The 72,089-nt window shown below is 32.6% G+C and overlaps 3 protein-coding genes across 3 annotated transcripts in view; all 3 read right to left on the reverse strand.

Annotated features, from left to right (window-relative positions):
- Positions 1-17,268: 17,268 nt before the first annotated feature.
- Positions 17,269-26,127, reverse strand: LOC132750607 (carbonic anhydrase 7-like). Its single transcript, XM_060740618.1, has 8 exons — positions 25,996-26,127; positions 25,365-25,391; positions 20,558-20,722; positions 20,088-20,233; positions 19,570-19,732; positions 19,094-19,257; positions 18,658-18,721; positions 17,269-18,433 (listed from the first exon to the last, which is right to left on the reverse strand). Exons 1-8 carry the CDS (start codon positions 26,072-26,074, stop codon positions 18,303-18,305), a joined length of 939 nt encoding a protein of 312 aa, XP_060596601.1. The 5' UTR covers positions 26,075-26,127; the 3' UTR covers positions 17,269-18,302.
- Positions 26,128-27,679: 1,552 nt separating this feature from the next.
- LOC132750608 (uncharacterized) lies at positions 27,680-40,148 on the reverse strand. Its single transcript, XM_060740619.1, has 6 exons — positions 40,036-40,148; positions 34,864-35,326; positions 34,268-34,336; positions 33,183-33,537; positions 32,396-32,452; positions 27,680-31,974 (listed from the first exon to the last, which is right to left on the reverse strand). The coding sequence occupies exons 2-6, from the start codon at positions 35,263-35,265 to the stop codon at positions 29,111-29,113; spliced, it is 3,747 nt and encodes a 1,248-aa protein (XP_060596602.1). The 5' UTR covers positions 35,266-35,326; positions 40,036-40,148; the 3' UTR covers positions 27,680-29,110.
- Positions 40,149-62,526: 22,378 nt separating this feature from the next.
- The window catches only part of LOC132750609 (DNA polymerase alpha subunit B-like), a gene marked incomplete at its 5' end in the record, with an annotated part of 13,928 nt that continues 4,365 nt past the window's right edge, over positions 62,527-72,089 (reverse strand). The window contains 10 exon segments of the mRNA XM_060740620.1: positions 62,527-62,701; positions 64,826-64,899; positions 65,487-65,525; positions 66,091-66,261; positions 66,599-66,906; positions 67,784-67,971; positions 69,811-69,926; positions 70,919-70,982; positions 71,261-71,343; positions 71,693-71,820. Coding sequence (XP_060596603.1) covers positions 62,527-62,701; positions 64,826-64,899; positions 65,487-65,525; positions 66,091-66,261; positions 66,599-66,906; positions 67,784-67,971; positions 69,811-69,926; positions 70,919-70,982; positions 71,261-71,343; positions 71,693-71,820 — 1,346 coding nt within the window.

Here is a 72,089-nt window from a genome sequence, read left to right on the forward strand (position 1 = left end):
CAAATTCAGCGCCTTCTGTGCTTTGATTTTATAACTGGATTATTCACAAATATAGATCTTGCTTCATACTTAAAATTAACATGCCTTTGAACCAGAGCTTCCGAATCAGTTGTACTCATTGAAGTGTGATTTTGGCCACATTATGAGCTATGAGCTTGGCTATAACATTTTAGAATGTTTGACAATAACTTTATCCAGGTTCTTGTTTTACTATCAGGCACTGAGAATAGTGCAGCATCCTGTCCTTCCGACAGCTCTTATTTTAAATTGACAAATAGGATACTTGAGTTTTACAAAAATGTTTTGGGGTTTTCTCATAGACTAGGATAGGCATAGCCGTTTTTCAGTTCTCATCTAGTCATAATATTCTTGTTGAATCTCTACTGTGTTTTTGGGTTGTTGTTTTTTTTTACTACAAATATTGTCATGCAATATATGAGCCGCGTCATGACAAAACCAACATAATGCGTTTGCGACCAGCATGGATCCAGACCAGCCTGCGCATCCGCGCAGTCTGGATCCATGCTGGTTGCAAACCCATTATGTTGGTTTTGTCATGACCCAGCTCATATGATAAATGATACTGAATATAAATCCTCATCATTAAGGCTAATATTGTTGTTTTTGTTGGTTTTACAATAAAGATTGGCTTGTTTGTTTGAATAAAGAAGCTAAGTCTACAGCAATTATTCACAAATTTCATCAATTTTTGGACTTAAAATGGTATTTTTTAGTGTTTGTTACCTGATGGTATATTTCAATCAGGAAGAATGGGAATATGGTATGTTTAAGGAAGGATTTGTTTCTGAACTTGATATTTTTGGTGTAATTTAAGTGGTCAGACATATTTACAGTTTGTATTTGTGTTCTAAGACTTAACTTCTGATAAAAGATAAACTGAGGTGCTTTTGAGTTGGTTTGTTTTGTTTTTGTGTGTTTTGATTTTTTTTATTTTATCAAGAAACCAAGAAATACTGTGTAACATTTTTCTGTTTTTTTGTTTTTGTTTTTTTTACAATGTGCTAATTGTTGCCCAAACTCGCCCAAGTAAATATTTGCATTTTAAGGATTTATGATTTCATCATATTTGACTTTCATTTTTGTGTCTTTTTTTACTTACTTTTGATGTACCCATCAATTGTGGTATTACAAAAGTATTGATGATATTTCACAAGTTGATTTGAATGCAATTTTTTTTTTTTTTTGGAAAAAAAACACACTTCCAAACAGCCTTTATGAAAGAAATATTTTTTCATTTCCTTCAGAGCAAATGGCGCATGCAGAAAATCATTGCTTATGTGTTTGAACCTTGCTTGAAATAGTAGGAGATATTATAATATTACAACTATTTTGAGAATTGGCCAGAAGATTATGGAGACAATATATATACATTTACTGTTTATAAATTTTCTAAAAAAATATTTCACTTGATATAGCTGTATACCCATTAAGTATTTGCAGTCTTGGTTTTAATTTTTATGTAATATGTCTCAAATGTTTTACTTTTCTGTCTCACATTACAACTATGTAACTATGTTTTTGTTGTAAAATTTAGTATTTGAAATATTATAAGATGTGCTTTGAAGTATGAATATATCCAGACTTACTTAGTATATTTAGCTTATCTATCATTATGTATATAATAGGGAAAGCTATCCTATTCATCATTCTGCACATTTGTGTCTGAATCACTTTTTTGGTTAAGTTTTTGTACCATCCAGCTAATTTCCTATACCCTTCAAGGTATTGCTTTGAAACTTTGTTTCCTTGTTAGTGACCATCATCTCCAAGGAGTCATAATAGTCTAGAGCACTTACAGACTGTGAGACAGATCTTGTTTGAATTATCATTGTCTTTTCTTGGATCATGTTACAGATGCATTCATTGTCATTTTAAAGTGACATTATGCCCATTTAAGTGTAAATGATGAAAGTACAGGTAAAAAGTGGGAATAAGTTTACATTTTTGCAATATTTGATTTCAAATTTAAGATTTTACTTTCAATGAATATCTAAGAGTCCTTGTGGCAAGGGGAAATTTCTGTGAATAATACTTCAAGTGTACTGGTTAGCCTTAGTTACTAAAAAGACTGGTAGCAATTTTTTATATTTTGGGCAGTTTTTAGCTCACCTGTCACAAAGGGACAAGGTGAGTTTTGTGATCACAATTCGTCCTGCGTCGGCCGTCCCTCTGTAACCTTTTAATTTAAACAACATCTTAAAAACTTCTAAGTCAATATCATCTAAAGTTTACAGGAATGTTCCTTTGGTGGACACCTTTAAAAATTGGTCAAAGAATATAATTCCAAGCAGAAATCTGGTTGCTATGGCAACCAAAAGAGAAAAAAAACTTAATAAATCTTCTTTTAAAAAAACCCAAAGAGCTAGAGCTTAGGTATTTGGCATGAAGCATCTTCTAGTGAGTGTCTTCCAAGTTTGTTCAAATAAAAGCCCTGGGATGAAAATTGGCCCCACCCCGGGTGTGGGGTCATGGATTTTCCTTATATGTATATGGTAAAAACTTTAAAAAATCTTCTTTTAAAAAACACATAGAGCTAGAGCTTAGATATTTAGCATGAAAGATCTTTTAGTGATTGTCTACCAAGTTTGTTCAAATAAAAGCTCTGGGGTCAGAATTAGACCTACCCCGTGGGGTCATTGATTTTCCTTATATGTACACATCTTTTAGAACTGTTGTTTTCCCTGAGCAACAGCAACCAGTAATTTTTTTGCACATGTACTATTTCAGATACAAATATGAACTTTGTGATATCAGTTTAAGATTAAGATTTTATATCAGCTTTTGTTTTTAGTTTTCAATATTACTTGTTCCTTGTCATGGAGAGTTTCTTTATTCAGTTGAGCGATTTCAGGGCAACATGGCCCTCTTGTTATATTGTATCAACTAAATTGACAACAAAAATGAGTGTAATGTCACTTTAATGTAATTCATTACATTTTCATGAACATTATGTCAATAGTTGTAAATTAACCTGCTTTTAATTGAGCCACAAATGCCCTGTTTATTCTATTTCATGTTTATAATGGTACTTTGTTAAAACATACAGGTATTATCATTAGCTCTAAGGTCATGTAGATATTCCAAAAACTAATCTCAGTATTTCTCTGTTATATATTCTCCTATGTGGTCATAATTTTTCAGAGTTTGCCTTCTCATTTATTCCATGTTTTTGCATTTATGTTGTTCTTAAAGTGTGTTTTTTTACTTGAGCTAAGTAAAAAAGAAACAAAAGCTTTTGATAATTGTTTTGTCATTAATTAACTAACAGATGGGTCTCCATGAAGTATAGAATATTATATAAGATCTTAAGGTGTTACTACAGGAAATAGTTCATTATCCTTGCCCTTCTGGAATCGAAAAGTGATATGCCTTTGCCACTTAGTAAAGCCCCGGGTGAATTTGAACATCTATGCAACCTTACCAGGTTCTATACTGTAGGCTGAGTGACTTTGAATTTTCATCATGATATAAATTTTCATCTTGATATCCCAAATATTCATAATGGATAGTTCCAAAAATGGAAGCTTGACATGTCCATATAAGAAATTCAGTAGGTTAATGATTTAAACAGGCTTTGTCAAATGGGGTCTACAACATTTCCAATTTTGCCACGTTTGTTAATCTAATGGGTTTCACCTTTTCACTATTTTTATATTGTATTTTGTAAGTCTCACAAATTGTTTCGTTATTGATTTAATAAAATTACAATGTACAATGTATATGCTACTTCTTGCATTTAACAAATTTTTGAAACAAGTCATTCTTTGTGTTGGTTGTAATCATGTGCAATATTTTACCTTGTTTTAGATGGCTTCTATACATTTTTTACGACTTTCAATATATTTTATTGAAACTTTACATACCATTCCATTTTTTTTTCACTATGATTTATGCTGGTAATAAATGTTGATTTAGACACAATTTTTTGTCTTTATTTTACCATTCATTGAAATGATTACCCTGTGAAAAATACCACAGGGGATATGAAACTAGTCTCTGTCTATTCTTCAGTCTCATATTTTTGCAACAGATAATCTCGAAAAAAAGTATTTGAAAAAATCAAAAAGAAATGTCAAAGTTAAATAGATCTCATTGAAGAGGAAAATGGTGCACCAGGCTTCATAGTTGTTGAGTAATTGCAATTTTATATTTTCATGCTCCTCAAAGGGAGAGCATATAGTTGCTGCTTTGTCCATCCATCCATCCGCTTTTCATGTTCAGTTTAATTTTTGTTTGGAGCAAAACTCAAAAAAGAATTCGAGATATGGGAATTTAAACTTAATCTCACTGATATTGAGTGCACTTCTCCTGAATGATAACTCTACCAACCATAATGTTTGAGTCCTTTCCGTTTGTTTTATAGACCGGCCGTTCATGGCAAGGGGGCATAAAGTGTTACCCTTTTCCATGAATTGCTAAATGCCTGTGTTCGGAAAACCTAATCGGGTCCAAAACTCTGTCATGCATCAATAGATTTTGGCACATCTTGAGCATGGTCAGACAGTGTGTCACCCACACGATCAAGACTGAACATAAAAGTCAAAAGGCAGCAGTTAGAAAATGAGCCGCGTCACGACAAAACCAACTTTGTGGGTTTGCGACCAGCATGGATCCAGACCAGCCTGCGTATCCGCGCAGTCTGATCAGGATCCATGCTGTTCGCTATCAGTTTCACTACTTGTAATAGAGTTGGTAAGCGAACAGCATGGATCCTGATCAGACTGCGCGAATGCGCAGGCTGGTCTGGATCCATGCTGGTCGCAAACCCACTATGTTGGTTTTGTCGTGACGCGGCTCAAATCATATATGTTCCACAGCTCTCTCATGCATCAAAGAATTTTGAAACATTTTGGCACAGATGTTGAACATGGCGAGAGGGTGATCCAAAAGATCTAGATTCCAAGGTCAAGGTCACACTTAGAGGTCAAAGGTTAGAAGTGAGAATAATAATATCTGTCATATTTTGCGGTTCGGATCGGAATATCCGTCCCGAGGTGACCCGCCCATTGGGCGGTAACGAGGCTTGCCGAGTTACCGCCCATGGGCGGGTGACCGAGGGACGGATATTCCGATCCGGACCGAAAACATATGTCAGATATTTTTTCTTGCATATTCTACCATATTCCATTATACTTTAAATTCTTTATCTTTATTTTCAATGAAAATTAATATCATTACAACCATAACTACTTTCTTACAACGGCGTATGAATTACAACTTCATTCATAACGGTAAAATGACGTCATCCTAATCGTGCCATTGTACAGCACGCGACTCATCTGGAACCCCCCATGCCAGATGAAATTTCCGGCATGGGTAAAACTCACGGAAACGCCAGTCTGATATGCAAGAAAATTTTGTCTAGATATTTTGAAATACTTGGCACAAATGTGTAGCAGAAGATGTGTGTCAGGTCAGGGTCACACTTAGGAGCTTAAATTGTAATTTGTCTTGAGACATTCTGTAGAGGAAAACTTGATAAACAATCAGTTAATCCCAACCATTGACTTTCCTGAGCATACTGTGACTTCCATAGCAACAATTGAATTCAATCAGCAATCAGTCTTTGCTGACTTTTCTTAATAAACAGTGACTTCCATAGCAATTGCTAACTTTTCTTAGCAACTAGTAAAGTAATTTAGCAACCATTGACTTCCCTTAGCAACCACTGATTTAAATAGCAACAATTGACATCCATAGCAACCATTGACATCCATAGCGATCATTGGCTGTTCTTAATAAAAACTATTATTCCATAGCAACCATTTACAAGAAAATTCCATAGCAGTAACAGACTTTCCGTAGCAACTGACTTAATAATTAGCAACTATTTGCTTTCCTGAACATCCAGTGACTTTTTACGTGTCCTTACACCAACAGTTTTTCTGATGTGAGTTAAAAGGACCTCAGTTTTGTACGCGAATGATTTATTTTTTTAATAAATTGACCTAGAAATGCCACATTGTCCTCTTTTTTTTTTGTTTATAGAACGGCAGCTATGAAATTCTGTCTACACATGGAGAATTTCGGATGCGAAATTTAATTTTGAAATAGCTATTTTACATTTTGACTTTGTTACTAATTTCTTGTTGTTTGGATTTTGTGACCTACTTTGTTGTTTTTTGACAACTGCTTTGAAAATTAACAGTTTAGCCAAAATGAGGTGATTGAATCTTTATGATTCTGCATTAGATCTAGATTATGTCCCAAAGACCTTCTTTGTTTTATATTGAGTATATCGAGTTATGCTAAAAGATTTATACTAAGTGCCCTATGTACGATGTGGAGTTAAAGTTTTGATATCAGCTGACCTAAGTTATTTTTACCAAATACTTACTTTTTGTTACCAGTTATCAACATTAACTTTCCCTTGTCATTTTGAGCCTTTTAAAAGGAGTCTCAGGGGCACGTAAAATGTATACTGAATAATGTCTAAACGATATATTGTAGTTATTATAATAAGTAGTAGTATTATTCAAGCACAATTCTATTAAAAACAAACTCATGTATATACAAGTAGCGTATTAAGAAGTTAGATTTTATTTGGGGGAAAACCCCAATAACAAGAATGTATCAGATTCACTTTCCTTTACATCAATTACAAAACAACAAAACAAGCAAAAACAACTAAATACCTGGTTATGCGTTTCGTTTATTATATTTTCCTGTAACATGAATAACCATATCAAATTATACATTATACACTTGCTTTGGTAATATGTATCAAGTATCAGTTAAAGTCAAATAACATACATGTATACTTCTTTCTTTTCATATTGTGTAAATATATTTAATGAAATACCGCTTTTACCTCGGCTGTTGCTGGTCTTACCAGGGCATCGTCGTAACACTGGTTTAAGTTGGTGCAACTGTTTGCACAGCATTATATCTCAACAATCACTGATGATATGAGCTGTGTCACGACAAAACCAACATAGTGCAATTGCGACCAGCATGGATCCAGACCAGCCTGGGCATCCGCGCAGCCTGATCAGGATCCAAGTTGTTCGCTATCAGTTTCTCTACTTGTTATAGGGTTTGTAATCCCTGATCAGACTGCGCGGATGCGCAGGCTGGTCTGGATACATGCTGGTCGCAAACGCACTATGTTGGTTTTGTCATGGCGCGACTCATATATGCATGTAACTTCAACGACTCATTTGTGGGCATAATAAGATATCAATATCAAATGTCCATAACATAAGGATGGATTTTGACACAGTTTAAGCCCCTTTGTTGATTTAAAAAATCTTGGTAAAATTTCTGAATGCAACATGAATGGTCAAAATCAGAGCTATATCAGTACTAAGGGTGTAGTACTTATGTACTAGTACCAGTATTTGCCAAGTTATACAGTACCATTACCAGTACCAGTACTACTACTAGATTTTAACTGCATTATCGGTAGTTTTTAGGACGTAATTCAGTATCACTACCAGTACTTTTGTATATTCATCAAAGTTTGATAAATACACACTGTCAAACAAAAATAGCATATAAGCCGTGTCACCACAAATCCAACATAGTGGGTTTGCGACCAGCATGGATCCAGACCAGCCTGCGCATCCGCGCAGTCTGATCAGGATCCATGCTGTTCGATATCAGTTTCTCTACTTGTAATAGGGTTTGTAAGCGAACAGCATGGATCCTGATCAGACTGCGAGGACGCGCAGGCTGGTCTGGATCCATGCTGGTCGCAAACGCACTATGTTGGTTTTTTCGTGACGCGGCTCATATTATGTATATTTACATATTTTAATTAATGATACGTTTTTTAAACAAGGGTTTTCATTTCACATGTGCACACTTCAGTGAGGTGAATGTTCATTGACTACATTTAATCATAAGAAAATAAAATTATTATTTAACATTACATTACATCTTTACAATTTTAATGATTTAACATACTTTTCTACAAACAATATTTACAACATATATTCATGTCATATCTTATTGTTTAGTAACCAGTCAACTGTAATACATGTAAAATGCAATCATCTTTCACTTAAAACACACCAGTCTTTTGTTGCCTTTCACACCTTTACACCTCTTTTCAATTTAAACCAAGTAAATAACAAACTACAACAAAAAATAAATACATAATTCATTTATGCGTTTTGATTTCTCTAACTTAAAATTTCAAGTAATGCAATTTCTTAGGTTCTAATAACTTGGTTTTCTATGAGCAATATTTGAAAACTTACTTTTTCTCAAAAATGAAATAATACATGTGAAATACAGCTTCACTTTTGAAAAAAGCTGATGACATTTTTATCAGAACCAAAGTACTGCCTGGTAATGCAGAAGCAGTGCCACTTTTTAAGAAAGTAATGAAGTACCAGTACCAGTACTTGCAAAATAACTGCAGTGCGAACTGCAGTAACAGTACCAGTAATGCAGCATGGTCAACACTACTGAAGGTTTTCACTTAACACATGTCTTCCGGTCAATTACCAAGGCCAATAATTCTGACATGTATTAAGAATGAATCATCGCCCTTTGTGAACTGAGAAAATTCGTGGTTTATTTATATTTTGCATGTAACATCAATCTTCTAAACAAATGAAGGTTTTCACTTGAAACTTAATACATGTTTCTGGGATCATAATTGGAGATCACTATCAAAAGCTCATAACTCTTGCATGGATTTTGACTGAATTATGGCCCTTTATGAATTAAGAAAATTCTTTGTTAAAGGTTGACTTGCAAAATCAATCTTGAAAATTACTAAAAGTATCCACATGAATCTCTATACATTTCTTTGTGACAAACGCCCATATAAGAATGCCTTTTGTGAAAATAGAAAATTAAAGGGTCAATATACAAGTCTTGTAAGCCTGTAATGAAATCCTTCGCGTTGATTCCAATAATAATAATGCTGTTTTTTTTATCAAACTTGATAGAATTCAATTTCTTTTTAAAAAAAGATTGGCATACTGCATGCCTTATAAAAAAGGAGAAAAACAACCAAAATTAAGTACTTTCTAATATCATTTAAAATCAACACAGATTCAAAGGCATATGCGACTGTGTAAAATCAAAAGACACTATATCTCAAATAGAATGTTGACACTTTTTTCTCAAAAACAATCTCAATGGCACAATATCTACGAACATGTTTTGTACACTATAAATAGAACACTGAAAAGAAATCATCAGGAATATTGCAATAAACAAATTTCTTACTAATTTCATTGAAATCTAACCGAATTCAGTATTCGTAGTTTTTTTTATGTATGGATATTGAAAATGTGAAACACATCAGGAGAAAATGACACCGCCTCATTTTGTCTCCAGGGGCATTTAGATGGCATCTCTTTTCATATCAAATGTTGTATATATTATAGATGGATAGTTTATTCATATAAGACGTGTACAAAATGCGTATGGTCACAAAATATTTACATACAAATAAAATCAAACATCACGTAATCATCAAAGTTTACATTATTTAGTAGCAACATACCTTGTCATACAATGATACAAATACATCTTTGAACTGAATTAACAAAACATGGAAAATCGAAAGAGATAAAGTAATATTACTAACAAGATAACTTTTTTTATGTCTGAAGATTTGGTTGATCTAATTCCCTGCGTTTAAATGCTTGTGATATAAAATTTCCCAAATTTAACAAGACTTTTTTTTCTTTTTTAAACTCAATAAATCAATAAATTTGTACGTGCTCGGGTTTTTAACATAATATTTTGGTATGAATTTGTTTATTATATCTAGGTATGATTAATTGTTGTTGAGTTAAGATAAAACACACATATTACATTGTCTTAATACAAACATATATTGATAACAACACTACACATTATCAAATAGCATAACGCCCATTCTCAATAAAATAAAGCATTTGAGGTTGAAAAATATTAAAACTTTGATGTTGTCATTGTGTCTTTTTTATCGCTGAAGTAAATGTTTAGGGTATTTTGCAAGTTTGCCAGAAATATTTTGAACAAGAAACTATGATATAACAGGATGGCATTTAGTTCGGTAATGACACTGTATTTCTTCGGTAACGTAGATTTCAGATCTAATAATGTAACATATTGGCTGCATATTAATAACAAATGTCTGTAAAATATATCAAAATCTGTAAATTCTCTATCTAGAGGGACTTTCTAACCCAGGAAAATTCAAAGAAGTTGGGTACCTTGCTAATTTTCAGTCAATTTCTTCAAAGTTAAATATCTATAGAAAGCAAAAATAGTCAATTTTGAAAATGATTATTTTATGTCTTCATTCAAAGGATATATATCATATATAATATATGAGAGGTCGAATGCATACACAATTTTTGTATTAGCAATTTTTTTCTCAAAATATTCAACTTTCCACTTTCTTGATATTTGGGAAATTTAATTAGTACTAAACAGTTTGATATTCATCCCCATATAGGATGCCACGTATGTTTCATTTTATTCAAATGCAAGTAAAAGTTGAGAAAACAATTTTATTTTTTGTAAAATAATTTATATTTATGGATATCATTTTAACATTATCATATATAGAATGAAATACGGCCAGTAAGCTCTTTGCAGAAACGAATTAGTTGTTGCTGAGAACGTCAATATCTTGTAATATATTTTTAACATTTCTGTTGGTACATCAACATATTATTAACATATCTTTCCTTTGTAAAAACAATTTTGTGTCTTCTTACATCTAATACAAGGTAACCGTTACTAACAGGCATGCTAATCCCAACTTTATCTTAATTTTTCAAAAATTGTTGAATTGTAAGTTGGAGTAACGTATGTTTCACACTCGCTTATTTATGAACTTTATCACGGAATTTAAACTTACATGTAAAATCGCATTTTTTATTTAGGAATCAAATGCACATCATTCTGTTGTCATAAAAATGCGATTTTATGTTTTTATATATGCATGTGTAAACAATATAAAGTCTGTTTGATAAAAGTAACGTTTGTTTCACTGTGGTTACTTAAACAAGTAAAAACACGACCAAAGTTAACAAAATTTACTTACTAATGTCAAATAGAAGTTAAAATGTTGATGTTATGCATGCTTTCTGACTTCAATTTCCCTTTTGATAAACTTACTTTAAAAAAAGTTGATAACGTATGTTTCTGTAACGTATGTTTCATTTTTACATTGAAAGTGGGTTAAAATGACGCAAGACCGTTTAAGCCGCCATAATTTGTGGTTAATATATCAGAGTTACACACATGTTAATTTTCTTTCTTGTTTGGATTCTTCTTTGAATGGATTGGCTCTTAAATAATGGTAACGTATGTTTCTTTTTAAAGTGCTGTTGAAAAGATTTGAATAAAAAATGAAAATTTCCGAAAATAGAATGATATTTGAGAGGCTGCAAGCTTATTTTTACTTATAATTATATATAAGCTGTATTATTAAGCATGCATCGATTCAATTATGTAATTTGGGTTTCACTTCTTATTGTTTTAGGTTTGTCACTATTTATTTATATGCATTTGGCGACATTTGATCATTCATTATACCAATGAGATTTTAACAGTCAAATAAAATTTTTACCAATAATCAAAGCGCATATACACACAGCAATGACTAATTGCACATGTTTCGTTTATTCTGGAACTTATTTTTCTGAAACACAATTTCAAAGTTGAAAATTCTAGGTGGCGACAGTAACGTATGTTACATTTTAGGGCATTAATGGTACTTGTAAAAGAAAAATAACAGATAGAAATGTAAAACTGAGAGTGTCCCTATTAGACAAAGTGGCAGCCACCTTTCTAACGACATTTTGACCTCAAGAAAAACCTTCGTATAAGAGCTACCCAGTGGAACATCAAATGCTGTGTTTTATTGAGAATGAGCGATAAAACAAAGACGAAAATAATATTATATTTGTAAAAGTGAAAATAGGAAGAAAAGTGTCGAATAATCCCGCAGAGGTCGGTGTGTTAAATGCTAGGTTTAAGACGTACAATGTTATTCAGTTAACATCGACTAAAACCGTCGATGAAATTAAAAAAAAATATTGTCTATGAAAATAATGTATATGGGTATTATGTTTTTATTTTTAGTGCATGCAGACAGACCTTACTTTAGGTATCTGGTGGAATGGTTACTTATTTGAAATTATTAGAATAATTATTGATAATGTATTTGTCCTCATATATACTTTGTTCAATCTCGTGTAACATATTTTAAAACAATATTCAAATATAATTTTAAAAAAGTACTCCAAAACAACATCACTTTGTTACGTTGACGACTGTTTCCCAGTGTTTTACTGTAAAAAACATTATATATCTCTCGATGAGTTAAGAAGTATATATGAAATAGTTCATAACTATTAATAAATATTAAAAAGTTACATAACCAAAAATAAAAAAAGAATTTATCTATAGCATTTGCTATTGATAAGAATAAATCCTAAAACCAACACAATTTGAAATGTCAGATTTTCGCGTCAAAAACATTTCCATTTAAAAAGTAATAACTTTTATATCGATTTAAGGGTATATGTATTAGAAAATCAAGGAATTAGTTAACTTACGGTAAAAAGTACGACAATACTATACACTGTTAGACAAAGCTCTTAAAACATCACACATCAGAATAGTTTAACGTGAACATTACAGTTATAGTGACATTATTTCCGTATTTATGAGATAATGTGACTTGTTTACAACAATTACTATCAATACACATGGTACTGTGTACAGTTTGAGTTATCTATGAGAATAAAAATATACTCGATATGACAATTAATATAACAGTATTTTACAGTGACAATAACAACACAAACATTCGATGGTAACATGGCACAATTCAATTTTTTTCAATTGAATGCAAATAATAAGTATATATATGCAATAAATATTACTACGCCTTATCATATCCATTTATAATCTTAGAGCATCCCACTTTGCTACACAGCAGGATATTAAACACACATTTGTCACCGTATATTTATTTATTCATTCAACTGGATGAGATCCAGTATAGACGAAGCTATATTATCCCATTTTGTTCTAAGAATGTATTCTCCGTTTTCGAATGTCCATAATATTCTAGTCTTCCTACGATATATTTGTCTCATGACATCCGGCATGTTTTGCTCATCAACAGACTCTTTGAACATCAGAAGCATTGGCTTCCCTGATTCAAATGCCAAATTGAATTCATTACAACAGTATGAACTGTTGCAAAAATTGTTTGACACTACTATAACAATAGTTGATACCCTTTCAAAGCATAAGCTTGTCTCACTAAGGACATAGAACCCGGGCCTTAAATGTTTATCACCAGTGCTGACCAGTAATCTTTCAATGCCAGTATTAAGCTTAAGATGATCATTAAGCTGACGTAGAACATTTTCAGTCACGAAATCCGCATCAGCGCTACTATATGAGAGGAATGCTGCAAACTGATAATGGTTTTCGCCATTTTCCAACAATTGAACAATTCTTTTCCTCCTTCTTAATCTCATTGTTCTCTTCTTATTTCTGATTACCAACAAAACGATACATGTGACCGCTGCTAAAGCAACTACACCAGATACGCTGGACACCGCAATTTTAGTGGGTCTGTTACATATATCCTGTACTTGTTGTAAAGTATTGTCATTAATTTGTGACTGATGTCCATTCTCTGTCACACATGTTAACTTTTCAGGATAAACTTTCACTTGCCTAGAAGTTATTAGCCAGTAAATAAACGCTTTAGCTTCACATTTGGAACACGAAATGGGATTGTTAGTTATAATAATTGATACATTTGTACTGTTTGGTCGTGGAATAGCGTTCAAATGACCAAGCGATTCTTGACTAAGTATATGAATGTTGTTCATTCGCAGATCTAAGAGTTCAAGATGCGTTAGATGGTTTAATGCGAAAGTCACCTGATCCAGTTTGTTTTTGGTTAAATCAATTGTTTGTAAAGCAAAATTGTTGCTAAACAAATTGAGCGGAATCGTAGATAAACCATTTTCCGACAAACTGATAAATTGTAGCCGTGAATATGAATTTAGCAACTTTTCGAATGCCGAGATATTATTTTTCACCATTTTAGAAAGCTGATTTGAAGAAAGTGTTAATATTTTTAGCTTCGGCATAAAGGTTTGTCCGCTTGGAGCACTGACAAATTGCAGGCCATTATTTGAAACGTCCAATTCTTCAAGAAAAGGCATTGCGCAAGGTCTTTTACAGACAAGTTTTATATCAAAATACCTTATATAATTATTTCTAAATATGAAACGCCGAATGAGTACTTTTATAGGCAAACTTATAACAATTGTACAATTTTTAATCCAAATGTCGACCGGCTCGGAAAAAATAGAAGAAACATTGACGGTACTAGCTTGAGAGAAAATTATTTTCTCTGAACGAAATGTAGTTGTGTTAAAAATCACATTAGATAAAACTAACTTCCCTACTGGTCTAAATTGGTGTGGTAATATTGCATGACTCAGGTCAAAATTAATATCTTTAAAGAAAGAAGTGTTAAATTTATTTAGAATTATTTTACCAATTGTTGCATGAGAGATATTTAAATATCTAAGGTATTTAAAGTATCTAAAAACATCAAGATATATCTCTTCGATGCCTGTATTGCTCATATCCAAATGAGTTATTTGTTGTTGCTGTAGTATTTTACCAAAACTTTCATTAATGATAATTGGTGTATGGTAATAATTCAATTTTGACATTGTTAGTCTACGAAGCCCTTTCAACTTATCGGTTCCATTTAATGTTTGTAATAAATCATTCAAACCTAGTCTGTAACAATCCTCTACGTTCAAAGTTTCGACAGAATTCAGCCCAACAAATACATCGGAATTAAAGTCAACACGTTCCAAATTTATCCTTAATTCTATAAGCATTTTCATACTGGTGAAGGCTTCGGCAGTAAAGTGTACTTCTGCTGTTTTAAAGTAACCGATTTCCAAATATTTAACGTGCATCCAACCCTTTTCCATGAAATAAGAGCTATTTATCTCAATAAAGTCTACAGGCTCTACTAAATCCACAACTTTCACTCTTGAAATCTCCTCCGTAATGTTGCTTGGGAAATAATTGCAGGTTAACGTGTGTGTTTCCTCAACCACACAGTTTCGTTCTGTTGTTGCTGTTCCAATTAAAGTCAATAGTCCTAACAAGGAGTAGAAATTCGACATTTTGCTGACAAAATTGACAACGGTTCTATGATAAAGTATTTTGTAACTGTTAAAGCTTTTCAATTATAGAGCGATCACATTTGTTTTAAACTCCATGAAGTAATGTTTTGTCTCCGTTTATACGTTTGTTACATCCTTGAAATCCTATACGAAATGTGAAGAAAAATAATCTGCATGACATGTAAAAAAAGTTCCATAATACTAGTAATTATCTATGGTCACACTTTATTTTTCTTTCTTAGTTTGTAAACCAATGAATATGTTTTAGAACAATTATTTTCATAATGTATAAAACGGTTTTGTTTATATACCTTACACCTAAAGCAATTCTTCTAATTGTTGATTATGTGCAATTCTTTTATTTTATTTTCTCATATATCAAAGCGATCTTTTGGACTGACCCAAACCTACAGATACGGGACAATATCGTGTTGTCAAAATGGTAGAATTTCAAATATCATTTATATTCGCCGGCCTTAAACACAAGTGCATTAAATCAAATCAAATTTCGATATAGCTAAATGTATTTAGGATTTTTCATCAATTTGATGTATAAATTATATAAACAAATGAAAGCCAACATTTCAATATTTACATAAAAATAGTAAAAATAGTAGCAAAATCAAACAAAAACCTTAAAAGACACTATGATATAATTTTCAGTCAATGATATAATAAATATAATACATTACCAATTGCAAAGTGCATTTAAAATCCGTCTGAGTTGAAGTTTTGAGAGTTATGATTTGATGATTTTATTTTATTTGTATTTAAACATGTTCTGCGTATTAAAGATAACAGCTGTACTAAATTATATTGTAATATATACTTTAACATAAAAATAACAAATGTCTAGCGCGTATTAGTAACCCGAGAATTGAAATTATATCTAAGATGGATGTAGGTCTGGGACTATTTTAATCATCTTCAGTATTTTGCGAAGGGAGATAATGTTGGGAGTTATTCTCTCTATTTATCACCTCACGTTATATTTATTTACTGACAAAATTACATGTATTGTTTTAAATGCTTATATTTCTAAATGGTAAGTTAAAATTAACTTAAGATTTATCTGTTTTGAATCACGCAAGGTACATTGTATTCTTTAAAAAAATATACACAATCAGATCATCATTTGCTCATGTGTCTGAATCATAGAAAGTTAATTGTTTTTCATACATTCATGACCATTTTCATAGAAACCAATGAAATTTTGTTAATCTGTAGCTTCTAAAATGGTTTAAGTCCAGTTAAAAATTTTCATTACTATCCAGCATTATTTGTCATCCAATGAAAACGCTTATAACTAAAACTTTCTGTAGAACAGCGCGGATGAACACTAACATATACATACATATAGCATGTGTCATAAATGATGATTTTAATTCAGCTTAACTAGATATGGAAAAAAGCTTTGTCTTGAATAATTTCAAGTTTCAAAGTGGTATAAACGGAATTGTTTACTTTATTTTATACCAGGCAGTCCGACGTCCGACTTTATTTTCTCATTGGAAAGGACCACGTATCAGACCATCCGGAATAAAAGTTTGAATAAGAAACATCTCAGGTTTATTTATACTGCTATTATCATGGAACCTTCAATGTGACACGTTAGTACCGTTCCATGATTAGCGGAGTAGGATCCCCAAGTAATAAACTGCGTGTGCCATAAACAATGGGCAATAATGAAAATTAATAATTAAAAAATGAAATTTAAATGTTTGAGATACAAATGTATGTGTATTTCAAGGTTAAGTTAAGCAAATAATAAAATAAGAGTTTTCTTTTTTTTACAAAATGGTTTAGCAGGCTTCACGTTTGTACTAGAGCTACTTTTCATTGGTGCAATTCAAATTTTCAACTGCATCCATATTATTTAAGCTTAAGTGATATCAGAAAAAACATATATGTTGTCTAAATATAGAACGTAAAATGTGCTCCTTTAAAGAAAAGCATTTGTATTTATTGTAATGCACTAGCAGGTAAATTTTATTTTGTTTAAGAGAGTGCGATGTATCATCTTATACAAGAGAAGTCTCATTTCATTATTATGAGAGACATCCAGATATGTTAGAAAAACAGAGCTTCTTAGAAGAAATAAGAAAATGAGTATTATCAATAAATCATTTCAAATAAGAGTCAACATACTTTTAGCATGCAGTGCTGACATATTAAAAGCATTTCTTTATATTGTATTTTTGAAAATCAATGACTTTTATTATTTTAACTCTATGAAATGTTATTTATCTGTCTATAGATATGTGACGATTTTCCTTTTGCTATTAGAAGTACACACTCGTTGTGTTTCAATTTTGCAACAAGACTTCAATTTTGCTTCTCTTCATCTTTATAAACAGAGATTATACTGTTTGGTAGTGTTTTATTTTTATAGATTAGGCAACTATCCTTGACATTGTCGGATTACAAGATGATAAGAGGTAACTATGATTTACTTAAAATATTAAACGTCCTTATTGCATGAAGTGTTTAATCACGTACGTAGAGTTTTCCAAAATATGCTTAATTATACTGCAATCAAGCAGTTTGCGATGCTTCCGTCGTAAATACTGTATAATCACATTATAAATAGCTTTAAATGTCCTAAGAAATCTTCTGAGTAACAGGGTACTCTATCAGAATTATGACCGAGTACTCGAATACTAAAATTGGTATTAATTTTCATCTATTATACATGTAGATAAAAAAAGAACTGTACGTATTCTTTTTACATAAATACACATGGCAAACATCACACTAGCATGGAACCAAAATGAATAATAGCAGTTCATTCTGCCATAAAATTGATTGACGCAATACAACACTATAATGTCTTCTCAATGTTAACATCTCTAGAAGATTTTCATGGATACATTTGACATGTCAGTAGTTCAAAAATAGGTCGTAATATCTTTCATAAAATGTTTTACATTGTTCAACAGTTGAAATGGTTATAAAATTACACTTTTTTTGCTAATGATTTGAAATAATTTAATACAATTATCCAAAGACAATATGTATTACGGAATAATATTTTATTAACATATGTTTTGAAATATTTAAAAATATATATTGGTACCGGTAATTCATAGATTGTAAGATATTTTCTCTTTAGTTTGTTTACATTAAAAGTGTTATGCTTCAGAATAATTTAGAAAAAAGTTGTGTTCCGGGGAAGAAAGCATCATAACTCTTGTAGACATGTCGGCCTTTAAGTGGTTGTACTGGCCTATAGTTGTTAACTAAAGCCTCTCTCATTCCCTCGTGATTTACTGAAAATAGATCGGCAAAACATATATCAAGTACATGTGAAACATTCTATAGATACCTTTTCCATTTGTTACAAAATAAACAAATATAAAAGGTACAGAAAATAAAGAGTATGAAGAAGGTAAGCAACTCCTTTAGGACGATTTCAAGATAAGATAGCCATAGTTTTGAACTCTTATCGAGTTATTGTAATTCAAGGAAACTGAAGTGTATATTTATTACATACCATGCCCAGTTGAACTACTGTGATTGGATTTGCTTGGGAATAAGCAATGCCGGAACACATTCAACTGGAACAAGTAAATATATGATTGATATAAATTTCATAAATTGTAATAAGTAGTACATGTATATTATCAAGATGCCAGACTTTATGGTTTTTTTTTCTAACTAATTTTATCTCTAGAAACCTGTAAAACTAAAAATATATTATAAATTAATTATCTAATATGGCCTAAATGTAGCAAAATAAAGCGCTGGATTGAATTTAAATCTATCTAAATAAGTCTTTTTCTCGTATTATTGTTTGTCTTTAACAAACCTGTAAAACTACTTATGTATGAGGCACAAGTGTGTAAAATTATTTATATCAAATGACTGGTATGTAAGTTGAAAATTATTAATATGTAAACTTGGCATATAATGATAAATACTATACATGCCTGTCTCTCTGATAGCGTTGCTCTCTTTTCAAAAACTGTCCATATGACACTTTCTTGGCAACCAGGTGTTGTAAGGGAGCCTTGGTACCTATAGAATCGGCGAGAGTTACGAGGCAGCAACTTCGTGATAGGAACAGCTGGAATCTGGACGCGATTGTCCCAATCTAATTATGATAAATATTACAACTTAAACTTCTATAGTCATTTTTTCTAAACAGACAGTACACAAAAGAAAAATATTAGGCAGCAGGGAAATAAAATTTCATATCTAGCTAAACATACAAAAAATAAGACTTTGCAAATAACTTAAATAATAAAAGCGTAGATACTGCACAATGTTCACAAAATCATCTTCTTCTGTATGTTATGTCATAGCAACATTTTGTCGGAAGTTTAATTTAGAATACTTCACTAACACGGGGCTCCATCCAAATAATATCGGTACTTTTGGCAATACCCTGAAAGGTTTATTTTACCTGGGTCTCTTACTTGCTGGATTGCCTGTATCATAGGGTCTAAAACAGGGTTGTCCTTTGTCGATACCTCGAAAAGTACTCCTAGAACAGCAAGTCCATCTGAATGTTTTAGGGCTTCTTTCAAAGATTTATATTTGTCCGAGTTCCAGTTTACAATATGCATCTAAAACATTATTAAAAAAAAAATAATTCTTAGGTCAGAAAAAAAAATATTTCGGTTTCTAAATGGAGAAAGTTAGCAATATTTATCCTTTAATACCTCTTTTTTGAGAATCAAATTGTTTTAACTACCAATCAAATTGCCGAAAAAAATAACCTACCCAAAAATTGAATTGTTCAAGCTGTTAAATCATGTTGTTTTGTTATTTGACAAATTGTCATGCGACATATTTCGCTGTAATTATTTTGATTATAAATAAACTCGTATATGCCCATATGCAGGATCGCTCAATTTAAACAAATACAAAATAAATTGACTAAAAAATGCCCAATATATGATATTGGGTTCCATTTTTTACCTCTAATGGGAAAGAAACACCATTTATAGTATGTTCAGATCCATGGCGATCGTTATCTCCCCAGTGGAAATGTAACTGTGCTGTACTGAATACATTTTGTAACCCTCCGTTATATACAAAGAAATTACCTTCTGTGTTTACCTGGACTAATTTTGGAAAAAATGGTGTCATACAAATAAACGAGACGTGAAAATTATAGATCGTACAATTACAGAAATAGATTCATATTCCTTTGAATTCATGAGTAACGTTTATCTTGATCTATGCAAATTTATGAAATATCTGAAATATTTATGAAATATATTTTGTTCCGCCTATGCTCGACTAATATGGTTGATATAATATCTATATCAGTGAAATTCCCAACATTTCAAAATTATTTAATTATATTAATTGTGAACTACAAGTTCTTAAATGGATAAAATGTTATTGTAGCAAATAAAAACATTACCATGTTAACGGCTACTTACTAGAATGACCATTGTTTACTACTATCAATTTTGATCTTGGTGTTGGTTTGCTGAAAGCAAACTTTTCAAGGTACGGACTGTAAATAGCTTCGGGAGTTTTAATATCTATGGGTGACTGGGCCAGCCCCTTGCATGCTGGATATTGATTAGGCCAGTCGTCTGGTCCTGGGAAAGATACAAATGTCATGGCATATTAAATGAATAAAGTAAAAAAAAATAATGTATTAACTGTAAGCTGCATTAGATTTGATTTTACAAATTTTCAAATTGATGATCTCAATAGACGTTAGCTTGTTAATCATTATTTAATTAGAACATTAAATATTCAACTCATCATTGTATGCTAATTAAATATATTATAATTCATAAGATATAAAGATGTCATATGTCTGATTCAGTTTTAATTATCATTGAATATAATAAACATCAAACAACAGAGAGTTAAGCTTTACTTACCTTGTATATAGCTTACGTGCGATTGTCACTTATGTATGGCAGTAAAAAAAAGAGAATACTGTAACCAGCGTTACCCAGGGTGTCATGATAATATTATGTGATTTCAATAGCAAAACAAAATTAGCACTTGTAATGAACATGATGATCTGATCTGCTTTGTTTGATGCTCATATGATACATATTATATAGCAAACAAAAAATATATCTTGATAAGGGCATATACCTTAACTTGATAAAAATTCACAACTGATTTTCTCTTTTCTCTACATTTATTTAAAGTTAAAATAAACCTAGTTTAAATTGTGGCATCTTTTATTGACACTTTGCTTGTGTGGCAAACTGCATCATGTAGAACTTAATTGCGTGAACGCCTGCCTCATAAAAGGTTACAGCTAGGGATCTACCTATATTAATTACATTCATAATCATCACAGGCGATTTCAACCTGGACTATTGCAAACCTCAGACAAAGAAAAAAATAGAAGATTTTTCAATTAAATTTGGCCTGACCCAAGTCATTTGTGAGCCTACACACTTCACAGAGCATTCTCAATCTCTCATTGATCTTTTCCTTGTTTCGTCAAGTGATCTTGTGTCTGTTAGTGGAGTAGGTGAGCCCTTTCTTGATCAGAATATTCGCTATCATTGTCCAGTCTATTGCTGCCTTCGATATGAAAAAGGACAATCCAATACCTTCAGACGCAAGATATGGAACTATGCTTCCGGTGATTTTCACTCTCTCCGTAGAAAAGTTTTGGACTATAACTGGAATACTTGCTTTAATCAGAACATTGATATTTACACTACAAACTTTACAAATGCACTTCATACTCTCTGTGAATCATGTATTCCCTCTAAATCAGTCACTATTAGAACATCGCAACCAGCTTGGATACACAATGACATTCGTAAAGCAATAAGACACAGAAAACAAGCATATGATAAAGCTAAACGAACAAACTTACAAGAACATTGGACCGCATATAAACAATCTCGCAACAAAACCATAACTCTTGTGCGCAATGCAAAGAAGACACATTTTAACAAATTAGCACAACAATTAAAAAACCCAGACATTTCCACCTCAAACTTTTGGACAGTAATCAAACAATTCATAAAACCAAACAAAACATCCAAAGAAATTCCAGCACTAAAACATAATGATCAAATATTTGAAACAAACACTGATAAGGCGAACGCACTAAATCATTTCTTCCAAGCGCAAACTCAACTAAATGAAGCCAACAACCAACTACCAAACACTTGTGTTAATCCAGTAGCTCCGAAACTACATTTTCTAACAATAACTCCGACCGAAGTAACTGATGCACTTCTACTTCTGAAAGCCGGCAAAGCCACAGGTCCAGACAAAATCAACAACTTTGTTTTGAAACAACTATCTGTCGAACTATCTACTCCTCTGTGTAATCTTTTCAACTATTCAATACAGTCAGGGAGAGTTCCACCAGAGTGGAAGATTGCTCAAGTCTGTGCTATCCATAAGAAAAATGACCCACAAGATATTAGTAATTACAGACCGATCTCTTTACTTAGCGCCCTCAATAAAGTTCTTGAGCGTATCCTACACAAACACATCTTCAACTTTTATCATGAACATCACTTTTTCTCTACCTTGCAATCTGGTTTCATGCCTAACGACTCTACTGTCAATCAACTAACTTCCATTTATCATTCCTTCTGTCAAGCCCTAGATGATGGGAAAGAAGTCAGGGCTGTTTTCTGTGACATATCAAAAGCCTTTGACAGGGTGTGGCACCGTGGTCTTCTCTTTAAATTACATCAAAGTGGTATTTCCGGTCAAATCCTTACGTGGTTTGAAAGTTATCTTTCAGACAGAAAACAGTTTGTTGTTGTCTCTGGTACTTCCTCTGATACTGTAACCATCTCAGCTGGTGTTCCTCAAGGTTCCATTCTTGGACCGCTTTTGTTTCTAGTGTACATCAATGACATTGTAACCAGTATCTCATTACCCATACGTCTTTTTGCTGATGATACAACTTTGTATATCATTGTCGAAAATCCAGTTACTGCTGCTGAACAACTCAACATAGATCTTCAAAACATCAATGCCTGGGCACATCAATGGCTTGTTTCCTTCAATCCCTCCAAAACTGAGTCCCTTATAATCACACGAAAACAAAATAAAGCAGTTCATCCACCTGTTATTTTCAATAATACAATTGTATCAAACGTTCATATTCACAAAAACTTAGGTTTACTTTTTCAGAAAATGGCTCCTGGTCAAACCACATTCAAGACATCAAAAACAAAGCGTGGCAGCGTATAAATATTCTTAGAACCTTCAAATTTACCCTTGACAGAAATCTATCGAAATAATATATATTTCCTTATACGTCCAATCCTTGAATATGCTGACACTGTATGGGACAACATTACAAAAGGCGAACAAGAAGACATTGAACGAATCCAATTAGAAGCCGCTCGAATCATTTCCGTGTGCTACTCAACTTGTTTCTCTTTCTAAACTATATCAAGAAACTGCATTAGAACCACTCCAAACCAGAAGGACTAAGCACAAACTCATTCTTTTCTATAAAATGGTAAACTCTCTCGTTCCTCCATATCTCTCAAATCTTGTTCCAACATCAGTTGGTAGTGAAACTCCTTATGGGCTTCGCAATTCTGAAAATATCAGAAACGTCCACTGTAAGTCTCAGCTATTTTCCAATTCTTTCCTGCCATCAACTATTAACGCTTGGAATAATTTAGCACCCGACGTCCGAAACTCATCCACTTTATCATCTTTCAAACATGCTTTAAATAGAGACATAACAAAAGTTCCATCTTACTATTATACTGGAAGCAGAGAAGTGTCTATCTAACATGCTAGATTACGAATGCATTGCAGTTCTCTTAAAGAACATCTTTTTTCTAAAAATATCATTGAAAGCCCATTGTGCACTTGTGGAGAAATTGAAGACACAAAACACTTTTTTCTTGCATGTCCAATGTATACTAATCAAAGAACAACCATGTTAAACAACCTCAGCAATATCACACCAATCACTGAAAACATTCTCCTGTTTGGAAATGAATCTCTTGACTCGGACAAAAACGAAACTATTTTTAAACATGTGCAAGGCTTTATAACACATACACAAAGATTTAAGCGCTAATTAAAACCCACTATCGCTTCGTCCCTGAAAAAGACCCACACATCTCAAATCTTTCTTCCCCTCCTAACTTTACTTCATGGACTTTCCTTACCTTTATTTTCTCTCTTTGATAATTACTAAACTTAAAATGTTTTAAAAATCAAAACATTTTTCTTTTTGATTTTTTTGTCTGTTTTATCTGTTTTTCTCTTTATTTAAAACCAGGTCTACCATTTCGTTTATTTATTTTGTTCCGGTTCAAAAATGTTTCAAATGAAGTAATATCGTCAGTGCAGATTCTTATGACAGACAGAAGCGAGGCTTAGTATAAGCTACAAAGCTTTATCCTCTATTCTGTATGCTATACTAACACAATGATTGTTTTAATTATATTTCTATTTGTTATTACTAGATTGTGTAATTTTGTACAACATGTGTGTAAATCTATTTGGAAAATAAATATTGTTTAAACCAATTACATTCAAAAATGAGACTGTTCAATTATTCTGTGACAATGAAAATTACTTATGTATTCAAAGTCTACCAAAAAACAATATCTGAATTTCAGTACAAAACAATAACTGGTCATAAAAGCTATAAATATATTTGACTTCCTTTAACAATGTCTCCTTTTGACATTTTATAGCCATATATAATTAGCCAGTTATGATTATGTAATGATAATGGCGACAAATAAATCATAGAAGAAAGGCACATTTACATTTTGTACTTTTCAGTTTGCTCACAAATGAAATGAAATTTAATTCAATTTAAACGCATATATCTATACTTTATATTTAAAGTGTAAGGGTGGACATACTCGTATAGAACACTTTAAAACAAAATTAAGACGCACTGATGAAATAACGTTAAGGAGTCTATAATTAAGCGAACTTTAGCATTGGCATTCAACATGTAAAGCAATAAAAAACACTTCCATTCAAATTGTCTTTGGTAAATGACTTTTTCCATTTTCTTTGACATAGGTGAATATTTTGATATCATTAATCAACTCAACTACTTTATTTAAATGACTTGTCAATTTCAGTCGTATCTGTTGTTTTTTCAGATGAGAACAAACTGAAATATATCAGTGGAAACAGGCATACAAAAAAGTAATACGAACAGTACATTGCTTTATCGCCATAGCCATTGAAATATAATAGGTTACAGATTCAAGTGATGTATTGTGTTGGATGTCTTCAAATAAATACCTGGTTTTCCATTCACATTTTCATAGACTGAAAAAACAAAATACTTTTTTGAATTAAACGATTTAAAATTGAACAAAAAGTTTTAAACAATATGATTATGTACAGCAAAAGCGCTCATTGAACATAATTATGGAAACGTGGATGACGATAATATCCCATAATTAGGATGATGATAATATTTGCTGTATCAAAATACAATATAAATATGCCACATTCGTTTTTGTTTCTTCATAACATACTCTTTCAGGCATCAATGTTTTACCGTTGGTTTCTACAATGTATTGTTCTCTATCGATGTTTTAAAGATTTATTTGAAGAATTCAGAAATACACATAACTTAACCTTCAACAACTAAATTAGTTAAAGCTAATATAGTGATAGATTCTACTTCTGAATATTTTTTCCTTTTTCTATTTATATATAATCCATAGTTATTTCTATTTTCTTTCCCAACATTAACCAGATTTTATATAAAAAACTAAACTAAATCTCATTGAACAATGCTTGGTTTTTCAAATTGATAAAAATCTATAATTTATTTTCAGATCAATATGATGTTTTCTTATCACAATATCGCAATTTCTTGGCAATATGTATATCATGCATTATATCACAAAAAGTATTTATTTACCGTTGTGACCACCCTTTCCGTTTGCATTTGTCACCAAAAATATAATAAGAGTTATCAAATAAAATATCCAGAAATTCATGTTCACATAACGATTGATGTTCTTTCGAAGCTGGTCCTTATGTTAAATGACAGCCGTGTTTTATAAGGATTAAATACAAACCTTAAGGTACTAGAATACCGACATCTAATATATTTATAAAAAACGTATTATTTCAAATTTTCTTTGCTAATTATATGTATTCGATCCTGACAAACATGTCCATTAGGAAATACATGCAATGCAGAGATGCATGTTTTAAGAAGGTTGCATGACATAGTAGTGTCAGAAAAAAACACATGTTTGGTGTTTACCCGTATGTTAGACAAGTTAAATTGAAACATTCATTTTGTTTGTCATATACACCACTTGTGTAGGTAATTCATAGGTTTCCACTGCACTTAATTAATATTTTCATACAGTTTAACCTTTCATATAAACATGACAAGTGTAATCTTTTATTGACATTAATACATCCTGCATTACAATAGCTGAATTATATTTTATGCGTTGAACTAATTGACATGTGAATATATTTAACCAACAACGCTATGAACTTCTTGCTTTTGATTGTTTTATTAAACAAACAATTTTGAATATATATTTTATGATTCATGTTTCCGTCGTGAATATTTTCTGCAGTCAGTAGTTATAATCATGCACAGACCGATATGCAAATTACATTTCCTTCCGAATAAAAAAAGACACACACAAAAAACAACACATACATGTACTTGCCGTCACAAAAATAAATCCGGTTCCATCGACACTTTACGCAAAATATTAGTTTAAAGATGTTATCATACATGTGTCATACAATTGTATACAGTGGGGCTCTTACATGTTTCCATTCAAGATTATGATTACAACTGTTTTATTAACATTATGTTGACCAGTATTGTGACTTTAATTCAGATTATTTGTAGCCCATGTCTAACGGATCATCATACAGATTAAGCCATATCACCAATTCAGGTGAATATTTTTCTTTTACTTCAGGATTCTTTTTTTGTTCTGTAACATGCCTTTTGATATGGGGTATTGCAAATTATATTCTTTATCCTCTTATTGAATCGGTCTATGAAATGAATTATATTGGAATATGTATGTTAACCGATCAGTAAAACATACTGTCAGACAGTAAACATGTGGTATTTTCTTTAGGATCAGTAAAAAATGATTACACAAATACTTCTTTGTAACTGTTACACTGAAATCGTGTTCTGTCTTTATTATCTAATACAATGTACGTAACTGAAACAGCACATCAGAAATATAAATAAAAATTAGTTTGCTGACAGGTATTTATTTTACGGATGTCCTATTTATAGACATCAAAGAACTATAAAAAATGATATATTTGCCTTTCAGTAGAATACACCATATTTGATGAAACAGTGTCAGCTTTTAGTACTGTTATTAATATCTGTAATGTTATCTGCATATGCTACTTTTTGAAGTTGCCTAACCACTTCGTATCTTCACATCAGAAGCCTGTTAAGTGCCACGTGTTAATTGATATTAAACACATGCAACATGTGCATTTTACGATGATAAATAGGAACATTAGATGATTCACAAGTTTAAATGCTGTAATGCATTAAAGCAGCATGCCTCCAAAGTCATGCTGCTACTTTTCCTGAAAAAAATTGAAAATGTATTTTAAAGTAAAATATTGTTAAAACAAAGAAAGTAATATAAACATTGCAAAAGGCATTTATAGTCCACGTAAATTACCAAAAAGAGGTCAAAATATACATAAACACCTATTACTGCGTTAGTAACGCAGTAGAATAATAATGATTGATACTGCAAAATCAATCATTAATCGCACATAACATGTAAATAATTAACAAATATTGAAATTTTTTACCTATTTTTAGATCTTAATACATTTTTCTACAGATTGAATTTCTTGAAATATTTTGACTCATCTGGAGGCGTGCAGCTTAAATGAAAATTTGGAGTATTTACCTTATATCAAATTTATTAAGAATATCGCTCCGCATAGACGTACGGGTTTTCCCATAAAATGGGTAAAATGAATAGTAAATTTAGGTAAGCAGCAATGATATTTTATTGACAGAGTAATACATGTATCATAAAATATATGTTTTTAGTAAAGTTTAATTATTTTTCTACTACTAATATCTATGCTAAACGTACCAACTTGCATTTATTTGCTTATCATGCTTAACAACTTTCAAGCAGAATATTTATCAAATTACAAACAATTTCTTTATTGCTACCATATAAACAGCTTACTTTTAACAGCTTTTGAACGAACAGTTTTAAGGGGAAAAAATGTTGTCATTACTTACATCTGATGATTGTAAGAGAATGAACAGATCTTGCTCTAAAATTGTGTCCGATAATGAATCGATATTAATCAGCTGCAGATTGTCAAAACATGACATTTATATGTTTCCTCTTTTTCCTCAACTATAACACTTTTAAACAATATTCGACTAAGAGTACATGGCAGTATCAATAAAATATGACACTGTTATTTCATCTATCGATACATTTCTATACACATTAATCAGCAAATTAAAGTTTTTATCAAAACTAAATTATGCATGTCATGTCGTCGTTATTCGTCAATTTTGAATATTTCTACATGTATCATATTTTCTTCGTAATTGTAAATATCTCGTGTGATTGTCTTCTTATTTATGTTATTATTTCTTTGCAAGTCTTTATATAAATCATCATCGTATGTTTTATTTACTGTAATTTCAAATATAACTTGCATGCCGAGCAAAAGTGTTTACAAACTTCCCGGAAAAAATAATTTCACGTTTGCTTTCAAACATATCTTCTATGGTTTTGCCAGAAATTGATGACTTTTTTCTTCGGTGCTGTATTTAGGCACTTCCCAAAATCAATATTTTATCTATGGTTTACGCCAGAAATTGTTTACTTCAATTCAAAAAATCAAGACGTAGGTTTATTTCTTTACAGGCATTAATTACTTAAACAGAGAAAAGAACCATGCGAAATTTATAAAGCTGCAATTCTATCTTAAGCAGAAACATTTTGCATCTGGACGATTTTTATCAATAATCATTGCAATGTTTAAGCTCTTTTAAACAAACTTTTAAAATATTTATCCGGATCATATCCGAGTTCTGTAAAAAGTATGTCATCTGGGTGTCCACTCAATACAATGTCTTTTGTTACTTCTTCCAGAAAGGTGTGATCTTTCTTTTCAAAAACCTCTTTGAATGAACGTAATCGAGGATATTCTACCATGTATTTCGTTACACGTTGGTCGTTCTGGTATCTTCTTCTAATATTTCTCCATTCAGTCTTTCTAGCTAGAATGTAAAATATCGAGTGGCCAGCCTTTGTGCGCATACGATAATCGGCTTTATAATCTTCAACAAGTACCTTGAATATTTCGAAATCTACTTTATCACATGCCGTATGTAGCGGCGTTTTCCCGTATTTGTCTCGTGCGTTAACAGCACATAGAGGAGCTAACAACTTTACCACCTCTATTTTACCTTTATGAACCGCAGCATGTAAAGGTGTATATCCATTGTGGTCAGCTATATGCGCATCTGAATGCTCGGAAAGCTTCTTAATCACGTCATATTGCTTGTTTTCGTCCGAAGTCAGTATCGTTTCTTTCTTTTTTTCAAATCCGTATACGGCTACATACAGCGGTGTTCTTCCGTAGAAGTCGCGAACGTTGGGACATACATTAATTTGAAGTAAACACTCAATTAGTTTAACACTTTGATTTAGAACAGCGATATGATACAAACTGCCGCCCTTGATTCTGGAACTTTTACCATAAGAAACTCTGTGTTTCTGGGTTACTTTTGATGTGTCAGCTTTCAATAGAATGTCAACAATATCAACATTATCACTAAATGCAGCGCATTGTACTGGATAATGTCCCCTGTAGTCTTTTACATTGACCACTAATCCGTGCTCTAGAAGTATACTTGTAATGCTAGCATTACCAACATCTGCATTTATGTGCAAAAGCGTTCGCTTGAATTTCGCACTTTTGTTTTTTACGTTAGCTTTATTATCCAGAAGAATTTTACACGATTCTGGTGCGGCATACATGACGGCTTTATCAAGGGCTGACCAGCCGTTTTTATTCCTATAATTGACATTACAACCATGGCGAATTAAAGTCTTAATGCAGTCAACTGCCTCTCGATTATCGTTTTTAGCAGCTGCAATAAGTGGACTGTTTTTGTTAATACTATGAGGACATTCTGTGCAATCTCCAGTAAAATTCTGCAGTAAATACTCAAGGCTTTCATTGTTAGTGTTTGCCGATGCAAGAAATATAGCGTTTTCATCAACAATAACGCCTCGCTGTACCAAAAGTTCAAGGACATCTTTAAAACCACATTGCGAGGCTATTAGCATGGTTGATTTTATAAAATCTGTGTTGTGTATGCATGGAAAATTTTGTTCTAAAACCCTTTTTATGAGCAGTGAGCTCTTGTACAGGAGTGCAAGAGTTGGTAAGTAGATTGCAAAACTTTCTCCGAAGTCGAGGTCACAACCGAAATCGAACCAGTTTTGCGGCATCATTTCCACTGGTCTAGAAAGTATAAATTGGCCTTCGTTGCTTTCGCAAAATATTTTGACAAAACATTTGTTGTTGAAAGAATCAAGTTCCAATAAAGACGTACGAACGGACAATTCATTTGATCCTGGTTCAAAATGCGCATACGTTTTGAATCTTTCGTAGATTATAAAGTCTCTTCTAAGATATCTCATTCTACTGTTTGGTTCCTTTGCGTCCATCGCTTTGCATACTACTTTGCAGATTTCCTTTAATCTAAACGGTTCCATATAGATATGGAGTCCATCATCCTTCTTTTTATCTGTTGTGACAAACTGTTTCAAAAATTCAATATCAGATTCAATGAATTGTAAGACAAGTGTTTTATATTCTTTGCCAACGACTAGCCCAACCATGTCCTTCACAGTATTGTGACTGAATCCATAAGTGCCATCATACGAGTTAAAATACAAAAATCCATCTTTATGGTACTCTAATGACATGCAAATAGTTTCAGTTGTCACACTGCCGAGTTCAAAACCAAATTTAGCTACTGTTTCTTTTATTTCTTTGGAGATATTTGGTGATTCAACGTCAGCAACAAATAATTTCTTGCCCGGTCTGGTCCAAACAAGTATAAGTGCAAGAGACTTTTCCTTGTCTAGGAATATTTCCTCAATACACTTCTTGAAAAATAAAAATGGCTCGCTAAAAAAGTTTGACCCTTGTGAATAAAGATGATCGTTCTTCACAAATAGATTAACAATTTCCGGAAAGCCTATCATTGCCTTAAATTCTCCAAATTCTGACGGGATTGAACCCATGTAATAAGACTCTCGTTCGTACCCTCTGTTGCACTTTTTTATTAGGTCTGCATTATATTCTCTTTTTGAATGTATCAAATGGCTCTTCAGCATTTCGATTCTTTCGTCATCGGTGAGATCACATGATGACAGTATCTGAACATTGTCGTCTCTTAATATCTTCAAACATTTTAACTTTTCTTTTGCTTCTTTAAAGATATAATGACGGGTTGTGATCATCGCTTTGATTGCTTTGGCTTTGATGGCTTTGTCTACATCTGGCAAAAGCTGTGACCAATCATCTAGAAGTGTTCTATTTACAGCACCTGCTCCAAATATATCATCGATAAATATTGTAACTGGCGTCTCTTTATTCAACGGTACATCTTTCCAGTCTGCAGGACAATTCAGTTTACGGCAAAAACCTTTTGGTGTTGTCTCTGAGATCAGTTTAGTTGCCATAGTTGTCTTGCCTTCACCTGGAAGTCCACTTAATATCAGACAGCCGGTGATATTAAATTTTTCCTTCGCCTTTTTATGGGTTTGTGTTGTTACATAAACATCATCACGCTCAATGTCTTCTATATAGAAATTTGTCACTGCTGCAATTGATAAAAGTGTAAACATTAGATCGAGTATTGTACACAACGTAAAAACACAATGTCTCGTTTTTATTGTTTCGAATAATAACGTTTGAAATAACAATAATTTTCTTAAATACATGTATAATAAGTATCAAAAGGTGGCTTTGTGATTAAACTGTTTCAGGTGTTCAAGTAACACACCATTTGAAAAGAATGTAATGGAAATGTATTGCAAACCAGTCTTTAATCCTTCAACAAGGATTGTTTCCGTTCTGATACTTATATAATCTAATTCAGTACAGTATAGAAAATTCCCCTACATATGAAGCTTCAAAGAAGGATAAATAAGCACTGACTCATATTTGCCACACTCGTCTTTTTTTCAATTCTTGACTACTCTGTTTCAGTTGTATATATTTTCTAAGACATACACACTTACATGTCGTGTTACCAGTTGTAGGAATGTTACGTGTTTCACTAACTGATGATTCTTGTACTGAAAATGCAAATAATTAATATTTCATCATTATTCATAAAAAGGAAAATATCTTATGTTCGAATAACAATATTTCTTATTCGAATAACAATCTTTCTTATTCTAATTCATTTCATTTAAAGTTTCAAATTGTTTATAAAGTCAGTATTACTTTACTATATATGCTATATTGCTTTGATTTGAAAAATAGTATATAATTAAAAGGAAAAATGATCTATCGCCTCGGTCAGTATGTTATCTGCCGGTAAATATCACATCATATTCAATAGTTCTCTTTATTATAATAGTTCACAAAAAATCAGCCTTATACAACTTTTTATTGTGAAGTGCGGTTAAAAAACGCATATACATGATGACGCCAGGCGTTCAATGACTACGCCAACACTGCGCAAACAAAGGTAATTCAAGTTTTTACACATCATTGCGGTGCAAACTATTATAGTAAAGTAATATGATATCTTAATCCAGAAATATGACATAAAGAACAAAACACAATAAATATTTTATGTGCACGCGTAATTAACAGTCCAAAATGTATTGTCTCAATCTAGTTTTAGACTGGGAAAATTCAATACAGCCTGTGAACAGAATACTGCAGCGAGTGAATATGATTTTATGTTTAATCCTTTTTTCTCTTTTTTTATGAAAATATGTTAACATCTTGAAAGTGGGCATCAACCTAGAGCATTACAATCATTTACAGATTTCTATCTACTTTTGTTTTTCTCACCTCTAGATTGCAATGAAAACGTAGTAATGGTTTCTTCTATAGTTTGAAGTTTCTGTTCGACATGTTCGACGTGTTTTTGATGCTTTTGTTCAAGAGTTTGAATATTTCTAGAATTCTCAGAACAACAGTTTTTATTGTCTTCAACAGTTTCTTTCAATGCTTCTAGAGTTTCTTTGTTATCATGAACCTCGGTCTTCAAGTCATCAATCTCACCCGTCAGACTCTCGTCCATCTTCTCCCACTCTGCTATTTCATTTTGATAAGTTTTCTCTTTTTCTGGATCAATACTATTTTCCTTCAGGTTCTGGATTTCCTGTTGCAAGTTTGGAAGACCTGCCCCAAGACGTGTAATTACCTAAAACGCCAGAATAAAGTAATGTTATTTTTGGTTCAGTGAAATCGGCCGAAATTTTATTATATGTGGGTTTTTATTGTGATTTATTAATAAAGTAAGATGCTAGTAGAGACTTGGAGCACTTTGTCTAGTGGTCATGTTTCGATTTCTAGTAAAGAAACCGGATCAGAAGGAGGTTTTCATATGATAATTGAAGATACTTTCAGAAAATATCTAAAATAAATGATTGTTATGCATTATTAAAACTGTATAAAATAATGATAAAAAGATTTCGTTCAATTTCTTTTCTTTACTATACGTTATGAATATTTATCACTTAATTTGCTAAAAAACTGAGCTACCTAGAGTATACAGCCTGGTAAGACAGCAGTCACGCCCGCCTAGTCTTGTTCTATAGTGATGACAAAGGCTAAACATTTACGGTTTCAGCATGTTTTGTAAGAGATAAAAGTTAAACAGACTCCAAAACTGAACTGTATTTAGTAAACAGGAAGAATGTTTAAGCACCAAACACCAGACAGAGCTTGTGTTTAACTTTCAGGGCGGGGGGGGGGGGGTTGAGTGGCTAAGGTCCGTGGCTTCAAACTACTTTCCCCTCAGCACTATGTATTTAACTCCCTTACGCAACCATATTCTTGGCAAATAGCAAATAGTTTTATAATAACATAATTCATTCGATTCAACTTCTTTAACACTTTACAACATTACAGTATATGACACAGTTTCTTACCTTCTCAATTTCTGTCCATTTTCTGTTAAATTCACCCTTGTTTAATGAGATAGATATCAAATGAGCTACCTGAAACACGCACATAATTGTATCAGACTTTAAATTTAATATCTATATCAAACATGACTGTGTAAAATAATTATTTGTAAAAATTTAAATTTAAAATTATTTCTTGCAGAGAAAACATTATTACAAAATAAAACTTTTCATTTTGATAATTATTTCTTGCAGAGAAGACATTATTACAAAATAAAACTTTTCATTTTGATAAAATCAGTTTCAGTTTTTATTAAACCAAGGCATATAATATGCAACTGGTCATAACAACAAACAGAAAAATAACAGTCATAAATCATTAACCCCTTCTCTGCCATAGGCTTATGCCGTCCCTGTTATTTTCGGCGTATTTGCCATATGGACGGCTTTTGCCGTTTCTATTATACTCATAATAATAATAATAAATTAATAATAATAATAAAAATAATAATAAATATAAAGAAAATTATACCATCGACAATTATAAATTGTTATTATACTACATGTAGCATATTTGGAAACATATATAATTATTATAAGTCGAAAAGATAAATATTTACATCATTTCGGTATTGTTTCAGTCTGTTAACATCGGCCTCTACTGATATGTCAAAAGAAGGAGGTACACCATTCCACGACGTAGATTGTTCGTTAAGTCCACATATGTATTTCAGCAAGCAGTACAGTAGAGAAACATCAAATCTGCTTGAACATGGCCGACCTGTTGTTGGATATAGCAAGTTCCATTGTGTATTTGTTAAAACGCGTTTATTGAGTAAGGCGTTCAATTTTCCACGAGTGTTTGTATCATTAAGAGTATTTTGCAGGTCACTTGGTGTAATAAGTTGATCAAATCTATGACGTAATACCAATGTTCCACCGTCTACGACGAGAGATAGAAGTCGAAAACAATCAGCTTTCTCCTCTGTCGGTGTTAAAGAAACCGGCAATGCAAAAGCCATTCCTTTCCAAATTACATTTCTTCTGTGAGATATTGATAGAGCACCACTCAGATCAGAACGCCTAAAAAACAACCATAAAAAATGAAATCTTTACTTAAGTCAAGTAATTCACTTAAAATGTAAAGTCTGTAAAGGATAATCAGGAAATTCTCAATATTAGATTGAAAGTCGAATTTCTTTGTTCGAGTCTTATCCCGATTTATATGAAAAACGTTGCAATGCTTTTCAATTTCGGGTCATTTTGCACATTCTTGAAAAACGTGGCGTTGGAATGATTTTAAAATCAGCACACAATTTATTGGTCCAGACCTACATCAAATAGACGCATATCTCGGGAAAGCATCCCCAGTCCTGTCACGTTAGAAAACGTCAATGGAGTCCCTTTAAAATGTAAATGATCAATAAACATACAAACAATGAATTAATTAAGTTTAAAAACAAAATATAGCATGTAATATTAGCATATATATGTTACAAATATATGGTACTTTATAATATCATGACAGTACTTAACCGAAATAAGAATAAGCGTGTTTTTACACATTCGATTTAAAATTGAATGGGGTGAAACGCTGGTGTACTTTACTAGGTGATTTTGCATTAATTTGTATGAAATTACTTCAAGTGCAGCAACTGTAGGTTTGAGACTCATGTGGAGTCTTTCTTATCATTATTTTGGAGCATGTTATACAATACAATATTAACTGTATTGTTCTACATTTGATGCCCCTTTCACGTGCAAAAGTTCAACCCTTCAGACAATAAGTAATATAAAGAACATCGTATAACGACTTTCTAGTCCGTTCAGTTACACCACTTTAATAACCTGCTTTTTGCACATGTTTCCACATGTGTACTTTGAGCCACCGTAAACTTTGTCAATAATAATTAAAATGCACAGACACTGCTAGGATTGTCAAATATACATTTTATTTGGATTTGAAGGCGTTTGGGGCTCCAAACCCCCAAGTGTCTTGTGATAAAATGTGGACATCGCATTATTTTTTTCCAGTATCGTCGGTCGAAGAAAGATCTTTTCGTGTGGGGTTTGTGCGTTTGAAGAAATTCGAAAAATATTGAAACAAAAATCGACTTACTAATCTATTGGGAGTATTGCATTTATCTAAATTGTATTTTTGACATTATTCGACCTTCAAAAGTTTTTCATAAAGTAAAACAGCAACTGAACAGTCTTTCATCAAATAAACATATGTGTAAGTAGATCTATAATTCTACAGTTGCTTATAAAGTATGGTGCAAAGTTTTTATCAGTCTGAAGGAATAAAAGTGCGGTGTTTTAATTCAGTGTTGTGCGGTGCTCCAATATTCGTGTCAATAGGTCTTTTTTCAACATAATTTATATTACATGATTTTTTAAATAGAAAAACACCCTTTTGTGCGGACCTTGAACTTATGGTTTACCATTATAATTATATGGGTTCGTCTGGTCATAGAAATAAACACATCCTCGTTATAGCAAAGGTAATTGTGACAACTACCAGTCATGTCGAGGTCAACATGACCTTTTGTAAACACTATTTCTTCGAAATATGTGATGCTTTGCGAATTGCGTTGTGCAAGATTAACGATGAATTGTCGAATAATTTAAAATTTGGAATACTTTTACAATGTTTAGCAGTAAGATATTTTATAAGCTATAACCTGTAATTCGATTGGCCCGTCGTTACAATTTTGTCAAGAAATATACGGTTTATCGATTAGAACACTTAGAAGTATGACTTTTTTACGTTGCGCCGAAAAGTTTTGGTAAACGCCCTATCACCGTGGATTTGTCAATTTAAAACGATGGTGAACAGTCACATAAAATGAAACGTCACACTCAAATAATCATGAATAAACAAACAGAAAACCACTTTATTCTCTGTCCCTGAATGATAATATGAGATCTTGTTTACATAATAATGCGAAATAAACAGGAAATCAATAATATTCTGATTCTAATAAAGGCACATAATGTCTCAGAAATGAATATTTTGTTTCATTCATACATAAAGAGGGGTATTATGTGTTTTACAAATTGTTGTAAAACCTGATTAAGAACATATAAAATGTTTGCCTACCGCAGAAAATAGCACTGAATATGAAATAACTTGTAACAATCAAAAGGTTTCAAAACGTAACCAAAGTTCAGCCCGGATCCGCTATTCTTCAGCCCGGATTCGCTATTCTTTTCATTATGTGTTTACATCAATATTGAAAAATAAGGGTGTCGATAATTCTCATATAAACGCAATATCTTTAACCACCTAATCAATCATTCGTTTTTGATGCATTTACCATAATAGCGTAGTGGTAGTGTTCTTACTGTGAGTGTAGAGACCCTGATTCGACTCCTTGAAAAGGGCATTTTCTCTTTTATTTTTTGTTTGTAGAACTGGATTTTAATTGCCCGTGAATTTCTTTCACACAATACTATTTGAAAACATTTATATAGTTATACACACATTCGCATTCAACAGGTTATTATAGGGTAATTAAGAAAATATAATTGTTAAAAATGTGGCAAACAGAATACAATTGATAACACTATTCAATCTGTTCAATGACAGTTAAAAATCAAATACAATCATTTTAACCGTCATAAGTTTAACTTTAAATTGTGCAAAACATCATAAAAGAGAAAATAAAAAGTTACGTGACACACAATCACAAATATATTCTGAAAGTAAAAAACATGCACAATTGAACTCGAAAAACCATGTTCATAATAACCCAAGATCTTCATAATTTGAATCCACTTTTAAAGCTACATGCCGCCAGATGAGTCAAAATATTTCAATAAAATCAAACTTGAGAAAATGTTCTTAGATGTAAGGAAAAGTAAAAAGTTTCAAACATATTTTACATATTATATGTGATTAATGACTGATTTTTCAGTATTCACAACTATATTTCTACTGCGTTACTAACACAGTAAAGGCTATTTATGCATATTTTGACCATGATTTGGTAATTTACGTGGTTTGTAAGTGCCATTGATAATGTGTAAATCGCTTTCTTTTGGTTACTTCACAATATTACACATTCAAATACGTTTTCAAAATTTTCATGATAAATAGCATGAATAACAAGAGCTGTCGGTAGGACAGCACGCTCGACTATTCTAAGTGCATGATAGTAAAAGAGCCTTGATAATGTTAAATTTTTTAAGTTCACAAAAGGGCTAATTTTTTTATAGGCCTTAGAGAGAGTCTAATTATACAGTATTGGCTTGACTATTTGGAAGGTAATGTCACAAGGGTGTTTTATTGAGTATAATAATACTAATTACCTATGAATACATAAATTTGACAGAAAAGGTATTGTTATTAAGATGTTTTATCATGTAAATCACTGCTTTTTTATTATGAATGCATAAAATTGTCCAAAAAAGGCACAAACCCTTCAGTAGTCATTGAGATTACAGCTTACAAGCAAAATTTTACCATGAATTTCTAAGTTGAAAAAGGGCAGAAAAATCAGCCTAAATGCAAGATAGAATTATGGATCTTTGTCAGTGACCTACAATTATGACCCTAAATGCATATGTGAAGTTTTAAATAAATATCTTTAATAGTTATTGAGATATGTAAAACGTGCATGTAAACATTAACCAAGACACTAAGTAGAAAAGGGGATATGAATCAGCCTTAATGCAAGACAGAGTTATGGAACTTGGTCAGTGACATACAATTATGACCCTCCAATTATGACCCTAAGTGCATGTGTAAAGTTTCAAGTAAATATCTTTGAAGACCTTTAACCAAAATTTCTAAGTTTCAAAGGGGCAAATAATTCTGCAAATATTGCAGGCAGAGTTATGCAATTTTGCAAACTGATGTACATTGTTATTATAAAAAAGTATTTTAGATTTCAATTGAATATCTCAAGCAATAATTGAGATATTTGACTTTACAAAAAAACTTTAACCAAAATTTTTAAGTTCCAAAGGGGCATAATTCTGTCAATATTGTAGCCAGAGTTATCCAACTTGTCAATCTGATGTACCTTGTTACTATAAATAAGTATTGTAAGTTTCAAGTGAATATCTCAAGCAATAATTGAGATATTTGACTTTACAAAAAACTTTAACCAAAATTTCTAAGTTTAAAAGGGGCATAATTCTGTCAATATTGTAGCCAGAGTTATCCAACTTGTCAATCTGATGTACCTTGTAACTATAAATAAGTATTGTAAGTTTCAATTGAATATCTCAAGCAATAATTGAGATATTTGACTTTACAAAAAAACTTTAACCAAAATTTCTAAGTTCCAAAGGGGCATAATTCTGTCAATATTGTAGGCAGAGTTATCCAACTTGTCAATCTGATGTACCTTGTTACTATAAATAAGTATTGTAAGTTTCAATTGAATATCTCAAGTAATAATTGAGATATTTGACTTTACAAAAAACTTTAACCAACGCAGACGCCGACGCCGGGGCGACTACAATAGCTCTCATATTCTTCGAATAGTCGAGCTAATAATTGAAGAACTTGTACAACCCACTCTATCATAATGGTACGATCGATTTAATAATATCAATGTTATGTTACTGTGTTCGATTTATAATGACGAAGGGTGGAGTAACTATATATACATGCTGAGATCGATCAAAAGACGGTCTGATCGATAAAGTTATAAACATACAGTACCGATCTTCTATGACAATGGCATTGAGATATTTTATGTATAATTCAGCGTTTTGTGTTTTACATGTATAACAAATAGCAGATGTAACAATATCAAGCAGATGAATTGCATTCTTACCTTGCTAAAAATGTTTTCCGAAAGTATCATTAAAACATTAAAGTCACCTTGATTAAACTTTTTTTCACGTAGGCGGATATGACGTAATGATTTGTTATCACAACCGCTAATGTTATAGATTATAAAAAAGTTTTCATGTAATGTAATTCTAGAACTTAATTAAATAACATCACATGCCCTGTATTTGTTCTTAATAGAATCAGGCCTAATATTTTAATCCAAATAGCATATTTCTTAATTGCTTGAAAATTATTATGTGAATATTAAAAATAAAAATCGATTATGTAAATCGTGAACTTGTTTCTTGGTCAAGTCATATTGGCTACAATATATATATATATACATTTAAACTTTTCAGACGGAGAGGTCCGATGCAAATTCTGAATAAAAACACAACCAAACTATCAATACCCCGTGCGTCTGCAACTCAAGCTATTTGTCGACAGTTGCAATTCAAATTTGCATAACTAGTCTTCTCCTTTTATTAGGAGACTGAGAATGAAAAATAAGAGAAAGCACACTTCACTAAACTGAAGGCTGGTGCGTCAGGTCAGTCACAAATAACAAACGGCCGCCGGCGTCTATTTCTCCAAAAAATCGTAATATCGACCGATGTCTGTCTGGCCACTGTGACAACCGGACGGCAGCAGCTGAAAATTTTGGTCATCGTGCGGGCGCCGTCGTGTTTTAAATACTTCTTAAAAGTTTACGATAAATTTTGGGGTCAGTGAGTTGTCATCTGGCGAGGATCGCCCGGGCGGCGCCGGGGCGATTTTTATTGGATCGAATGATTGTTTGTGATACAGAAACGCCGTCCGATTTTATAAACATTCAGGCGGGCATCGCCCCATTGTGTACACCGGTCTTACTTCGATATTTGAGAGACCGGTGTGTATATATTGGACATCGCCCGGACATTAAAATAATTGCGACACCAGTTAGCGAACGAGCATCACCCAGTACCCGGACGATTCATGCACAAGCACCGGGCGGAAATCGTTTTGTCTTATGGCGATCGCAATCAGTTTGTTGTAATCGCAGCTTAAGATTTTTGTAATTGCCTAAAAATGTATCTGTGAATTCTTTTGGATTTAATATTACCTTTACGGTCGAGCAATAACGCCTTCGCGGATTAGTATTAAGGATATAAGGCAAACTACAATTGTTGCATTTTTTGCTTGGTCTTCATCTTGTCTCTATTAACTGCGTTCCTTGCTTGCACACTAACTATACTGACTGTTTTTTTTTATATAGAATATCGTAAAATTATATACTTTTTTTCGCCCGGCGCCCACCTCCGATTCATTTATAAATCGCACATGCGCCGTCCGGACATTTGGTATAAACATATTTTATTCTATATATTTACATTATGATGAACAATATTTACACAATACATTTGGGATTGGGCAGAAAGCTATGAAAGCTTATGAGTGTCCTGTCCCAGTTTAAACAATTTACATATATACAGTTCATGGCATTATCATGCACAAAATTCATTTAGTTGAAAATATATCAAAGACATTTTCAAAAAATATGTATTTTGCAATTAATAAATACTTAATATATGGTCATGAGAGAAAAAAAAGCAAAAGAAAAATGAAACAAAATGGAGGTGAAAAAATAAATTATTGTATGACAAATTAATTTAGTTAGAAGTCGCCGTTTCATTTTCACCTAGGAATGTGCAATCGAAAAGACACTGTTTATTAACGGAGACAAAAGAATGTAATAAGAATCTTAATTGATAGTTATAAAGTACAATTATGTAATTACGAAAAAAACAACAACAAAAAACTACCAGCTAATATTGACAAAAAAACCAAAAAAATTGAGAAAGAAAAGGAGTGGTGGATGAACAATAATAAAGCAAAAGGAGTAAACAAAGATGCATTATATAGTAACTATGTATGTTTAGATGAACAAGCGTAAGTAAGACTTGGGGTACGCGCTAAAAGCGCTTCGTTTCTCGGATGTATTTTTGAACAGCTGTAAAGATAGATACATTAGACTCGTAAGATAAAGAAGTGTTTCCAGTAAGAATGACATTTAAAGAAGGATTACAAAATTCGGAAATAGCCGTTATTAATTCTGGTCGAAGGTTAGTATATTTAGGGCATTCCAAGAAATAGTGATAAGCATTTTCTCTCGGACCACATTCGCAAAATGGAGATTCGATAATATTCTTTTCAAATAGATCGGCAGAAAGCGAACTGCACTGAGTGCGTAATCTTGTGTGAAAAATTTGAAGTTTGCGATCACCAGAAAGAAAATAAGCAGGCACACTTGGCAAATCATTATTAAGAAGGCGCTTAAAAGAAGCTAAGGTTGGGGCATTTTGCGTTTGAGGTGGAAGAGAATTGAAATCTCTGATAACAGAAGGCAAGAATGATTTATAGTAATAATCTGTATTTGTGTGAATATTCTGTGTGTCGTTTGAGTTCCGGAGTGGGTACCGATGCTCACTACCAACAGACGGAGGGACAAGGTCAGAGAGGTATTGAGGGGTAAGACATTTTTTCATTTTAAAGAAAAGAATCAATTTATGTTTGTAACGCCTTTTTTCCAAGGATTCCCACCCAACTTCTTTCATGAGTTTATCAATAGACACAAGTTTAGTTGTTCCGGTAATTATTCTAGCTGCTTCTTGGTGAATTTGTTCGAGCTCTTTTTTATCATTTTGATTACAATTGTCAAATAATACATCTCCATATTCTATAATCGGTCTAATAAATGATAGGTATATGATTTGTAGTGAATTCCTGTCGAGTTGAAATTTTAGTTTTTTCATGACATTTATTCTTTTCCAAGCTTTATTTTTAATGTATTCAATATGTGTTGACCAACGTAAATCATGAGTAAAAGTAATACCTAAGTGTTTGTGATTACGTACTTCTTTTATTTGTGTGTTTTGCATAAAAATAGGAGGATGATTTATAAGTCTGTTTGTTTTACGCGATATTAATAATGATTCTGTTTTAAGGGGATTGAATTTTACCAACCACCTTTCGGCCCAAGAAGTTATGTTTTGCAAATCTGTGTTTAGGATAGTGGAAGCAGTGATAGGGTCTTCTACAACAATAAAGAGATTTGTATCGTCAGCGAAAAGTCTTATATTTGCATTAATATCGATAACAATATCATTAATATAAACAAGAAACAACAGTGGCCCAAGAATAGATCCTTGCGGCACACCAGCGTTTATATAACTAAAAGATGATTTACAACCAGGGAGAACGACTCTCTGTCTTCTGTTCTTGAGATAAGAAGAAAACCAAGAAGAAAGACGACCAGATATGCCGACCGAATTTAATTTGAAAATAAGTCCTTTGTGCCAGACTCGATCAAACGCTTTACTTATATCACAAAAGACAGTTCGTACTTCTTTACCAGAATCAATGGCCTGTGCAAAAGTATTATATAAATATGTTAATTGGTTGACAGTGGAGACTCCGGGAACAAAACCAGATTGAAGAGATGTGATAATGTTGTTAGATCTCAGAAAATTAAACGTGTGTTTAAATATAATTCTTTCAAAGACTTTGTTGACTGTACTAATTAGGGATATGGGTCTGTAATTATTAACTAAAGAAGGGTCACCCGATTTAAAGAGAGGAGAAACATTAGCTTCCTTCCATGCATCTGGAACTTGAGCAATCTGAATAGAATAGTTAAAAAGAGCACTTAAAGGACCACTGAGTTCATGGGAGAGTTCGCGAAGGATTCGATTGTTGATATTGTCAGGACCAGCGGCTTTTCCCAAAGGAAGAGATTTTAGTACCAATTCCACTTCGCCGGTGTTATACTTATATCATCCAGATGGTTAGTAACGTTAGGTAAATCGGGGAGACGGGGAGCTTCACTTTCATCAATGCGTGTCTGTGTGACAAAAAAGTCGTTCATAAAATTGGCCTTTTCAATGTTGTCAGATATGATAATGTTGTCATCAGAGGTAAGTGGTGGTATTGAGGTAGAATAGGAAGGTTTGATAAATGATTTAAGAAGAGACCACCAACTTTTTGAATTTTGATTTTCCTGCTGTAATTTTTGGGCTAAATTGTCGATATGCTGTTTCTTTGCTACGCGAATTTTTGATATTATGTGATTTCTCAGGGTTCGAAACCGGGCCCAGTAATAAGGTGAATCAGTTTGTTTTGCTTTACGATACAGTCTTTTTCGTTTTCTAATAAGTAATCTTAAGTCGTTTCTAAACCAAGGAGGCTCGTTTTCTCGGATCAATACTTTTCTATTTGGGATACATTGCTTCGAGATATTGATTATGTTGCTGGTTATGTTATTAGTATATTCGTTTATATCTTCATTCTTCAGTGAATCCCAATCACTTACAGAGGCCAAGTGTCTTAAGAAATCGTAATTACCCTTATCAAATATCCAAACATTTCGATAAAAAGAAAGTCGCTTAGGTTTTTTCAAATTTAGTAAACAGTATATAGGACAGTGATACCTGACATCCTGCTGGAGAAAAGGATCGCCAACTCCGCTAGTATGAATGAGATAGTTGTTAGAAGTAAATATAAGGTCAATTATTGACGAAGAAGATTCCGTAAAGTGTGTAGGTGAGTCAATAATCTGATGCAATGACAACTGGCAACATATATCTCTAATTTTCTTAGAAGAAGTACTATTTAGGTTAAAGTCACCCATCATTAAGATATTATCTATACCTGTATCAATAGCCAGATGCATAGAGTCTAAAATCAAGGCATGATGGGCATTGTCTATGTTTGGGGGTCTATAGAAAACTCCGAATAAAATATGTTTGTTTGAAAAGACAATTTATATCCAAATGCATTCAGTTCCGTTAATTTCAAGATCATCGCGTCTTTTGTAGTGGATATAGTCCTTAACATAAAGTATAACACCGCCGTGGTTATCGGCACGATCTTTCCTTTCGGGATTAGCAAAAGAGTGGAGAAAGAGATCAGAAGTTAAAATATGTGGGCCAAGCCAAGTTTCTGAAAAGCAGAGAATATCAAAATCCTTAAGCTCGGAGTAAATAATATCAAGTTTTAGGGCAATGCTCTGGACGTTGTAATGAACAAAAGAAAGGTTTCGGGAAAGATCAATAAAGTCATTATCAGAGGAAGCCGATGATACCGAAGACGCACTGGATACCGGTCCTGGGTTTTTATGAACATCACCCGAAAGTAGAATTATAGTATGAATATTCCAGACTTGAACAAGCAAGAAAAGCATTACGATGGAACATACTACAATGGACGAAAAGATAAAGTTGGAGTGCTGTTTCTTGCTAGGTGGATGTTTGCGACGAGTAAGTGGTAGAGATATATTTTTGAAAGTTAAATCATGAGCGGAGATACTTAACCTAATGCATATTGGAATATAGCTGAGAAATGTGAATGTGAATAATAGTGATTGTAGAAGTAGAAATCTAAACATGAAGCGGATGCGAAACGCTCTCTCTGTAGTTGGCGGTGTCTGTCTTTTTATGTTTCATGTGATTTCGGACAACAAAAAAAGAAATTTATCAGTAGCCAATACAACAGAGAGAGGTATAGAATCACGAAATGCTATAATCAAGCATCTTATTGGATACTCAGACAATGTTATGTTCATCCTTAAGAAACAAAGAAGGGGAGAGAAGAGCAAAAATATAAATGAAAACATGTTATATTGCGATGTTAATTGGAAATTGATTATTGTCATAATAAAGAGAATAACAAAAATCTGAAAAAGGAAAAAAATTGAAAACATACTTGTTGGTTGGGAGGATAGTTTGTCTGTTGTACTAAATTTTGATAGAATGATAAATGTTTAGATTATTTTAAGTGAAAAAAAAAAAAAAAAAAATTCTTATGCGATCATTGTAGGTATGAGTTACACATTTACGCATGTTTTTTAATCATAAAATTTATTTCAAGAATAATAAGACAGAAAATAAATACTAGTTCCTATTAACATTAATGTAAAAAAGCGTGAAGAGCGAATAATTCTATAAGTAGGTCGTAATCTAATGTGCTAAATATAATTTTGTTAAGGATATTGAAAAAAGAAAAAAAAGTAATGATATTAGAAAATTGTTTAACAGTATTGTCATGAACGACATATAAATATAAATATATCAACTTATTAAACGTGGTCATGTCTACATTTACTTATATCGTCATCATGTGATATAACATAAAACCATCGGCAAATAGAAGATAATTGTACAAGATCAATATCATATCATACATACACAATAATATAAACATGCCATTAATATAACATTCACAGTACCATCAACAATGTCTACACTTTGTACACTATCATTATCATGTTATACATATTTCACAGTGACATATACAAGCCATTCAATACACAAAAATCCATCATCAGGCCATTTTTATGTTACTAAATTATTATATCTGCAAGGCATTCATGTAATGCAAATCAAAACCATTACCATACCACATGCTACGCAATACCATAATAATGGTATGCATGTTATACAAAGCCATTACTGCTATATGTAAAAAAAAAAAAAAAAAAAAAAAAAAAATATATATATATAAGTGCCTAACATACCACATAATTCCATTATATATATAAAAAATTATATATACATGTATTTATAACTCGAGCCCATTCAAATGACATATAAGATTGAGCATAAACATGTCATATGATGCCATATAACAAGAAGAACAAGTCATAAACATGTCAAATAATGGTAATTTGCACCATTATTATGATATATGTGAAATAGTGAAATACATTTGCTTACAAGAACAGAAAAAGGTATGAGTTACGCATGTTGTTTTCAAAATCTTAAAGTTGATTCCGAAAAAAAAAGATAGAAAATTGATAATAGTCCCTCAAACTAGTTTATAATAATATTAGTACAAAAAGCTTCACGTGAAAATGATTTATTCCATAAGAAGGTCGTGATCTAATGTACAAAAGATCATTTTTATAAAGATATTCGTACATACTACATAGTGTCATGAACGACATATAAATGCAACAACATATTACAAAGTGTCATGAACGACATATAAAAATATATGCATCAACATATTAAACATGGTAATGTCTTCATTTACTTATATCGCCATTGTACAACATAAAAAGCATATCATACCTACAAAGCAATACAAAGATACTATTTATATAGCGTTTACAGTACCATCAACATAGTGACATACTGTCATACTAAAACGCAAACATGCTAAAGAACAGGGTTTACAGTATATAGTTTTCATCATGTTACGCATGTTTTTTAATATTGTAATAAAGACTTTTTGACTTCGCAGACATGTAGTGAAGTCATTATTTTGATGTACGTTATAAGTATATCAAAAATTTAATTAACCGTATAAGTGCTGTATTGGATTTTATCCGGTATTTACATAAGATCTGTGAAAATCATAATTAAGTATTTAAAACATAGAACAAATTTTACATGCAAAAATGTGTATTCAGATAACACTGATAAATAAGCGTGGCTTTCGGTATTTTGACAACACCTCAATCATAGATTATAGTATATCAATAGCACAAGTATTGCATGATCACGTGATTTATATTGAGTTTATAGATAGATTTAGTATGACACACTAGTACTGTCTGTTCAAATCAGCGATCAAATCTTACTAGGTCGTCACTATTGGTTATTCGGTGCACTTCTTGATTCGTATCCTTGACATAAATAAGCCCATCAAATGTCCAACAACTGTCGATCTTATTGCTCTTTGCCAACAACCGGGCATTGTACATTGCAAAGTTCCGTTGTTTAGTCAAATCTTCATTGAAGTAAATATTTTTCATATCATTGGATTTTAGACCTGACCGTGCTTTAAGGAGTCGTTGGCGTGCCCTGTACGAAATAAATTTAACAATAATGGGCCTTGGTGGGCCAGAGCCAGTACGTTTCCCGGTCCTGTGCGACCGATCAATTTCATTTACATTCATATCTACATTTAGCTGTTTGCAAATGTCGAGCACTATTTGGTCAGTGTTTTCACCAGAAGACTCAGGATACCCTGCAATACGGATGTTGTTCCGCCGGCTGTACTGTTCCGCAGAGTCTGCTGTTGCTTTGAGCGTATTAACTTGGACTTTTAAAGATTCGTTCTCAGAAGTCAAGCGAGTGTTTTCGGATTCAAGCAACTTAATTTTGCATTCGAGGCCACTTAATACGCCGTCTACAATTGCCGAAACAGAAGACTTAACTGCATGTTCGACTAAAGCGAGTATTTCGTTTTGAAAAGAAGACTTAAGGACGTCTGCTATTTTTTCGAGATCTTCCTGTCCAAAAGAAACGTTTGTGGTACTTGTTTTTTCAGGGTCCATCGCTACTGCAGATAAGCGTTTGTTATTCAAATTGTCAAACGGCGAGGACAAATTTCGTTTCTTTTGTTTACTTGTTGGAGTATAAGTACACGATGACATATGTGGCAAAAAAGCTGTCTCTAACAGTAAAAATATATTGATGTTTAGACTGTATGTCTATTGTACTTTACATACTATACGTTAAAGTTTACGTTTGTGATCATTGAAGTGAAACATGAGCGAAAAGCTTTTGAAGAAAACTGAACATCAAATTCTCTTTCTAATACCAGCTTAAATGTTATATCTTACTTATCATCATGGTTAACAATCCAATATAAACATATCCAACATAAAACTATCCTCCAAAAAAACGAATAAACTATATTATTTCACATTTTTCAACGGAGCGAAAACAAAGAAGTTTTTCCGCCATGATCACGTGACGCTTTTTTCAGACATTTGAATGCTGTTTGTAACATCAATTCGGCGCGACATGTCGTCTCAATATGGTAATCATTTCTGTGAAATAGTTGACTACAAATAACGATGTTATGGGCCGGACACGAATTGGGGACGTACGTACGTCTGACAACCCGTACGTACGTACGGACTGACGACACGGCGACTGTATGCTCCCCCGATTTTTTTCGGGGAGCATAATAAGCATTTTGAAGTCCATAATAAGCATTTTGAGTTAATTATAAACTGTCTATTAGACATTTCTATTTTAAACGGACTTCGTAAACGTACTTCTTAATACGGAATAATTTGGGGGGTTTCTCAAAACATAAATGCGGGGAAATAAGATAAAATTAGCAGTACGCTAAAACTGGGATGGAACGATTTCAACATATCAACCTATTAAAGATTGAGAAAATATAACCATAGTAGTTTTGGTGTTTTTTCGGAAGGGGGGGATTTCCTATAGAGAGCCTGATTTTCTCATATTTGATATACAAGGGAGAGCCTATTACTCCCGCGATGAGCCGATCGATTAAGTTGACCTGCTGCAACCTTCGAAACAGCCGGCACTGGGTGCTTAATTTGGTCTTAAACTGCTCTCTCATAGTTATTGTTGTCAACCTGTAATTATTCTTTCTGACGTAGACCATCTGCAAGCTGCGGAGCTCTATTACCCCAACCCCCAAAACATCTTCGTCGTATTAATATTGGTATAAATATCTCTGTTACTAAAGTATATATAAAATGTAGAAACATGCACTTCAGTGTGAAATTGCACGAAGCGTTAGAATTATACATTTATATGTACACAAATTTCTATAATCTAACTTGTCAAGCATCAGACACTTTAATATATATGTCACATATCATAAACTTAAAAATTACAGTTTCCAGTAAATATAATTTTATTGTTTGTGATATGGATACTTGTTACCCAATCCTTAATTGTATCACTTGCGTATATACAAGTTGAAACTCGCACATCTATACGTGCATTCTACATAACATTTGAGAATTACATCACTTGGCCAACCATACTTCAATGGTTTAGTAAACGTGTCGGCTGGGATAAACGGTCCCGCAGTTGGTGCAATAGATGGAACATCACACGAAATATTACGACCAATGGGTAATATGGGGAATCTGAAATTATACTCTTGATACTGTCACTTTCACACAATCAACACATATGTTATTGGAATTCAGGTGGCGACCTGTGTATAATTCTTTCTTTTATTCTAACACTCGAGATTTCGTGCGATTCCCGCTGAAGCGTTACTTCATATTACACATATGATGACATTTACGTTTAGTCCTGTTTACACACCATGTACCAACACTTACTAGTTTATTATGAAAACATCGGTTGAAAAATTATCACTACAATAGAGTATATAAATGAATATTCGTTCGTTTGTTTTTATTTGTTGGTCTTTATATAAATTATGGTTTTATTGTCTCCATCTTAATGTGTTGATGGTTGATAGAAATACTATAACTAGCATATACATGTTCATGTAAAAAACCGATGTATTACAGCTTAATTGATTTTTTTATCACATATGTTTTGAGAAAATCCCCCAGTTTATTCAGTATTACGAAGTCCGTTTACGAAGTCCGTTTAAGGTAGAAAGGTCTATTGGGAATTTTCATCTCCCACGTTTGAGTTATCCTTGTTAATGGAACATATGAATTGGTACAAGGACGCTTCCGTACATTCTCGTCCACGTGTGAAATGGAAGATTGTCTATAGATCTACCTTTTATCTGCAGAAATAGTTTTATTTTTTTCATGAAAACATTGTCCATAAAAAGATGATATTATTAAAGGCACATAATGACTCGGAAACAATTAATATATTAGTTCTTAAGAAAGGACAAACATGACATGTATTGTTCAAATAATGGTGTTTTTATTAGAGAGACTCTAATACTAGACGCTTAAGAAAGTAGCCATGAATGTGAATGTAGCAAACTGTAATTTGTAAAGTGGTATTTTGACTTTCATATAAAATACTAAACCACTCTTAATGTAAAAAATTGTTGTCAAAAATATGGCTAAGGTATTAGACCAATGAGTAAGTTTCTTGAAACTTTGACAGGACATGTACACCAGATATATTTTTTAAATACAATAAAAGTATTTTAGGGGCATAATGGGCTTTGTAATTTATTTAAACAAACATTATGAGATTATTATAGCTGAATTCTACCGCACAAGAACACAGCTGTCAAAACTATATTGGACGGGCGCTATGGTCTGATATATATTTTGTAGCATTTTACGAGTACAGTATTGTTCCCAACTCTTTTTTCACACCACCATTTATGACATTTTAACAGAACTTTGTAACCTCACTTCAAGTACAACTAGAACTATCGCTGAATGCGATTCATACCCCCACCAATGTCTTTGACAGAAGACGACTTGGAAAGGTGGTTAAGGGAATAACTTAGTGGCACAAATACATAAAAAGAAATTATCTCTAGTGAAAAAAGACTAATTGTACAGGTAATAGTATAAATATACATTATCAAATCATGTTCGAAACAATTACAAATAACCTTTCATTTCCCAATGTACTAAACATTTTATAAGTCAATTTTTGACCTTCAAGTGTGGCCTTGACCTTAAGCTGGCACAAGGGTAAGATGGGTTTTGCACATCGCCAAGTTGGGGTGAACCTTTGAGTAAAGTTTGAAGAAAATCCTTCCATTAGTATAAAATTTAATTAGAGCGAACACAACATATTGTCTAGTATTAATTGTATGTAAATTTAAAGACTTAAAAAGGGGCATAACTTTGTCAAAATGCAATACCGAGTTATGAAACTTGACCTGCATATCTAATTTGTGACACCTCATATATCTTTAAAGTTTCAAGCAAATACCTGTGCTAGTTTAAGAAATATTCGAGTACATGTTAAAATTAAAGAACATTTTCTAAATCAATTTTTGACCTTCAAGTGTGACCTTGACCTTTAGCCGGCACAAAGGTGACATAGATTCTGCACATAACCTTGTTGAGGTTAACATTTGAGTAAAGTTTGAAGAAAATTCTTCCATTAGTATAGGATTTATAGAGCGGACACGACATACTGTGCAATATTTGATTATATGTAAATTTGAAGACTTAAAAAGGGGCATAACTTTGTTAAAATGCAATACAGAGTTATGAAACTTGACCAGCACATCTTAATTGTGACACTTCATATATATTTTAAGTTTCAATCCAATACCTTTTCTAGATTCAGAAATATTCAAATAAATGTTAAAATTTTAGATTATTTTCTAAGTCAATTTTTGACCTTCAAGTATGACCTTGACCTTAAGCCGGCAAAAGGGTAACATGGGTTCTGCACATCCCCTTGTTGAGGTGAACATTTGAGCCAAGATTGAAGAAAATCTTTCAATTAGCGTAGGACTTACAGAGCGGACACGACATACTGTGCAATATTTGATTGTTTGATATTGGACCTTCAATTGTGACCTTTACCTTGAGCTGACACATGGGCAACATGGGTTCTGCACATCCCCTTGTTGAGGTGAACATTTGAGCCAAGTTTGAAGAAAATTCTTCAATTAGTGTAGGACTTACAGAGCGGACACGACATATTGTGTAATATTTGATTGTTAAATATTAGACCTTCAATTGTGCCCTTGTCTTTGAGCTGACACATGGGCAACATGGGTTCTGCACATCCCCTTGTTGAGGTGAACATTTGAGCCAAGTTTGAAGAAAATCTTTCAATTAATGTAGGACTTACAGAGCGGACACGACATACTGTCTAATATTTGATTGTGTTTGATATTTGACCTTCAATTGTGACCTTGACCTTGAGCTTACACATGGGCAACATGGGTTCTGCACATCCCCTTATTGAGGTGAACATTTGAGCCAAGTTTGAAGAAAATCCTTCAATTGGTATAGGAGTTATAGAGCGGACACGAAAATGGAGACGGACCGACGCAACAAAAGCGAATCCATTATAGCCCCCCCCCCCCCACATTTTGTATAAGGATTTGACTCGGTAGGGGACGGTGGGATTTGCCCTTGTTCGTCCGCCAGTACATTCTCATTTTGTGTCACATGTACCTCTAATTTATTCAGTATCTGTAGTTATTGCCCTTGTCTTAGGAAATAATGTCATTTTCAAATGTCGTGTGTAGCCCTAGTCCAGCATGTGTGGGGTTTGCTTAGTACTTATAGAGTTATTGCCCTTTATGAATCTTTACAGAGATGTTGGTCAGTATGTGCACCTGGGATTTGCGTTTGGATTAATTCGGGTTTGTTAGAGTTATTGCCTTTGACTTAGTACAAATTTGCAATTCACAAAGTATTTGACCTAGACTCATGAAACATTATAGGAATGTTGGTCAACATGTGTAGTTATTCACTTTTGGTTTGCTTGTGAATTTATTCAGTATTTGTAAAGTTATTGTCTTTGCATAACTTAGTACAATATTTGCAATTTTCAACTTGCGTCTTGCGTAACTCAATAAATTTGACCTCGAGTCATGTAACTTTACAGGACTGATTGCCAGCTTGTGTACTTGTGCATCTGCGGTTGGAAAAAATCAAGATGTCAACATTGATGTCGTTTTCAAGCCCCAACCACTTAGTTAATCAGGCGAATCGTGACTAATCCAGTGGAATGAAGTTGAACAAGGCAATCTGAAGGACAGCTAAATCCCCTTTCACAGAGGATACGGGTTTTTGTGCTGACCCCAAAGTGTGACCTTGATCTTTGAGCAGCGGACCTGGGTTTTGTGTGCGACACACCATCCCATCATGGTGAACATATGTACCAAATTACTTTGAAATCCTTCAAAGAATGAGCAAGATATAGACCAAACAAATCTGGACGGACGCACATACAACTAACTTTACACCAGAATGGGCTACTAAGTGGAGCTGACCGCTAGCGGGCTCGAAGAAAGTGTCTGTGGTTTAAAGTTATGGAGCGAAACGAAAGTGTTACAGACGGCCAGACTGAAAGACGGAAGTTCTTATAATCCCCTCCACGCTTTGTAGAAGGGGATTAAAACAGTTCTATCATTTGTATCAATAAATAAATATATGACAATGTAATAAGTTTGTAATATTTTTATTATAGTGGTACATTCATTTATATAAATAACAATACATTCCATCAATTTCATTACTTGTCAATACATTTTGTTGCACTAACTATCTAGAGTAAAAACTGATGACTGACGCTAGATTTTTTTAAGGAAGGGCAAATTATAATTAGAATGTAGAAATTTAGCTCGATAATATTAAGCTCATTCTTCATTGGAAAATTTTCCCACAAATTGCCAGAACAATGTTTTAAGTCAGTTTATTTAAATCTGTCTGTGAAGCATCATATAGTTATTATCAAACTCTCATTAACCTTCTGAATTTGCCCAACTTTTAATTTGGAACAGTCCATTTAAAAATTATGGCATTTCAATATCAAAATACAAAACTGAGCTACCAACAGTAAATAGGTTATATTACAATGTATACTTATTATGAATTCAGAAAAAAAGGCATTTTGAAAAGGTTGACACACAAATAAATGCAACCATAAAGAACCACCATCATTAATGAGATTATAACTTCCATTAACAAGCAAATGAACTATTTGTATTTTTTATTCATTATCATATTCGCAAACATCTACATCAGGAGCAATTTAAGTATTTGTACCGAACTGGCTCTTAGAAGTTATATATAAAAAAATTAGTTCTTATACTGGCTGACTATAAATGCAATAAAATTACATTATAAAACTGGTCAAAAAATGATGTAAAAGGATTAATTTTTAACAAAGACCTAACAGTGATCTTAAAAACTTTGTACAAATCTAGTAATCCAAAGCATAGCAACTTCATTTGACTGAACAACAAGAAACATGGCAATGCCATGAAACCAGGTTTTCCATTATCACCATTGTAGATAAATATGTTGTATTTGAAATACAAATACAAGCAACAAACAATGTAACTATGTGCAATGTAAAACATGAATAATGTAGGAGGAATTGCCACAGAGGAAGTGTTCACTATAATTATATTCTGTATAAGGAAAAAAAAACAAAGGGCCATAATTAAATAAAAAATTATTCAATCACAAAACCCCGACAATATGCACCAGGGCACTGGATGACAAAGCTACTGTGAAAGTTTGAACAAAATCCGTTGAGAAATGTAGGAGTTCAGCACTGAAAATTTTTTTCACTATATATTCTGTATAAGGAAAAATAACAAAGGGCCATAATTAGGTCAAATATTATCCAATCACAAAACCCCGATAATGTGCGCCAGGGCACTTGATGACGAAGCCTCTGTGAAAGTTTGGTCAAAATCTATTGAGAAATGTAGGAGAAGTTGCGCATGGTAAAAATTGTTCACTATATAATCTGTATAAGGAAAAAAAACAAAGGGCCATAATTAGGTCAAATATTATACAATCACAAAACCCTGACAATATGCCCTAAGGCACTTGATGACAAAGCCTCTGTGAAAGTTTGGTCAAATTCCGTTGAGAAATGTAGGAGGTAGGAGGAGTTGCGCACAGAAAATTGTTCACTATATATCCTATATTGGGAAAAAAAACAAAGGGCCATAATTAGGTCAAATATTATCCAATCACAAAACCCCGACATTATGCACCAGGGCACTTGATGACAAAGCCTCTGTGAAAGTTTGGTCAAAATCCATTGAGAAATGTAGGAACAGTTGGGCACAGAAGAAATTATTCACTATATATTCTATATAAGGAAAAAAAACAAAGGGCCATAATTAGGTCAAATATTATCCAATCACAAAACCCCGCCAATATGCGCCAGGTCACTTGATGACAAAGCTTCTGTGAAAGTTTGGTCAAAATCCGTTGAAAAATGTAGGAGGAGTTGCGCACAGAAGAAATTGTTTACGCCCGCCCGCCCGTCCGCCCGCCGACATACCTCAATCTAATAACCAGTTTTTTCCTTCGGAAAACCTGGTTAAAAATAATCTTTCAATCAGGTAAGAGACCCATTCACCAAAAAAGTTTCATCTTAATTACCACTTTAATACTAAATAACCCCCATAGTGGGAGCATTTTGATCCTAGGTTCATAATTCATAAAACTTTTATAGAGGTCTACCACGCAATGCGACATTCAAAATATATAAGGTCTGAGCACTGTGGTTTTCAACCATATTCTAATACATCAATCAACATAAGGCATGTAATCCCCAGGGTGGGGCAAACTTTGACCTCAGGGTCATGGTTAATATAACTTTTGTAGAAGACTAGAAATTGGTGCTACAGGTCACTGTCTAAGATCTGGGCTTTTATAGAATAAGAGATATGTTTATAAGTCAACTTAAACTAAGTGACCCCAAGAGTGGGGTCAATCCTTATCCTTGTAGGTCAACAAAGCAATGCTACATGCAAAATATCTCAGCTCTAGGCATTTTAGTTTCAAACAATTAAACTTAAATACTTATTTTATCCTTATTAAGTCTATATTAAGAAACCTCGGGGTGGGGTAAATATTGACACCATTGGTATGATTTGTATCAGTTTTGTGGGGGTCTACAGGGTTTTTTTTTTTTTAATACTGTACTTAATCTTTATGCTGTGGACAGAGTAAGACAAAAATGTCTTTTTCTATATAAGTTTATATTATATAAATCATGGAACCCGGGTAAAGTCAATATTGACCCCAGAGGCATGATTATTAACACTTTTGTCTTATGAAGAATAGACTGAAAGGTATTTCCTAAATAAAGTCTATATCATAGTATTGCAAGCAATCCATAAGTCCCCTACCGGTTAGAACCCCAGCAACATTCTGATTTCAATTTTACCAGTGAATAAATGACACGAATGAACTTAAATCTTTTGAGTTCTAAGTTTGTCTATTTCACAGTAATGTGTTAAGTAATCCTGCCTAGTAAGGAAATTATGTTTATACAACCTTGTCATATTATTATGATGTGGGATTTTTAAAGTAAATCCTATAAGGAATGAAGAAGTTGGAGTAAAAAATACCAATTTCTCGAAAAAAAAATCTTTAAGTTCAAGGGGACATAATTCTGAAATAGTCTTGCTAGAGTATTTAACCTTCTCAAAAATGTTGAGTGATAATAAGTAAACATATATATGAAGTTTGAAGTAGATACATTAGGAAATAAGAAGTTATTTAAAAAAGACAACATTTTTTCATAAAAATTCTAAGTTCAAGGGAGGTAATACTGATAATTTTTGTGCTAGAGTTGATAAACCTTGTCACATATGATGTGGTTGATGACCAGAAACTTATATTTAAAAAATTTTAAGTAAACACCTTAAGAAATAAAGAACTTATAGTGAAAAAGCTGAAAAAATTAAAAATCAGAAACCCTTTGAAATTCAGGCTATTTGTTGCCATAGCAACCAGAATATTTTAATATAGGAAGAAAAAGAAAAAGATGTGCATAATCTGCAGACTGCCATCTATCCATATATCAAGGTATATTCAAAAAATATTTTCATACTTTTTGAGTTATCACTGGATCCAGTTTATGTATTAAATTGCCATTTTTCAGACTATTTGTTGCATAGCAACCAGAATTTTCACATAGGAAGAAAAGAAAAAGACGTGCATAATCTCCATACTGCCATCTATCCATATATCAAGTTTCATAAAAAATTTTCAGTACTTTTTGCGTTATCGCGATCCAGTTTTTGTGGACGGACGGACTGACAGACAGACAGACGGATGTTCTCACAGGACAGTAATTATGTGGCTACTCTATTGTTCTCTCTATTGTTCTTTTTAGCCACACAAAAGAAATAGCCACATAAAAGCACTATCGTGATGAATGACATAAAAGAGAAAGAACAGTTACGCTATTGTCCCTGCTAGCCACAATATTCCTCCGGTGCGGACAGACAACAACGGAAACGGACGGAGGGAAACTAAAGTCCCTCCGGTTAACCGGGGGGGAAAATGAAGCAACCAATTTTAATCTAAGAAAGTAAAACCTGGGTTTTTGCACATGGTTTTATAAGAAAATTTTCCCCCAAATTTTTTTCCTTTTTTTCAGTTCAAAAGATACAGAGCGGACATAAATTTTGAAATTCGTACACAATGACTAAGTGTGACCTTGACCTGAGGAAGGCCATACTGACATTTTTTTCAGGTGTTTAAAATCATTCAAGAATAAAATGGTATCATATCCTTACACTTTTTCCAAATTATTTTCTAAAAGTTGTCTTCTCACTATTTAATTCCTCTTTATTATTAAATATTTTAGTTTCACTGTAGCTCATCGTAAGTTTTGAAGTTCAGACATTCTTCGCTGTTAATTGTCTTGATGTATAGTATATGACAGGTGATTCCTTCTTAAATACAAGACCAACATCTACAGCCATCTAAATCCTAACCACTTGTGCAGATACATCTTTAACCACAGACTGGTTATTTCCTAGTTCATTTACTTGAACAACAATCTTTGCAAATGTTGACCCAGTCAAACCTTTAGTTAGACGACCTGGGTTTATACAACAGCATCCCTTGATTTCCTGCAATATACAACATGCCCTGATCATGTTTTCAGACAGATAGATACAATTTCTTTACAAGTTCACAGAAACTGCTGTACTAAGTAATATTTTAAAGAATAAGTATCAAAACGTAACACTGTGAAAAATCTGATAATGCATTTGTGCAATTTTTATCAACAAAGATAATATATGTCTCTCATTCATCATATCGCAATTATCATCTAAAACAGCCATCACTTTAATCACATACCCCTGCAACTCCGAAAAAAAATGGCAAAGCACGACTGTGCATATATTTTGGGGTAAGTGTAAGGACATGCTAAATTTTAGCATTACACAATAATCTTGTTAATGAAAAAGTGAGTCTTCTTTTACGGTAAACAGTTCTTAAAGTAACTTTATATATTTGACCCAAGGGCTTTTACACGCCCGTTAAACTCACAACGAGTGAAAAATGTCCATCGGTAAAAATGTTGTGAGCAACTTCCGTTCCTCGTTGTGAGCACCCATCTATGACGTGTGACACGATAAACAAGGTGAGTTTTTCATAATTTTTGAAGATTACAGACATTAATGTAAAAATATTGGAATGCAGTTAGCTAGCGATGGGGTGTTTTCCGAGTATGCACAGTAAAGATATTGCATGTTGGTGGACAATTTGATGGCAAATATCGTGCGAACGCAGTCACCTCGGGTAGCTTGGGAAAACTGGAGACAACTTCTCTTTGGACCTAATTTAACATTGAAAACGTCGATTCTGGTGACGTTTTGTGCATTCTAACCTAAAACAGATGCCCACCAAGTCTTCAGCGTAAATTATTATCTTAAAAGTCTTCATAGAAACGAAAGATATACCCTTTTTTGCTTTAATCCTCGTTGTGAGCACCATAACCTCGTTGTGAGCAAGACAAGCGCAGTGCGCATATGGTTTTAATATGTAATTCAGATGGTGAAAATATAATTTTCAATCTACCAAAGCAATTAAAACGTTTTTGCACAGCAGCATTTCTTTACACGTCACAGATGGGTGCTCACAACGAGGAACGGAAGTTGCTCACAACATTTTTACCGATGGACATTTTTCACTCGTTGTGAGTTAAACGGGCGTGTTTTATTTGAACAAACTATGTAGACACTCACTAGAAGATGTTTCATGCTTGGTATCTAAACTCTAGCTATTTGGGTTTTTTCAAAGAAGATTTTTTTAAAAAGTTTTTGCTTTACACATATAAGGAAAATCAATGACCCCCGGGACAGGGCCAATTTTGACCCAGGGCTCTTTATTTGAACAAATTTGGAGACACCATTAGAAATGTTCATGCCTCACAATATTCTTAGCTCCTAGAGCTCCTTGGGTTTTTAAAACCAAGATTTTATAAGTTTTTACTATATGCATATAGGGAAAATCAAGTGACCCCCTGGGGCCGGCCATTTTTGACCCCATCTTTTATTTGAACAAAATTTGTAGACACCATTAGAAGATGTTTCAATGCTTAATATCTTAGCTCTAGCTCTTTGGGGTTTTTTAAAAGAAGTTTCATGCTTAATATCTTAGCTCTACTGCTTTTGGTTCTTTAAAGATATTTTAAGTTTTTACTATATGCATATACGGAAAATCAATGACCAACCCGGGCAGGGGCCAATTTTGACCCCATGGCTTTTTTTTGAACAACTATATAGACAACTCACTATAGGAAATGTTCAAATGCCAAATATAACGCTCCTCTTTGGTTTTTTAAAGAAGATATTTTTTTAATTTTTTCTATCGTGTTGCCATGATTGCGCGGGTTGCCCATGGCAACCAGAGGTTCTTCATGGAATTTTTAATTCTTTGAAACAATTTTTAAAGGTGACCACAAAGGAAACATTCTGTGAAGTTGGATGAAATTGGCTCAGCGGTTTTATGAGGATGTCATTTAAAGTAAAAGTTTACGGCGGACGCCGGACCAAAAGTCGATCACAAAGCTCACCCTGGTCACATTTTGACCCTGTCACTTTGTGACAGGTGAGCCTAAAAAATAAATCCTCTTTAATTAAGCAACTTATAGTATTACTCTAACATTCAGCACATTATTTACACCGTATTTTTAAGACACAATGAGTCATGGTCAAAATATATATGCCGGCTGTGCAATACCATTTTTAAAGTCTCAAAAAATTAATATAGTATAATCAACTCATACAATAAATTCAGTATTGAACATTTCTTTTCATTTAATATTCTCTCTGCCTTTTCTGATGAGTTGATGTAAACCATAAGCCTGTGTCTGCACAATCCAAAATCATCACTGATTACTTTCTGTTACAGATTTCAGCATTAAATGACGAAGGGAATTTGGAAATGCATCTCTTTACATTACATTTATTTCAACATTAACGGCAGAATAAGTAGACCATCAAACCAGCTAGATAGTTTTTCTCATATGTGTGTACCTTAACAATCTATTAATTAACATAGATTCTTTACATGAATTTGGTTCTTACGGGGTAGTATCAATCTCTGTAGACGGCAAATTTTGGCTATAATTCATGTATACTAGAATCAAAATGTAAGAACCAGCATTTACCCTTTATAAACTTGTTTAAAATTCTGAGGGTAAAAATTATCAGGACATGAGGTTGTTGTAGGCATTTTAAACATGGTGAAAACTTCCATAATTAACACATATTTCAAAAGTGGTGGGGAAATAGGGGGTAGCTGAACAAAAAACAAACAATAATTTTAAAAAGGGAAAATTTTAAATTTTGTTTTAAAAAAAAAAACCCCCCTTATTCCAAAAAATATTTGTGGAAAAATTTTTTATGTATTTTTTTTGTATAAAAAAAATCTTGCAAATAAACAATTTTAACCTTTCCCGAAGGGGGGGATTTTCAACAAAAAATTTTTCCCATATAAAAAAATTTTCAAACATACAAAAATTTTAATTCCAAAGAATGAAATAATTTCCCAAACTTAAAATAATTTTTAATTTTTGCTATTTCTTTGATGTTATCTTAATTTACCAAATAACATTGTCCACAAAAAGAAAAGGCATCATATACCTATGCTGATTCAGAAGATGTTGCGTTAACCTACCAAGTCTGTCACTGGACCCCGGGGGACTAAAAAACAGAATGCAACAGTTATATACATACTACAGTTTGCAATTCTCAGACAAAATTTTTTTTTCACACTAATATTTGTATTTATCAGATGAACATGCCTTAGGAAAATTGGAAAGTCAAGAAAAACAGTTAAAATTTTCTTGCTTAAGAGACAAGCAAAGGAATTCTAAAATAATATATTACATAAATCAAGAAATTAGGCTACTTTACATACAAACTTGAAACCTTTTTAATTTGCAGGCAAAATTAAAGACATTTATCGTTTGAAATCTTTGAATTGACCACAAATGTTTTTAACAGTGTACTTGATCTAACAGTCACTGTATTCATTTATATTCAAAGAAACTTACAAGGAAATTTCTTCATTCCCAGTGAAAACAAAAATCTTTGATTAAGGGCAAACACAAATGTTGTTTATTCTAAGTGTGCATGGAATCTTGCAAAGTGTTCATGCATGTAATTTAAAAGAACAAATAATATATTCTAAAACATAAATATCAAGCATCATTTTTTTTCAAAATGATTTATTTTTTAACTGAAAAAAAATTATTATTACGTCAAAGTTACTTTTGATTGTTTGCAAAAATAAAAAAGTTCATTTCAGTTTTCCACGCAAAGCTTCCATTCTAAAAGTTAACAAATAAATTTCAGATTTTTAAAAATCAATTTGTAGTGTGCTTACACATTTTGGAATAAAGATTTATTGATTTAAAATCCGGGGGAATTTATTTTAAAACATGAATTCTTAAAACCGTGGGTATTTAAAAAAGAGTATAGACTTTACAAAATTAAGTTAGAAACATTATTAAAAACAAAAGATTACAAAATAAAACAAAATCCATTATTAACTTCAATAATGATGGGAAAATATTAATAATGGAAAAAAAAAAAACATGGAAACCAATTCGGAGGGTCTCAAACGCTAAAAAAACTAATCGGCCACTTAGATTATATTGTGTACATCTCACGAAACTTACGGAAAATCTACTGAAGATTAATATACTGTGTGTACTGACTATGTAATTGACAGGTTAATAAAATCAAACAATAAGCAGGAAAAGTCTTTATAAATAGTTCTATTTCATATGCAACTTAAAACTACTTGTTAATCAATTATGGCGATAAGAATCATTATAGTCAGAGATTTATTAGCAGGAACTGTGAAGGTATGAAATACAGCTACCTTGTAAGAATTTTTCAGGTTATAAGGTGGGGTGGGGTACACTGGATCATGATGTACATCTCTTTGTGAGGGCAATACAACCAGCTGGACATTTAAACTGAAATATAAAATGTTTAATCATATAGTTAGAACACACAGAAGATACGAATAAATGCATATTTGTAATACAAAATTATTTATATTATCAATAAATCGTGAATAAAATTAATCAAAAGAATATTAAAACAATTTAAAGAATATTAAATTTATTAAACACTTTAAAATCAAAATCTAAGAAAAAAATATTTTAAGATATATTATGCTCTTATTTCATATCTTTTTTTTTAAAATGTAAAATAAACATCTTATAAGTACACACAGGGACGATAGGTTATGATTTAAAATCTACATACTATGGGTAATCACAGTATGAATACATAGTGTCATTAAAACAAGAGGGCCATGATGGCCCTAGATCGCTCACCTGACTTATCAAACTCATCCAAACAATTACCTAGACAAGCATTCTGACCAAGTCTCATGACAGGTGAGTCAAAAATGTGACCACTACAGTGTTAACAAGGATTATCCATATTTGAGCAGTGCGACCTAGTTTTTTACCCAGGTGACACATATTCAAACTTGACCTAGAAATCATCAAAACAAACTTTCAGACCAATTTCCAGGATACTTGGATCAAAACAGTAGCAACTAGAGTGTTAACAAGATTTTTCTATTTTTAGCTCCGATTTCGAACTCATCCAAGCAATTACCTAGACAAGCATCCTAACCAAGTTTGATGATAATTGAGTCGAAAATGTGACCACTAGAATGTTAACAAGGTTTTTCCATATTTGGGCAGTGTGACCTAGTTTTTCATCCAAGATGACCCATGTTCGAACTTGACTTAGAAATCATCAAAACAAACTTTCAGACCAATTAACAGAATATTTGGATCAAAACAGTAGCCACTAGAGTGTTAAAAAAAAGATTTTTCTATTTTTAGCTCCGGTGACCTACTTTTTCATCCGAGATGACCCATGTTCAATTTATTCCCAGCAATGACCTAGACAAGTTTCCTGACCAAGTTTGATGACAATTGAGTCAAAATTGTGACCACTAGAGTGTTAACAAGGTTCTTCTATTTTTAGCTCCTGTGACCTAGTTTTTTATCCGAGATGACCCATGTTCGAACTCATCCGAGCTATCACAAAGACAAGCATCTTGATCAAGTTTGATGATGATTGATGCAAAAATGTGACCGCTAGAGTGTTAACAAGGTTTCTCTATTTTTAGCTCCGGTGACCTACTTTTTCATCCGAGATGACCCATGTTCGAACTCATCCGAGCTATCACCTAGACAAGCATCCTGAACAAGTTTGATGATGATTGAGGCAAAATTGTGACCTCTAGAGTGTTAACATGGTTTTTCTTTTTTTAGCTCCTGTGACTTAGTTTTTCATCTGAGATGACCCATGTTCGAACTCATCAGAGCTTTCACCTAGACAAGCATCTTGACCGAGTTTGATGATGACTGATGCAAAAATGTGACCGCTAGAGTGTTAACAAGGTTTTTCTATTTTTAGCTCCGGTGACCTACTTTTTCATCCGAGATGACCCATGTTTGAACTTATCTGAGCTATGACCTAGACAAGCATCTTGACCAAGTTTGATGATGATTGAAGCAAAAATGTGACCGCTAGAGTGTTAACAAGGTTTTTCTATTTTTAGCTCCGGTGACCTACTTTTTCATCCGAGATGACCCATGTTCGAACTCATCCGAGCAATTGACTAGACAAGCATTCTGACCAAGTTTGATGATGATTGGTTCAAAAATGTGACCGCTAAGAGGTTCACAAGGTTTTTCTATTTATAGCTCCTGTGACCTAGATTTTCATCGGAGATGACCCATGTTCGAACTCATCCAAGCAATTGACTAAACAAGCATCCTGACAAAGTTTGATGATGATTGGTTCAAAAATGTGACCGCTAGAGTGTTCACAAGCAATTGTGGACGTACGACGGACGGATGGACGACGGACATTCACCGATCCTAAAAGCTCACCCTGAGCAAGCTCAGGTGAGCTGAAAACCCACATTTCCATGATGGACCAAATTAAAATGACCTGTAATAGGCAATGCTGCTTTAGAAACATTGTTTGTACATTCTTTAGTTCGAATTTGACAAATTAATTTACAATTTCCTAGATTTTTAATAAATTTTCTACAATTTTCTACTTACTTTTCTGTCACAATGGCTACTTCATCTAATTTTTGTTTAAAAATGTCATAATATGTGACTTTCAATTTACCACTCTGCAAATGTAAACAAATGATAATACGTGTAGAATAACATGCCAAAACCAAGTGTCCATTTTCAATGTTTCTCTTTTATTCTGAATTTAAAATATGTAGTAAATTAGAAAAAAAAGAAGACTTTTCTAAATATGAACAGACATATGCCCTCTGAACTATACTTTTGGCCAAGATGTTTTACTAGCAAGTTATGTGTGACCTTGTGCTTGGACCTGTAATGATTGGCTTTGCAAGAGACATACTAGTTTAATGTGCTCAACATTTACACAAAATTATTTCAGAATCCATATATGAACCACAAAGTTATGACCTGGACAATACTAAGACAGGCTATACAAAAATTATATGTCACACTTTAGGATTATAAAAGTTCCTTGATCTAAGCTTCCTTTCAACTTAAAAAGTAGATACACAGGAGATTTCTATCCATATTTACCATACAATGACCATTTAGATTTGTTTGTTAAGAAATATTCATACCTTGATGTTGTCAATTACAATTACATGTACTTTAACTTAACAAAGTAGATTTATTGATTAGCTAAAGGAGGAAGTTTTTACTGAAACTAAATAAAACTAGAAAATACCTCTATCTCTGCATTTTTACCATCTACAAATGGACCCATCTGAAATGAGACAATGTTCTTGCTGGTTATAAACATGTTTGCCAATGGACAAATTTCTATTATTAAGCTATAAACATCTCACACAGAAGCAGTTTTTAAAGAGCATAAGTTATTATAACTACTACAATTCAAGATTATTATGTTTCTATCAGTCTTTATGCAGACTTTTCGATCAACAAATACTAAAATCTTTTTTTAAATTTACAAATATATTATCTATCTACAAATTTACTCTGAAAATTATCATTACAACAACATTTTGAAAATCACATGTAACATTATTTTTACTGTTGAATCAAATATTCCTATTGGTATGCCATGGCAAAGAGTGACAGCTGCAGCTTAAAGAATAAAATTTTATAGCCAAAGAAAAGAAAAAAATATGCCCGCTGATCTTTTCATGAACTGACATAAAAAAACACACCTATATTAAATATATGCACAATTGCACATTACTTTTATCCAAAAAAAACTTAACCAAAGTGTGACAGCAATGTCGGAGTGAGTACAATAGCTCTGTATTCTTTGAAAAGTAGAGCTAAAAATATGTACATAAAAAACTCACTAGAATACAGACATCTGGTCTAGTTTGCCGTATTTGTTCTATAAGATCTGTAAAAGGTTCATACGACAAACAGTCTGATGTTGAGAATGGTCCAGCGGCTACCATTACTGATAACCTTGTATTCTTGGTGTCCGTGTTAGCTGGAATCTCGGGTAATGGTAGAGTTACACTCTGAAAAAGCAAATTTTTTATGGTTATATATTCATTCATTTCTCTTAATTTTTAAAATAATGTTATTTTCAATTTACATGTAGTTTGATGCTTTAGTGAGTATGCCTCAAAAAATCTTTTTTCTTTAAATCTTACTTAACAGATTAAAATTTATTCATGTTTTGCCATAATAAACTTGACTGTTTTGGTTTGTTTTAAGTCGCATCAAAATTACTGAAATTAAATTACCACTGCAAATTAGAATCTATCAAATTCGTGAAATACCTTAAAAATATATAGGGAGAAATTCATATCGCTTAAATTGCTAAAAGAATTGATTTAAAACTTCGAATCATACCTCAAATAATTTACTAGCCACAAATTTCTGTCCAGTACTGTTATGACCAGCCATGGCAACCACTTGACCGGGGAATAGTGCATACTCCTTCAGCTGTGATAAATCTACAGGTATAGTTTTTCCAGATGATGTATCAATAGAGCCTTCTAATACCAAAGACTTCGGGTTAAGTTTACCATGACTGTCACAACAAACCCTGCCGGCTACAGTGACCTCCTCCTGAGTTGGCAGGGCGAGGTGAACCAACTCATCAATGTTGTGAATTTTCTGTAGATGTTCTGCCATGTCTTCTATAATGTCATTCAAAACTGTGCAACAAAATAAAAAAATTTTTAATAATTTATCGGCAAAGCTAGAAACTATAAAACAATTTTAATTTTCCTGATTTTTGTGAACACCATTGCTCAATTTCAATACATGTAAATTTTATTTACTTGAAATATGGCAACTATAAACCATCAAACCATGTTATATTTAGTAGATTATTAAATTACTGAACCTGCACTGGTGCTGACATGTTGTATTTCTTCATTGCTATCTTATTTATATTTAGTTCATACAAAATTTATGTTTGATTGTGTAAGAAGCTATGAGCTTATAGATACATACTGGAATACTGAGCAACAAAGGTTAATTCTTGGGAGAGGACATTCATAAGCTTTATAGCTTTCTGCCCAATCCCAAAATGTACTTTGTAAATATTGTTCACTTTTAAAATGTTTTGTTAAATAAAAATGTTTAAACCAAGGAAACAACAATTTGCCAGAAGTGGAGTTTGAATCCACACAGCTTGTGTCTTATGTGTTAACCACTCAACCATGCCATTAACATCTTAGGCTAGCCCATATAAATATTAATCTAATGAACAATTTGTAAAAAAATCAAACATCACAATATAGCGCTGACTAGCCACATATTCAAACTCACAATTATGATCAAATTTCTCAGTATACACCAAGGACTTAATTATTGTTATTAAATCATTTATGTACCTCAAAAACTCTGAAATCTTATTCTTTTGAATATAAATCTTAACCAGAGAGAGATTTCGTTCCCAACGAAATGTAAAAAGTTTCACATTTCTCTTACTTTATTTTTACAAGATTAGATCATTAATGCAGCTGAAAACTGCATCTAAAGACACTGTAACCATGATAAGATAATAATTTATAGTGTTTCACTTACCATCCCTTTTCTCTGATAATTTCTGAAACATGTATTTCATATCTTTAGAGATACTCTGTTCTGTATTGTAATCTTCTATAACAACACTATGACCTGATCCCTGCCACTTAATGTTGTTAGTTTTACCAACACTAACCATAACCTCACCACGATTTGTTCTAGAGTTGTATTTCTTGGCAGGAGTAGTGCTGGAAATGAGTCAGAAACAAGTAAACTTAAAGTTAATAATTACAAAGCAAAGTTTATATGATTATTTAGCAAATTTAGAACTAAAGATTTCTTTTTTGAAATCAATGTTTAGTAATTTCAGGGATCATTCTAGGGGGCGATTTCCGCGATTTCTCGCAAAAATATCACCAAAATCTCAGAGAAATTTGGGAAATGAGAGAAATTCTCGCACGGCAATTTGAGCCGGAAAATGTCTAAACACAATCTAAGGAATGCTAAAATTACACAAAAATATGATGAAAAATTCACGATTCCCATCAAGAATTTAATTTCAAATTGTTTATTAATGAAATCGGTGTAAAAAACTCCAAAAAGTAGTCCAACACTTTAAATTATTTAGCCTAAAATAATTGCCGATCGGAGACCGCAAATTCACCGTACAGAAATTCGGTATGATGGCTAACCTTTATCTATCTGTAAGTCGAGAATTTACACAAAACACTTTTAATTGATTTTAATAAAAAATTTTAGACACAGACTAACATAAAAATGGACATGTCAAAAATAAATCTACCGGTAAAATTTGTCTTCTAAATGTCACATCAACCACGGTAAATTTTGCCGTAAAGAACAAATTAAAAAATTTTGTTTTACGATTCCTGATGAAATAGCCGATAATAAATGTTCTTTTATTGAACAAAAATATTTAATTTTATATAATTGCAATCAGCAACAGCTAGAATTGTGAATGTTTCAGCGGAAAACAGACAAATATTCATTTGTCACATATTTTCGCGATGTCGTGATTAAAAAAATTCTAAAAGGAAGCCGAGTGTTATTTAAAGGTGTTTTATAACACTAAAAATGATGTTTATGAATAAAAATTACTTTAGTTATTGTTTATATTTGTGGATATGGAGATATTTGTCATTATGTGTTCAGGTATATTTTTTAATGGAGGGAGGTGTGTGAAGAGAATCATAAAGAAAACAAAATGAAAGGTTATAAAAATATTCTTCAAATCTCAACAATCACTTCTGTACAGTACAGTGTTGTCCATTAGGAACATTGACTGCAAATAATAGTTGTAGTAGATATCCATGTATAATTCTTTTATATTTCAGAATAAAGGTGTTATATTTATTTTTCACAATTAGAATTTTATTATGTTTAAAAAATCACAAAAGAAAAGGCATAGGATGTGTTAAAAAAGTGAAAACAAAAATCACTGTAATAAACAGAGCTACATCTTCTTATATCCTCTTTAGATAAACGATGTTTATATGTACAGTGATTTTTAAAAAGTTAGAAATTTCCATATTTTTAACCTCGCCCATCATGAAAATTAAATCTCTCAAGAAAATCTAATTTCTCTCATCAAAATTTCTCAAATGAGAGAAAATCTCTCACTAAAAATCATGACCAGGATGATCCCTGAATTTGTTTGTTTTGTTTGGTTCTTAAGTCACTCCAACACTTTCAAGGTCATATATCACATTTTGTCATCTTAAGTGGTGGAGGGAATACCTCAGAAGAACAACCTATGTTTCAAGGGCTAGCTGGATAGCTCCCTCACCTGAAATAATCCATAGTACCAGGTGGGATTAGTACCCACCAGCTGTGAGTGGACAGTGGTTTGAAATTAACGATCTTAATCACTGGGCCATGAACACCCTCCAATATTTGGAAAATAGCTTTTTACAATTGTACCCTTATGCTTTTTTTAGGCATCTTGCAATGCCTTTCATAACAAAAGATAGTAATTCTCTACATATCTAGCAAATAAATTTTTACTGTACATAACAAATATGTTTTGTCTGCAGGTATAAACAAGTAATGAATAGTTTATACTTTCATACCTAGCTGGGGAGAAGCTGGCTGGAGAGAATGGTACTGCAGGGCTTCGATTAGGTCCAGTAAATCTTTTCATAGGGACATTCTCTGGTGTATGCTGTCTCTTGTTTGATACTGCAGTCTGTAGTGTAATCATTCTACAAATGTCTAACATCATACAACCAACAATTGTATCATTAATGAAAAAGAAACGTTAATTACATTTCTTGTACTATATGGGCCGATCTATTAACGGGCATAGTTTTTTTTGCTTGCACACATTTTTTTTTTTAATCTTGCATTCCTATCTATCAAGCATAAGGCCTGTATGTAAGTTGGTAAAGTGCAACTTGGTTACAGTATAAAAATTTGTAAAGCTTTTGATATGTATAATTTCTGTTTGCATTTAGCTCAATAGATAAAAATAAAAAATTAAATGCAACTTCAAAATTTCTTAATAGATTCAACATTTAGAATGCAGGAAAATAAATTATGCACTTCAATTTACTATGTATATATATATCACAAAATACATTTTCATAAATAATTGTACTAATTAATGCTAAATATTGCGTGAAGATGGAGAGTGACTGTTTTTTAATATATACATGACTTGTATATATCTGAATGGGATTTGTATAGTCTAAAGAAGATAAATACATGAAATAATAACATGACAATGTGCATTGAGCAGTGTTGCATCTAGGCTGCGCGATTTGCCCATTTTTATACAGATCGCGCATTTTAATGAAGTCAATGCGCGCCAAGTCGCGCATCTGACTATCTTTTCAACATAATTCAGTTTATCTACATCGTATCTTGAACGCTTCAGCCATGTTTGTTTTCACCCGTGGTTATGACTACAATTCTAAAGTACTAAATCGCGTGTAGCAGCTGACTGGGTCATCTCGCGTGTGTTTTGTAGTATTCGTCAATACTTTATTTTTTCTACTTCAGTTTTTGACAAAAATGCCTGAACGTAAAAAAAATGAATTCTTTTTGGTACGTCATATTGTAAGGTAAATGTATGTCCCCCACATTTTTTTTCAAATCCCCAACAACATCAGTTGAGTGGGGGACAATCCCCCATAATTTTGAAATTCTAGATGCAACACTGATTGAGAAGTGCATTACCTTTGATTTTGGTGTCTTTCCGCCATATGAGCTAAATAATTCTTCAGCTCCTTCTACATCCATCCTGAAAAATATAATTATACATGTACAATTGTTGATAATTTATATTAATTTTCTATTTCAAATAAGGTTGACCAAAGATGTTGAAAGATTTTGAAATTAACATTCTGTACAAGAAGTCAAAATCAGAAAAGTTTAAGCTGTCACAACAGTTTAAGGATCACATTCAATCCATACAATTCAATCCATCCAATGAAAATGACTTATAAATTTACTTTATTATATTGTACCAACTGTCACAAAACATTTTTATATTAAACATCAAATAATAATGCTACTTACGGAAGACTGTCAATAGTATGAATAACTGGAGCCGCCTCTTTTTTAATTGCCTTTGGTGTTTTCTGATGCCTTTTAGATAATCTCTAAATATACATCAAATAAATGGGTGAATTTTGTATTTATATCAAACTATTCTGTATCTACAGAGCAAAATGTTAATGTCATTCACTTTACCAGCTTTATGTATTTGTTATAATTCCACTATAACCCGAGCATGCATGTACCTTTCACATCATCATGATACCATCTACATGGATTTCAATGTTCTCTTACTGCTAGCCAATGAAAGATGTACAGGTAAGCATTTTTAACTACTGTACTCAACAACCTGGCATAAAAGGAGTAAGAATGACCACAAAGTTGCATTTAAATTTCCCAACAATTATTTGTATTGTACTTAAGACAGCGATTTAAACACAAAATGTTATTTACCTCCCTTTCAAACTGCTCCAATGCATCAAATTCTAGTTTCACGTTTTTCTTGAATGAATGAGTGAAAGCCACCCATTCAGACACAAGTTCTGAAGCCTCGAGTTTGTGCATAGTACACATCTCCTGCACTGAAAACAAAATAATTTGTTACCAGTCAAGATATATATTTATCATCAGCATAAGCACACTCAGATAGTTAAGCAAATATTTCATCCCATAATTAGTTGGAACCACATATATTTTTAACATTCTATGAAATAGAAGAAATAGATACAGAATTCTTAAACCAAAGCACTAACATTTAAGCTTGGGCCTGTATTATGGTAATTTCAGGGACTACCTTGGACTGAAAATTTAGGGAGAAGTGACTTCTCCCTTCAGGAAAAATAGGGAGAAG

Source organism: Ruditapes philippinarum, unplaced genomic scaffold, assembly GCF_026571515.1.
Source record: "Ruditapes philippinarum isolate M1 unplaced genomic scaffold, ASM2657151v2 ctg2898_1_1_1_1, whole genome shotgun sequence".
In the NCBI taxonomy this organism is placed as follows: Eukaryota; Metazoa; Mollusca; class Bivalvia; order Venerida; family Veneridae; genus Ruditapes; species Ruditapes philippinarum.

Bases quoted from the DNA above. Each gene is read 5' to 3' on its own strand.
- LOC132750607 (XM_060740618.1), bottom strand. From the start codon at position 26,074: ATGAATTTCTGGATATTTTATTTGATAACTCTTATTATATTTTTGGTG. The intron at 19,258-19,569 runs GTAAAATAAACC...TATCATAATTAG, and splicing joins CCAGCAAGTAAGAGACCCAG to ATTGGGACAATCGCGTCCAG. The intron at 18,434-18,657 runs GTATGTAATAAA...ATCTATTTTCAG, and splicing joins CAGTAGTTCAACTGGGCATG to TAAATCACGAGGGAATGAGA.
- LOC132750608 (XM_060740619.1), bottom strand. From the start codon at position 35,265: ATGGCTTTTGCATTGCCGGTTTCTTTAACACCGACAGAGGAGAAAGCT. The intron at 34,337-34,863 runs GTAAATATTTAT...TGCGTGTTTCAG, and splicing joins TGAAACAATACCGAAATGAT to GTAGCTCATTTGATATCTAT. The intron at 33,538-34,267 runs GTAAGAAACTGT...CTGGCGTTTTAG, and splicing joins AATGGACAGAAATTGAGAAG to GTAATTACACGTCTTGGGGC.